The sequence below is a fragment of the Globicephala melas genome, chromosome 8, assembly GCF_963455315.2.
Source record: "Globicephala melas chromosome 8, mGloMel1.2, whole genome shotgun sequence".
Taxonomy (NCBI): domain Eukaryota; kingdom Metazoa; phylum Chordata; class Mammalia; order Artiodactyla; family Delphinidae; genus Globicephala; species Globicephala melas.
In genome coordinates, this window is record NC_083321.1 from 71,684,676 (window position 1) to 71,756,764 (window position 72,089).

A 72,089-nucleotide genomic window follows, 5' to 3' on the forward strand; every position below is an offset into this window, starting at 1 on the left:
TAATGTGTAACTGGATTCTGTTTGCTACTATTTTGTTGAAGATTTTTGCATCTATATTCATCAGTGATATTGGTCCGTAATTTTCTTTTTTTGTAGTATCTTTGTCTGGTTTTGGTATCAGCATGATGGTGGCCTCATAGAATGAGTTTGGGAGCGTTCCTTCCTCTGCAAATTTTTGGAAGAGTTTGAGAAGGATGGGTGTTATCTCTTCTCTAAATGTTTGATAGAATTCACCTGTGAAGCCATCTGGTCCTGGACGTCTGTTTGTTGAAAGATTTTTAATCACAGTTTCAATTTCATTACTTGTGATTTGTGTGTTCATATTTTCTATTTCTTCCTGTTTCAGTCTTGGAAGATTATACCTTTCTAAGAACTTGTCCATTTTTTTCAGGTTGTCCAATTTATTGGCATAGAGTTGCTTGTAGTAGTCTCTTAGGATACTTCGTATTTCTGTGGTGTGTGTTGTAACTTCTCCTTTTACACTTCTCATTTTATTTTTTTTAACATCCTTATTGGAGTATAATTGCTTTACAATGGTGTGTTAGTTTCTGTTTTACAACAAAATGAATCAGTTATATATATACATATGTTCCCATATCTCTTTCCTCTTACGTCTCCCTCCCTCCCACTCTCCTATCCCACCCCTCCAGGTGATCACAAAGCACCAAGCTGATCTCCCTGTGCTATGCAGCTGCTTCCCACTAGCTATCTACCTTACATTTCGTACTGTATATATGTCCATGCCTCTCTCTTGCTTTGTCACAGCTTACCCTTCACCCTCTCCATAACCTCAAGTCCATTCTCTAGTAGTTCTGTGTCTTTATTCCTATCTTACCCCTAGGTTCTTCAGGACATTTTTTTCCCCTTAAATTCCATATATATGTGTTAGCATACAGTATTTGTTTCTCTCCTTCTGACTTACTTCACTCTGTATGACAGACTCTACATCTATCCACCTCATTACAAATAGCTCAATTTCTTTTTTTATGGCTGAGTAATATTCCATTGTATATATGTGCCACATCTTCTTTATCCATTCATCTGAAGATGGACACTTAAGTTGTTTCCATCTCTGGGCTATTGTAAATAGAGCTGCAATGAACATTTTGGTACATGACTCTTTTTGAATTATGGTTTTCTCAGGGTATATGCCCAGTAGTGGGATTGCTGGGTCATATGGTAATTCTATTTGTAGTTTTTAAGGAACCTCCATACTGTTCTCCACAGTGGTTGTATCAATTTACATTCCCACCAACAGTGCAAGAGGGTTCCCTTTTCTCCACACCCTCTCCAGCATTTTTTTTTTTCTAGATTTTTTGATGATGGCCATTTTGACTGGTATGAGATGTCATCTCATTGTAGTTTTGATTTGCATTTCTCTAATGATTAGTGATGTTGAGCATTCTTTCATGTGTTTGTTGGCAGTCTGTATATCTTCTATGGAGAAATGTCTATTTAGGTCTTCTGCCCATTTTTGGATTGGGTTATTTGTTTTTTTGTAATTAAGCTGCATGAGCTGCTTATAAATTTTGGGTATTAATCCTTTGTCAGTTGCTTCATTTGCAAATCTTTCTCCCCTTCTGAGGGTTGTCTTTTGGTCTTGTTTATGGTTTCCTTTGCTGTGCAAAAGCTTTGAAGTTTCATTAGGTCTCATTTGTTTATTTTTATTTCCATTTCTCTGGGAGGTAGGTCAAAAAGGATCTTGCTGTGATTTATGTCATAGAGTGTCCTGCCAATGTTTCCCTCTAAGAGTTTGAGAGTTTCTTGCCTTATATTTAGGTATTTAATCCTGTTTGAGCTTATTTTTGTGTATGATATTAGGGAGTGATCTAATTTCATACTTTTACATGTACCTGTCCAGTTTTCACAGCACTGCTTCTTGAAGAGGCTGTCCTTTCTCCAATGTACATTCCTGCCTCCATTATCAAAGATAAGGTGACCATAGGTGCGTGGGTTTATCTCTGGGCTTTCCATCCTGTTCCATTGACTATCTTTCTGTTTTTGTGCCAGTACCACCATACTGTCTTGATTACTGTAGCTTTGTAGTATAGTCTGAAGTCAGGGAGCCTGATTCCTCCACCTCCGTTTTTCATTCTCATGATTGTTTTGGCTATTCAGGTATTTTGTGTTTCCATACAAATTGTGAAATTTTTTGTTCTAGTTCTGTGAAAAATGTCAGTGGTAGTTTGATAGGGAGTGCATTGAATCTGTCGATTGCTTTGGGTAGTAGAGTCATTTTCACAATGTTGATTCTTCCAATCCAAGAACATGGTATATCTCTCCACCTATTTGTATCATCTTTAAGTTCTTTCATCAGTGTGTTATAATTTTCTGCATACAGGTCTTTTGCCTCCTTAAGTAGGTTTATTCCTAGATACTTTATCCTTTTTGTCGCAATGGTAAATTGGAGAGTTTTCTTGATTTCACGTTCAGATTTTTAATCATTAGTGTATAGGAATGCTAGAGATTTCTGTGCATTAATTTTGTATCCTGCTAGTTTACCAAATTCATTGATTAGCTCTAGCAGTTTTCTGGTAGCATCTTTAGGATTCTCTATGTATAGGATCATGTCATCTGCAAACAGTGACAGCTTTACTTCTTCTTTTCCAATTTGGATTCCTTTTATTTCCTTTTCCTCTCTGATTGCTGTGGTTAAATCTTCCAAAACTATGTTGAATAAGAGTGGTGAGAGTGGGCAAACTTGTCTTGTTCCTGATCTTAGTGAAAATGGTTTCAGTTTTTCACCGTTGAGGACGATGTTGGCTGTGGATTTGTCATATATGGTCTTTATTATGTTGAGGAAAGTTCCCTCTATGCCTACTTTCTGCAGGGTTTTTATCATAAATGGGTGTTAAATTTTGTCAAAATTTTTCTCTGCATCTATTGAGATGACCATATGGTTTTTCTCCTTCAATTTGTTAATATGGTGTGTCATGTTTGATTTGCGTATATTGAAGAATCCTTGCATTCCTGGAATAAACACCACTTGTTCATGGTGTATGATCTGTTTAATGTGCTGTTGGATTCTGTTTGCTAGTATTTTGTTGAGGATTTTTGCATCTATGTTCATCAGTGATATTGGCTTGTAGTTTTATTTCCTTGTGACATCCTTGTCTGGTTTTGGTATCAGGGTGATGGTGGCCTCATAGAATGAGTTTGGGAGTGTTCTTTCCTCTGCTATATTTTGGAGAGTTTGAGAAGGTTATGTATTAGTTCTTCTCTAAATGTTTGATGGAATTCGCCTGTGAGGCCATCTGGTCCTGGGCTTTTGTTTGTTGGAAGATTTTTAATCAGTTTCAATTTAAGTGCTTGTGATTGGTCTGTTCATATTTTCTATTTCTTCCTGATTCAGTCTTGGCAGGTTGTTCATTTCTAAGAATTTGTGCATTTCTTCCAGGTTGTCCATTTTATTGGCATAATGTTGCTTATAGTAATCTCTCCTGATCTTTTGTATTTCTGCAGTGTCAGTTGTTACTTCTCCTTTTTCATTTCTAATTCTATTGATTTGAGTCTTCTCCCTTTATTTCTTGATGAGTCTGGCTAATGGTTTATCAATTTTGTTTATCTTCTCAAAGAACCAGCTTTTAGTTTTATTGATCTTTGCTATTGTTTCCTTCATTTCTTTTTCATTTATTTCTGATCTGATCTTTATGATTTCTTTCCTTCTGCTAACTTTGGGTTTTTTTTTTATTCTTCTTTCTCTAATTGCTTTAGGTGCAAGGTTTGGTTGTTTATTTGAGATGTTTCCTGTTTCTTAAGGTAGGATTGTATTGCTATAAACTTCCCTCTTATAATTGCTTTTGCTGCACCCCATAGATTTTGGGTCATTTTATCTCCATTGTCATTTGTTTCTAGGTATTTTTTTAACTTCCTCTTTGATTTCTTCAGTGATCACTTTGTTATTAAGTAGTGTTTTGTTTAGCCTCCATGTGTTTGTAATTTTTACAGTTCTTTTCCTGTAATTGATATCTAATCTCATAGTGTTGTGGTTGGAAAAGATATTTGATACAATTTCAATTTTCTTAAATTTACCAAGGCTTGATTTGTGACCCAAGATATGATCTATCCTGGAGAATTCTCCATGAGCACTAGAGAAAATGTGTATTCTGTTGTTTTGGATGGAATGTCCTATAAATATCAATTAAGTCCATCTTGTTTAATGTATCATTGAAAGCTTGCATTTCCTTATTTATTATCATTTTGGATGATCGGTCCATTGGTGAAAGTGGGGTGTAAAGTCCCCTACTATGAATGTGTTACTGTCGATTTCCCCTTTTATGACTGATAGTATTTGCCTTATGTATTGAGGTTCTCCTATGTTGGGTGCATAAATATTTACAATTGTTATATCTTCTTCTTGGATTGATCCCTTGATCATTATGTAGTCTCCTTCTTTTTCTCTTGTAATAGTCTTTATTTTAAAGTTTATTTTTTTCTGATATGAGAATTGCTATCCAGCTTTCTTTTGGTTTACATTTGCATGGAATATCTTTTTCCATCCCCTTACTTTTCAGTCTGTATGTGTCTCTAGGTCTGAAGTGGGCCTCTTGTAGACAACAAATATATGGGTCTTGTTTTTGTATCCATTTAGCCAATCTGTGTCTTTTGGTGAGATAATTTAGTCCATTTACAGGTAAGGTAATTATCGATATGTATGTTCCTATTCCCATTTTCTAAATTGCTTTGGGTTCTTAATTGTAGGTCTTTTCCTTCTCTTGTGTTTCTTGCCTAGAGAAGTTACTTTATCAGTTGTTGTAGAGCTGATGTGGTGGTGCTGAACTCTCTCAGCTTTTGCTTTTCTGTAAAAGTTTTAATTTGTCCATCAAATCTGAATCAGATCCTTGCTGGTTAGAGTAATCTTGGTTACAGGTTTTTCTCCTTCATCACTTTAAATATGTCCTGCCAGTCCCTTCTGGCTTACAGAGTTTCTGCTGAAAGATCAGCTGTTAACCTTATGGGGGTTCCCTTGTGTGTTATTTTTTGTATTTCCCTTGCTGCTTTTAGTATGTTTTCTTTGTATTTAATTTTTGACAGTTTGATTAATATGTGTCTTGGCATATTTCTCTTTGGATTTATCCTGTATGGGACTCTCTGTGCTTCTGGACTTGATTAACTATTTCCTTTCCCACATTAGGGAAGTTTTCAACTATAATCTCTTCAAATATTTTCTCAGTCCCTTTCTTTTTCTCTTCTTCTTCTAGAACCCCTATAATTCGAATGTTGGTGTGTATAATGTTGTCCCAGAGGTCTCTGAGACTGTTCTCAGTTCTTTTCAGTCTTTTTTCTTTATTCTGCTCTGTAGTAGTTATTTCCACTATTTTATCTTCCAGGTCACTTATCCGTTCTTCTGCCTCAGTTATTCTGCTTTTGATCCCATCTAGAGTATTTTTAATTTCATTTATTGTGTTTTTCATCATTGTTTGTTTCATCTTTAGTTTTTCTAAGTCCTTGTTAAATGTTTCTTGCATTTTATCTATTCTATTTCCAAGATTTTGGATCATCTTTTCTATCATTATTCTGAATTCTTTTTCAGGTAGACTGCCTATTTCCTCTTCATTTGTTAGGGCTGGTGTGTTTTTATCTTGCTCCTTCATCTGCTGTGGGTTTTTCTGTCTTCTCATTTTGCTTATCTTATTTGTTTGGGATTTCCTTTTTGCAGGCTGCAGGTTCGTAATTTCCATTGTTTTTGGTGTCTGTCCCCAGTGGCTAAGGTTGGCTCAGTGGGTTGTGTAGTCTTCCTGATGGAGGGGACTAGTGCCTGTGTTTTGGTGGATGAGCCTGGATCTTGTCTTTCTGGTGGGCAGGTCCACATATGGCACTGTGTTTTGGGGTGTCTGTGGACATATTATGGTTTTAGGCAACCTCTCTTCTAATGGATGGGGTTGTGTTCCTGTCTTGCTAGTTGTTTGGCATAGGATGTTCAGCACGGTAACTTGCTGTTCATTTAGTGAAGCTGGGTGCTGGTGTTGAGATGGAGATCTCGGGGGGATTTTCACTGTTTGATATTATGTGGAGCTGGGAGGTCTCTTGTGGACCATTGTCCTGATGTTGGCTCTCCCACCTCAGAGGCACAGCACTGATTCCTGGCTGCAGCACCAAGAGCCTTTCATCCACACAGCTCAGAATAAAAGGGAGAAAGTGTAGAAAGAAAGAATTAGTAGAAGTAGAAAGAAAGAAAGAAAGAAAGGATGGAGGGAAGGAAGTAGGGAGGGAGGGAGGGAGCAAGGAATGAATGAAGGAGGGAAGAAAGGAAAAAATGAAAGAAAAAAGATAAAGTAAAATAAAATAAAGTAAGATAAAATATAATAAAGTTATTAAAATAAAGAAAAATAATTATTAAGAAGAAGAAGAAGAAAAAAAAAACAGACAGATAGAGCCCTATGACACATGGTGGAAGCAAAGCTATACAGACAAAAACTCACATAGAAGCTTACAAATACACACTCACAAAAAGTGGAAAAGGGGAAAAAATCATAAATCTTGCTCTCAAAGTCCACCTCCTCAATTTGTGATGATTCGTTTTCTAAAGGAGGGAAAGAAAGAATGAAGATAAAGTAAAATAAAATAAAGTTATTAAAATAAAAAGTAATTTTTAAGAAAAAAATTTAAAAAACCAAAAACAGCAACAACAAAAAAACAGGCGGATAGAACCCTCGGACAAATGGTGGAAGCAAAGCTATACAGACATAATCTCACACAGAAGCATACACATACACACTCACAAAAAGCGGAAATGGGGAAAAAATCATAAATCTTGCTCTCAAAGTCTACCTCCTTAATTTGGGATGATTTGTTGTCTATTCATATATTCCACAGATGCAGCGTACATCAAATTGATTGTGGAGCGTTAATCCACTGCTTCTGAGCCTGCTGGGAGAGATTTCCCTTTCTCTTCTTTGTTCTCACAGCTCCCAGGGGCTCAGTTTTGGATTTGGCCCTGCCTCTGCATGTAGGTCACCAGATGGCACCTGTTTTTCGCTCAGACTGGATGGGGTTAAAGAAGCAGATGATTCGGGGTCTCTGGCTCACTGTGGCCTGGGGGGAGGGAGGGGCACGGAGTGTGGGGTGAGCCTGTGGTGGCAGAGGCCAGCGTGAGGTTGCACCAGCCTGAGGTGCATCGTGCATTCTCCCGGGGCAGTTGTCCCTGGATCCCGGGACCCTGGCAGTGGCGGGCTGCACAGGCTCTTTGGAAGAGGGGTGTGGATAGTGATCTGTGCTCGCACACAGGCTTCTTGGTGGTGGCAGCAGCAGCCTTAGTGTCTCATGCCTGTCTCTGGGGTCCGCACTTTTAGCCGTGGCTCACACCCGTCTCTGGAGCTCCTTTAAGCAGCGTTCTTAATCCCCTCTCCTGGCGCACCAGGAAACAAAGAGGGAAGAAAATGTCTCTTGCCTCTTTGGCAGGTCCAGACGTTTCCCGGGCTTCCTCTCGGCTAGCCGTGGTGCACTAACCCCCCTGCAGGCTGTGTTCGCGTTGCCATCCTCAGTCCTCTCCTTGCCTCTGACTGAAGCCGGAGCCTCAGCTCCCAGCCCCGCCCGCTCCACTGGGGGAGCAGACAAGTCTCTCGGGCTGGTGAGTGCCAGTTGGCCCCGATCCTCTGTGTGGGAATCTCTCCATTTTGCCCTCTGCACCCCTGTGGCTGTGCTCTCCTCCATGACTCCGAAGTGCCCCCCCCCCGCCCAAGCCCCGTCGCCGCCAGTGAAGGGGCTTCCTAGTGTGTGGAAACCTATCCTCCTTCACAGCTCCCTCCCACTTGTGCAAGTCCCATCCCTATCCTTTTGTTTCTGTTTATTCTTTTATCTTTTGCCCTACCCAGGTACGTGGGGCGTTTCTTGCCTTTTGGGAGGTCTGAAGTCTTCTGCCAGCGTTCAGTAGGTGTTCTGTAAGAGTCGTTCCACATGTAGATGTATTTCTGGTGTATCTGTGGGGAGGAAGGTGATCTCCACGTCTTACTCTTCTGCCATCTTCCCGGAAGCCCCTCTAATTTTATTGATTTGAGTCCTCTTCCTCTTTTTCTTGATGAATCTGGCTAATAGTTTATCAATTTTTTTTATGTTTTCAAAGAACCAGCTTTTAGTGTTTTTGATCTTTGCTATTGTTTTCTTTGTTTCTATTTCTGCTCTGATTTTATGATTTCTTTCCTCCTGCTAACTTTGGGTTTTGTTTGTTCTTCCTTCTCTACTTCCTTTAAGTGTAAGGTTAGATTGTTTATTTCTGATTTTTCTTGTTTCTTGAGGTAGACTTGTATAGCTATAAACTTCTCTCTTAGAACTGCTTTTGCTGCATCCCATAGGTTTTGGATTGTTGTGTTTTCATTGTCTTTTGCCTCTAGGTCTTTTTTGATTTCCTTTTGATTTCTTCAGTGCTCTCTTGGTTATTTACTAACGTACTGTTTAGCTTCCATGTGTTTGTGATTTTTTACATTTTTTTACGTGTAATTTATTTCTAATCTCATAGCGTTGTGGTCAGAAAAGATGCTTGATATGATTTCAATTTTCTTAAATTTACTGAGGCTTGATTTGTGACCTAAGATGTGATCTATCCTGGAGAATGTTCTGTGCATACTTGAGAAGAAAGTGTAATCTGCTGTTTTTGGATGGAATATCCTATAAATATCAATTAAATCTATCTGGTCTATTGTGTCATTTAAAGCTTCTCTTTACTTATTTATTTTCATTTTGGATGATCTGTCCATTGGTGTAAGTGAGGTGTTAAAGTCTCCCCACTATTGCTGTGTTGCTGTCGATTTCCTTTTTTAGAGCTGTTAGCAGTTGCCTTATGTATTGAGGTGCTCCTATGTTGGGTGCATATATATTTATAATTCTTATATCTTCTTCTTGGATTGATCCCTTGATCATTATGTAGTGTCCTTCCTTGTCTCTTGTAACATTCTTTATTTTAAAGTCTATTTTATCTGCTATGAGTATTGCTACTCCAGCTTTCTTTTGATTTCCATTTGCATGGAATATCTTTTTCCATCTCCTCACTTTCAGTCTGTATGTGTTCCTAGGTCTGAAGTGGGTCGCTTGTTGACAGCATATATATGGTTCTTGTTTTTGTATCCATTCAGCCCGTCTGTGTCTTTTGGTTGGAGCATTTAACCCATTCACGTTTAAAGTAATTATTGATATGTATGTTTCTATGACCATTTTCTTAATTATTTTGGGTTTGTTTTTGTAGGTCCTTTTCTTCTGTTTTGTTTCCCACTTAGAGAAGTTCCTTTGGCATTTGTTGTAGAGCTGGTTTGGTGGTGCTGAATTCTCTTAGCTTTTGCTTTACTGTAAAGCTTTTGACTTCTCCTTCCAATCTGAATGAGATCCTTGCTGGATAGAGTAATATTGGTTGCAGGTTCTTCCTTTTCATCACTTTAAGTATAACATGCCACTCCCTTCTGGCTTATAGAGTTTCTGCTGAGAAATCAGCTGTTAACCTTATGGGAGTTCCTTTGTATGTTATTTGCCATTTTTCCCTTGTTGCTTTCAATAATTTTTCTTTGTCTTTAATTTTTGCAAATTGGTTACTATGTGTCTCAGAGTGTTTGTCCTTGGGTTTATTCTGTATGGGACTCGCTGTGCTTCCTGGACTTGAGTGGCTATTTCCTTTCCCATGTTAGGGAATTTTTTGACTATAATTTCTTCAAATATTTTCTCAGGTCCTTTCTCTCTCTCTTCTCCTTCTGGGGTCCCTATAATGCAAATGTTGTTGCATTTAATGTTGTCCCAGTGGTCTCTTAGGCTGTCCTCATTTCTTTTCACTGTTTTTTCTATATTCTGTCCACAGCAGTGAATTCCACCATTTTTTTTTCCAGGTCACTTATCCGTTCTTCTGCATCAGTTAGTCTGCTATTGATTCCTTGTAGTGTATTTTTCATTTCAGTTATTGTATTGTTCATCTCTATTTGTTTGTTCTTTAATTTTTCTAGATCTTTGTTAAACATTTCTTGTATCTTCTCAATCTTTGCTTCCATTCTTTTTCCAGGGTCCTGGATCATCTTCACTATCATTATTCTGAATTCTTTTTCTGGTAAGTTGCCTGTCTCCACTTCATTTAGTTGTTTCTCTGGGGTTTTATCTTGTTCCTTCATCTGGTACATAGCCCTCTGCTTTTTCATCTTGTCTATCTTTCTGTAAATATAGTTTTTGTTCCACAGGCTGCAGAATTGTTTTTCTTCTTGCTTCTGCTGTCTGCCCTCTAGGTCTTATTATTATTATTTTTTTTAATGCCTTCAGCCACTCTCTTTTAGTTGGAGAATATACTTCAGTTACATGTAAAGTAATTATTAATACTTACCTGGTTGACAACACTTTATATCTATAGTCATTTTGCATTATTGTTGGGAAAATTACACATGTGACTCCATTGGGAGAGGACACTTGGAAATTTATGCTTAGTTCCTTCTGGTTTTTGCCCTATGCACCTTTTCTCTTTGTTGATTTTAATCTGTTTCCTTTTACTCTAATAAACCATAACAATGACTGTAATAGCTAAAAATAAATTAAATAATAAAGTAACTATTGATAGGTATAGACTTATATTACCCTAAAATTTTTTTCCTGTTGTTTTGTAATTCCCTTGTTTCTTTTTCTCCTTCTCTTTTTCTTTGAGATTTGAGGATTTCCTGTAGTAGTATGCTTTATCCCTTTCTCCTTCTCTTTTGTGTACCTACTATATGTAGGCTTTTGCTTTGTGTAATCATGAGTAATATAAGCATTATTTTAAGCTGATAATAACTTAACTTTGAATGCATACAAAAGTTCTACATTTTTAAACATCCCTTCCCATATTTTATGTTTTTGATGTCACCATTTACATCTCTTTACATTGAGTATCCAGTATTGTAGTTATTGTTATTTTTAATACTTTTGTCATTTAACCTTTATATTAGCGTTATAAGTGATTTACCCACCACCATCACAACATTAGAGTATTTTGAATTTAACTATATGTTTATCTTTACCAGTGAGTTGTATACTATCATATTTTCCTGTTACTAATTAGGATCCTTTGTTTCATATGAACTCCCTTTAACCTTTCTTGTAAGTTCAGTCTAGTGGTAAGGATCTCCTTAACTTTTGTTTTTCTGAGAAACTTTATTTCCCCTTCAGATCAGAAGAGTAACTTGATTGTCATTATTCTTTGTTGGTAGTTTTTTTCTTTCATCACCTTGAATATATTATGCCACTTCCTTCTGGCCTGCAGAGTTTCTGCTGAAAAATCTGTTGATGGTCAATGAGGATTCCCTTGAATATAATGAGTTGTTTTTTCTTGCTGCTTTTTTTTTTTTTTTTTTTGCGATACGCGGGCCTCTCACCATTGTGGACTCTCCTGCTGTGGAGCAGAGGCTGTGGACGTGCAGGCTCAGCGGCCATGGCTCACAGGCCCAGCCGCTCTGTGGTATGTGGGATCCTCCTGGACCAGGGCACGAACCTGTTTCCCCTGCATCGGCAGGCGGACTCAACCACTGTGCCACCAGGGAAGCCCTTTCTTGCTGCTTTTAAGATTCTCTCCTTGCCTCTATCTTTTGACCAATTTAATTATAATATTCCTTTAACTTTTGATAATTTAATTATAATGTTTCTGTTTGGCTTCCTCTTATTTGGGGCATTTTGAGTTTCCTGGATATGGTTGTCTGTTTTGTTGCTCAGGTTAGGGAAGTTTTCAGTCATTATTCCTCTGAATAAGCTTTCTGCCCCTTTCTCTCTCTCTCTGTTCTGCTTTGGAGTCTTTTATAATGTGAATATAGACCCACTTGATGTTGTCCCATTAGTCCCTTAGCTATCTTCATTCTTTCTTATTCTTTTATCTTTTTGCTCCTGTGACTGGATGGATTCCATTGCTCTGTATTTGACTTCTCTGATCCTTTATTTCACTTTATCTAGTCTGTTGTTGAAACCTCTATTGAATTTTTTGGTTCAGTTATTGTATTTTTAAGTTCTATGATTTCCATATAATACATTTTATATTTTCTCATTGTTGAAATTTTCACTTTGTTCATGCATTGCCCTCCTAACACAGTGAGTATCTTTATGACCATTATTTTGAATTCTCTATCAGGTAAAACACTTATCTCTGTTTCATTAAGATCTGTTTCTGGAGATTAATCTTGTTCTTTTGTTTGGAATATATTTCTCTGTTTCTTCATTTTCCTTGGCTCTCTGTGTTGGTTTCTGTGCATTAGATAAAATAGCCACCACTTCTAGTCTTGACAGAGTACTGTAGTCTGATGTAAGAGATGAACCTCATCAATCACCCTGTGCTTTTTTTGTTGTCTCTCCAAACTTTGTGATCGTCCAAGCTGCCTCCTTTTATTTTAGTTACTCCCTGTAGCTGAGGATATAGGAAAACCCATCATTGTCCCAAAGGGGAAGATCACAGTCAACACCTTGATGAAGGCTGATTAGAAGCTTGGCCCTCAGGCAGCAGCTTTTAAAGTATACAGATAAACTTCTTTCAGGGAAAAATTGGGGGATGGGTATCTTTGCTCTCGCTGTGTTGAGCCCTGGTGGGATAGCCAGCTAATAACTGCTGCTGCTTCTTTTTCTTTTCTTTTCTTTTTTGCTACATTCCTGTAGTACCCAAGAATGGAAGCCCTGTTGGCTATCAGTCATGCAATCTGGGACCCATCTCTCAGGCTGTAGCCATAAAAACTAGGACACAGACTTATATACAAGTTCCTCCAGGACGATACTGGTGACTTGGAACAGGCTGGAAGGAGGATGCTCAGTAAAGAATCTTGGCCAGACTCTTGTTACATGCTAAAGCAGAAACCTGGCCCTCAAGCATCAGCTTTTAAAGTATTCAGATAAACCTCTGACAACAAAAGATGTACCTCACCACCTGATCCTATAGGAATTAAGTCACTGCAGTGACCATTAACACATCCTAAAAGGAATTCAGGGTGGAGATCAGGCACAAGGCACTTTATGCTCTGGGAAAACTTGCAGAACAGGCCTTCAGATACACATTTTCATGAGAAAATTGTATGAAGCCAATTTCTTGTATCGTCTCATATGTAGAAAAACACTAAAATAATTAATGCAGACATCTCCTTATAACTAGCAGCAATCTTCTACCGAGATGTGTGCTTGATTGCATATACCCCCTTCACCAAAGTCATATATCTACTGACCTACTCTTCTATTTTTTCAGAACAGTTCCTCAGAGTTATCTGAGAGGCTCTCTCTTGGGCTATAATCCTCAGTAAACCACCAAATAAAACTGAACTCACATCTCTCACACTGTGCATTCTTTTTCAGGCAACACCTCTTTCAGTGGAAGATTGGGAGGTGGGTGCCTCTGTCTGCCCCCTCTATGCTAGGCACTGGCGCACAGCTATGGGGAGTCTCACATGCCCACCAGAAACTACTTCTTTGCTATAGTCTTGTGAGTCTCATGGACACAAACCCTATTGGTTTTCAGAGGTAGGTGTTTTGGGGTCTTGCCCCTTAGGTGGGAGTCTTAAAAGTTGGGATGATAGATGTGGAATCCAAAACCTTTTCTCCCCAAGGAGAAGCTGGGAGTTGGGGATTTCCTCCTGTGGGGTGGAGTGCTGGGGTGGAGTTTATGGCAAGGATGTGTTTCTTACTCATTTCGATGTGGTCATTTTCCTTATTGCTTGATGTGTAGGAGTTGATCAGCTAGCTTCTGGATCTCTTTCAGAGGAAATTGCTCATGTGTATTTGTACATTCGGTGCATCCAATTGGGGAAGGGAGCTGAGAAGCCTCCTATGTCATCATCTTGCTTGACCTTCTGATTCTGGTTGCCTTTTAAAGAATGGTAATAGCTTATTTTAACAGACAAAAATATTCTGTAATTATATTCATGAGACGGAATATACATAGATACTTGACAACTATAAGGTGGAATGTAGTTTGCAAATCTTGGTTCTGTAGCCTCAGCATTTCTATCTCCTCTCTTTGATATCTGATAACTCCATTCCATAAGTGTAACAGGATTGCCAATTAAGGTAGTATGTGCTTCCTCTTCACCAGTCATGGATCTTAGGATTGGACAATCATAATATCCTGTGACTTTGGCAGTAATGAATAGTCCAATATGTGGCACAGACCTAAGCTGACTAATCAGAGACTTTCCTTGGTATTGACATTGATATAAAGTTGTTGGACCAATAATAATTACAACAACAAAAATACCCTCTTTTGTATTTTTTTTTGTTGAAGTTGGGAGCTGAATAATTAAAATGAGAATTTGCCACTGACCACCCTCATTAGCTTCATAAATGAAGTCTGTCTGTAGTAAGAGCAAATAAATCCAACATACAGAGGGAAATAGAGGGGAAAAAGAGAGAGAGATGCCTTCCGACATCCTTTAATCTCTAGCTCCAAACTTGCCTGAGGCTAGTTCTACCCTTCGATGTCTCTAAATACTAAAGTACATTTCTTATTAAGATAATTTGAGTTGAGCATCCTTCACTTGTCAGTGAATGACTTTTGATTACTACAGAAGGTTATAAATGATAAACCCAAAATGCTGAGGGTGTAGGAATTGTCAGAGCCATTTTACTGTTGTTATTATTTGTTGTTTATAATAACTTTCTTGTGGGAAGATTTTTAGTGATGAGAAAAAACATTCACCTGAAAGTGGTTAAGACTCATAGACAACTGGAAAAATGATATAGAAAAAATTATTTGATACCTGATATAAATGATAGTGGAATTGAACCAGATTGCCAAGAAAAAATGGCACTGAGAAAATCTATGGATGAAACAGGGAGTAAAGAGACATAGGAATATTAAAGTTGTAGACGAATAGTTTTAAAAGGAATAATCTTATCTGAGAGAAACACCAGGAAGAGCACGTGACGGCTACTAGAAGATATGTTGATTTGAATGCAAATGAGGAAAGACTGGCTTGGAAGTTCAAGTAACAGTTATACCAATGGTAACAAGAGATTGGCTAATAAAGATTAAAGAAAAAGGCAAATGGTCAACAACTGAATTATCAAAATATTTTATTCCTGAAATCTTTTTATAACTTTTGAAAATTTTTTTTAATATGTGCACTTATTTTGACTTTTAATCTACTCATTCAATTTTTGGAGTAAATATGTTAAGTACTTGCTGTTGTAGTAAAATTATTAATGTTATACTACTGAAACCAGCTCTTTCTTATATTGGACATGAATTACTGAATTTATATACTTACAGGATGTGAAGACATGCAGATTTTTTTCATTTCCTTTATTTTTGAGGATCAAAGATCATCTTCTGAAAACATTTTTCTTTATTGCTTTACTATTCAGATATTCAGAAAACAAAATCCTGTCTTGTAGAATCCCTATTACATATTACTAGGGCATAATTTCTCAATATTCTTTGTATTATATTAAAGCTTTGTTCTCTTTCAATTTATTCCAGCATCTCTTACCAATGAATGGGCTGATAAATTCATATTATTGAGCCAGCCATTAGGGTGAGCTGTTCAATATAATATCAATTTGGCTTTTATTGTGCACTAAATGATACCTGTGTAAATCATCACAACAAATAATTTGATAAATGTAAGACAACTGTCATTCCATGAGCTTCATTTTCCATTTAACAGTCTGAAAAATCTCTGTAGTATCAGGTGTTAAATTAAGAAGGTACATTAACTCTCACCTCCTCTCACTGAAGTGTGGCACAGATTTAGTCAAAGCTTGATTTGATTACTTGCTCATGGTATATCCTGGTTATAACTCAAATCCAAGCAGAGCTTGTATCATATATGTCTGCAAAATGTGTAATAAGTCATTTTAATGTTGATGCTTTTTTTAAAAAAAATAAATTTATTTATTTATTTATTTTTGGCTGTGTTGGGTCTTCGTTTCTGTGCGAGGGCTTTCTCTATTTGTGGCAAGCGGGGGCCACTCTTCATCACGGTGTACAGGCCTCTCACTGTCGCGGCCTCTCTTGTTGCGGAGCACAGGCTCCAGATGCACAGGCTCAGTAGTTGTGGCTCACGGGCCCAGTTGCTCCATGGCATGTGGGATCTTCCCAGACCAGGGCTCGAACCCGTATCCCCTGCATTGGCAGGCAGATTCTCAACCACTGCACCACCAGGGAAGCCCAATGTTGATGCTTTGACATCAGACTATGCCTGAGATTAAAGTTTGACTTTCTCATTTACTCACTGTATGATCTTAGACAAGTTATTTTGAGACACAGCTCCTTCATAAAAGGAAATAAATAATACATATTTCATATGGTTATTTTGGAGTTTAATGAGTTAATACATGTCAGTAACTTAATACAGTATCTGGTACACTGAAAAATGTCAGTTGTAATGATGATGATGAAGATGACAATGACAAAGCTATTATTACATAGGATCCAGGAAAATACCCCTTGGAAAGCTATGTCCAGGAAAATAGCTTAATGTTAATGTTTCCCCTTGTCCATTTATCTATGGATAAAACAAAATTATACTCTTCTAGGTTTATCCTAAAAAAGCTGTCCTGAAATCTGCCCCAGCATTTTCCCTTAAAGTCAGTGAGTTGAAATAATATATTTTCTAGATATAAATTAAAATAAACATAGGTATTTTCATTGTTTTCAAGCTGGAATTGAAATACGGTCTCATACAGCAACAGTGTCCTGGAACTTCAGCCTTCTCAAAGACCTCTGTGTGGGAATTCTTTGTGGTAACAAATGCCACCTTCCATGTCCCTCCACAGACTCACACCTATCATATTGCAAAGGCATGCATCCTTGACTACTGATTTTGCCATGAGAACCGTTGTAGAATAGATGTTGATGTTTCCACTTGCTCTCATCCATATTTTACCACATGTTTATTTGACATTTCAGGCCCAAATCTGAGGTCACAATTCACTGCTCCCTTGTACTCTCAACTTCACAGAGAAGCTCCTGTGCTTTTCAACTTTCTTTCCTCAAGTGTTTTGTGAAGTGCTTGACACAAGCTAGGCTGCTCATTACATATGTATTGTATTAATGAAACTTTAATTTACTGTTTACTATAACCTTTACTCTAAATACCCTTGGACTTTTCTAGAGATAGATATGCCTATTTTGAGGAAAATTGCTCTTTAACATTTTCAAAGGTTCTTCTTTACCTGCAGTTTCTACTGTCCTCAGTTATTGAGATTGCAACATAGATATTTCCACTGGTGAATTCTTTCCTCACTGTGGCATTAAATTAAATTATTAAATTAAATTAAATTAAATTATTGATCAAGAAATATTCACTTCTTGAAATTTTCATTGGGCTTGGTCATGTGACTTGCTTTGGTTAAATTATGTTAAAGATGCAACTCGCATGGAGGCTTGAAAGGATTTGTGTGGTTGGGCTTGCCGTCTTGAGCTCCCGAACTTCACCTTGAAAATATGGCTTAGGTAACCACTGGTCAAAAGAAAATACCAGACATATGAAGCAGACCTGGATCCAACCCACAGCCTGGAGCCAAGCCTTCTAAGACCAGTTTCGAATGGCCAAACCTCAGCTGACCTGCAGACTCATGAGTGAAAAATAAATACTCAGTTGTTTCATGTCACTATGTTTTAAGATAATTCATTATGCAGCATTATTGTCACAATAATTGACTGTTCTATCCAACCTATAGAATTGGGAGGGATATTTGGAGTTATGGACTAATCTGGAGAATGGTTGAGAGAATAAAAAGGTTTAATAATTTTTTTCTTCTTATCAAACTTCTTAGATTCATATGCAAATAAATACATGGACCTACTATATCACCCCTTGACATATGATGTAACAGTGTCTGAATTTTCATGGAACTTATTTTAAATTCATGCTCTGGAATTTCTGTTATAATAATGAACTACATTTGCCACCTTAGCTCTAAAGTTTCAACCTTTAAGAGTAGAGTTATATTTGTTATTTAATAGCTACGTGAACTTACTATGAGCCATTCTTTATACACAATTGTTTATTTTCTTGTGTTTATTCTAGACTACCTTAACTTACATGTTAATATGAGTTTGTTATTACTGTTATCATTGTATATATAATCTTCCATTTTGCTAACATTCAGGATGGACACTCAGCTACAAATGAATTGTCCTTGTTCATCTGCCTTCAGCCTTAGAATTTTCTTTTTATCATGTGGTCTACACAGTGTTACCATTTTCATAGGTCTAGGAACACAACACTTTTCTTTTTTTTTTTGTGGTATGTGGGCCTCTCACTGTTGTGGCCTCTCCCGTTGTGGAGCACAGGCTCCGGATGCACAGGCTCAGTGGCCATGGCTCACAGGCCCAGCCGCTCCATGGCATGTGGGATCTTCCCGGACCGGGGCATGAACCTGTGTCCCTTGCATCAGCAGGCGGACTCTCAACTACTGTGCCACCATGCAAGTCCCAGAGCACAACACTTTTAAAAAGGGATAACTAGTACTTTCTGCCATATTAGTTCTTTTGAGTTGTACACACTAGAGATATTCTTCCAGTTATATTGAGAACTACCATTTCCAGTGCACTAGTTAACACTTGTTTCTTAGACCAACTTTGAGAATAATGTTTTCTCTCCACTGGGGTCATACGAAGATGGGGGAGGGAAAATTTTCCCTTTCCTATTTACTGTCCTCCCTCTTCAAGCATACTGGGACTATTATAATAGGCTGTTTAAAAACATTTGAAATTCTTTACTGAAGATTTGTGATAATTTCAAAAGGGAATTACAACATGAAATCAAAACAGTTAAAGATATAGAAAACATGATTTAAGGAGTTAGTATCTTCTCCTGAGTGGTCCCAACAATTTCTCTTACCTCTTTTTAGTTTTTAACGTGACTTCAAATCTCCAACCACTTCCTAAAGAAATGGTACTCTTACCCACAGGGAGCGGTTTAGTGTCTCCAAATACCTACACTTTTCCTACACTTTTCTTTTAAAATTTAAATATTCAATTTACAATGGCGATTTTGGATTTCCACTCAATGTCAGTGATGCCTAGTAATCCAAGACCTGAGAATTCCAAAGAGAGAAATAATCAAATAGAGATTAAATAAGGTGGTTGGGAGAGAATCTGCTATTCTTCAGCCCTGCAAGTTAGAGAAGGGGAAGTTGGAGAAGATGGAAATTGGACTGGAGTGGGGAGGAGTGATTTGGAATGTAAAATTTAGAAATGAAGTGGGAAGAATGTTCAGACACCAAACTTTTCAACAAAGTGAGAGAAACTCTAGCTACTCAAAGTCAGTAGGGTTGATCACACTTTGTTTTATTTGTCCCAATGTTTATTCAACAAATATTTATGGAAAACTAGCCATAGTTAGGCACTGTGTTACATAGTTAGATCATAGAAATCAGCATCACAGACATAGTCCTGGAGTTTACAGCTCATAGTTCCTGAAGCACACCTTTAATAGAAGGTTATCATTTTGTACCAGGAGGACCAGCTTGAAGACAAAATATAAACTTTCTCCTATTTTTGCTTCTGTCTTTTAGAGGCCAGACATTATTAACTCCACACATTTGGAAATTTTAAAACATTCTCTCTATTATGATAAAAGAGCATCATTTCCAAATCATGGTGGTGGCATGAAGTGGTCTAAGATAAAGGATAGAAGGTTGCATCTCAGATTATTAATTTGGTTCTGTTTTGCCTTGAAATCTTGGTAAGTCTTTTTCTGCATCTATTTTCTCATCTCTAAAATATTAAAAGTAATGTTGAGCTGCATTGCATTGGAAGTGGGAGGAAAGATTCCTAAATGATTATAAAGTATTTTTCAGATACAGAATTATGTGTGTACCAGAGGTGATAATATTGAGTGATAGAGAAAATGTTGCTACTTAGGGAGTTGATGTATGAGGGAAAAAAAGAGAAGGGAATAATAGAAGAGAAACAAGAGAACAGAACAGGCTTAGAAAAGTGAATTAACCTCTTTATCTGAAGGAAGACTGAATTTCCAAAGGCCAACTGGGTTGACTTTATGTCAGTTTAAATAAGCTGTGAAGGAAAATGCCTTAAGTGGACACATTTATGTCAACTTTACCTGTGTTTTTCAGTATGCATACTTATGTTTTATTAAAGCAATATTTAAACATTTAACCAAAAAATAGCCCTTCCATGTTAATTCATGTGAATTCATATAAGAATTTTTTAGGTAAACACTGTTCTCTTATATTTCATTATTTGGAAAGGAAACTTCTGTCTAATGCCTCATTGAAGATTCAGTGGAATTGTTCTTGCTTCAGTAATTTTCCTATTAAATTACAACAATTAGTGCTAGTTCCTCACCCTAAAGGAAACCAATAAAACCACCCAAACTAATGAAGTTGCTTCCAACAGCAAGCTCCTCATTATGGGGGTACTTCTAATTACTGTTAAAATGAACTGTAACAGAATGTCTCCAGAATGTAATGTCCCAGAACTATAAACCAAAACTGTAAACAGATGTGCAACTCCTAATCTTTTCATTTCACCTTTGCAGTCACAGCACATCAACTAATTTAAAAATATTGGTAGACAAGAAAAATAATGGATTTGAATGTAAAACAGGAAAAATTTACAAGAATTTTCTTATGTTATTATAATAAGAGCATATTGGTTATATTTTGTTTTGCAAGTAGGATTTATTTTCTGTCCTGGATATGAACTTTTTTGCTCACACATTTATGTCTCTCTGCACTAACTGCCATGTTTAGGTAGTACTTAAGACTACATTGAATAAGGATGGTGACACAGCTTATACAGCAGAAAACACTGTCAGTGCTGAAATAACTTGTACAGGGGAATGGCTTTAGATCAGTTTTAATTAAGATGTGCTTCCCTTTCCAATGTAATTTTATGCCTAAAGCAATACAAAGAAGAACTTCTATTCAAATAAGGTAGGTACTCTATAAACAAGAAAGCATGCTGCTTTTGTTGACACTAATTCAACCTTAACATGAAAACAGAAACAGGTGTCAATTTAATTGATAAATTCAAATGCTGCAGAAGTTAAACACACATAAGTCAAAAAGTTATGAAACCTGAGGAATAAATTATTATAGAGGAAGTTAAAAAACCATTTTAGATTTGGAAAGACTGTGTAGAGGCAATCTTAAAATTTAACTCTGCTTTTCCCCAAGCAAGGAGAAAAGAAAACTGGCAGTGTGAATAATAATAATAATAATAAAATAGTAAGTTTGTTTTTATATATATGGCTTATAAATTACAAAAAAATATATGAAATACACTTGAAAACACTGGACTATTAAAAAGGAGATATGGCTTCTAATTCTGACTCTTGACTGAGAAAAGCTGTGTGTCTGTATTCAACTCATCTAACCTCATTGGGTCTGTTTCCTTAACTATAAAACAGAGATAGTAAAATTGAACATGTGATCCACATGTCTTCCTCCATGTCTACCACTCCCTCTTGCTGTTCTATGACATGAGGGTACTCATACTTCACACAGGGACTATTTTTGGAATATATATAGCATTCAAGATCCATGAAATAATTTTTATTTCTTTTGTGAAATATTGGCAAGGATATATATTTTTTATAAGGACTATATATTTTTATTTAATAATACATATGAATAAATAGTACAGTAGATTTGTATTTTATAACCCTAACTCAGCTGGAACTTTATTTCCTATAACTCCCACCTCTGCACAGTTGCCAACTAGCATGGGCCACTAGAGACATTTTGAGAGAAGTTTGACAGGTAGAAGGGAATCACCATCTGTAAGCCACATTGGTGTTTATCTGATGGCTTATTTTGTTGGCATGGGCAGAAGCTGGACCACAGGTCCTCTGACTCCTAGGCCAGATGTATGGTTAGCAACATGAAGCAGAGTGCCATCTTCTCCTGAAGATCAACTCAACTTCCATATTGGAGCTTTCAAGCTATGGTCATTCCAGTTCACCTTTATGGATTTTAGGATATCCCCACAGGTTCAGTTGCTTCCCTTACCTCACATCTTTTCTTTCCTACTACATTTTCTGTGAACCTCAGGCTTCACAACTAGACACAATCGCAGTAGCATTGATTGATATTGACCCAGCTTTTTGGATTCTTTAATCAATAGAAAAGAGACCAGATGAGAAATTCAGGCAAGGCTTTACTGGGACTTGTGCTGCAGCCAGGGGGAGTGAAAACAAGTAACAAGTTCCCTTGTTTGCTCCCTGAGGGGGGATGAGCTGGTCTCTTTAAGGGGGTGAGGGTAGGGGCAGATCCATGGGAGGGCCTACACCCTGGTGGTGCTGTGTGCATGAATCATGTGCAGTACACTGCTTTTTCTCCCCATACCTCAGAAGTGGCAGCTGGGTTTTTGGTCTTTTTGTACCATGTTGTTCATAATTTGCCTCACTGCACATGCACGGAGCTTTTTTGTCCCTTATAGTTTCTTTGTATCTGTTGTTGGAGGAGATGTTTGACCAGGTGCAAGCACTGCATTAAAGCATCCTAGGTCCCAGGTCCCAGGTGCAAGCACTGCATTAAAGCATCCTAGGTCCCAGGTCCCATCCTGGGTCCCAGGTCCCAGTCACAGAAGCACAGAGAATGATTACATAATTGTATAAAGTCAAATCCTGCTAATAAATACGTGTGTGTATGTGTATGTGTGCGTGTATGTGTACGTGTGTGTGTTTTTCTGCTGCTTCTTTGACTAAACTCTGAAATATAAGATCCCCAGATTTATTATCTATACTTCTTTGAGAAATAATTTGATCTCCTCTTTTAAAAAAAATTTATTGGAGTATAGTTGATTTACAATGTTGTGTTAGTTTCAGGTTTACAGCAAAGTGAATCAGTTATACATATACATATATCCATTATTTTTCAGATTCTTTTCCCATATAGGTTATTACAGAATATTGAGTAGATTTCCCTGTGCTATAGAGTAGGTCCTTATTATCTATTTTTAAAAATTTTTATTTTATATTGGAGCATAGTTGATTAACAATGTTGTCTTGGTTTCAGGTGTACAGCAAAATGATTCAGTAATACATAAACATGTAACAATTCTTTTCCAAATTATTTTCCTATTTAGGTTATTACACAATATTGAGTGGCATTCCAAGTACTATACAGTAGGTCCTTGTTGGTTATCTGTTTTATTTTACTTTTTAACGTCTTTATTGGAGTATAATTGCTTTACAATGGTGTGTTAGTTTCTGTCATATAACAAAGTGAATCAGCTATGCATATACATGTATCCTCATATGGCCTCCATCTTGAGTCTCCCTCCCACCCTCCCTATCCCACCCCTCTAGGTGGACACAAAACACTGAGCTGATCTCCCTGTGCTATGTGGCTGCTTCCCACTAGCTATCTATTTTACATTTGGTAGTGTATATATGTCAATGCCACTCTCTCACTTCGTCCCAGCTTCCTCTTCCCCCTTTCCGTGTCTCAAGTCCACAGCTTACGTCTGTGTCTTTATTCCTGTGCTGCCCCTAGGTTCTTCAGAACGTTTTTTTTATTTTAGATTCCATATATATGTGTTAGCATACGGTATTTGCTTTTCTCTTTCTGACTAACTTCACTCTGTATGACAGACACTAGGTCCATCCACCTCACTACAAATAACTCAATTTTGTTTCCTTTTATGGCTGAGTAATATTCCATTGTATATATGTGCCATAACTTCTTTATCCATTCATCTGTCGATGGACATTTAAGGTACTTCCATGTCCTGGCTATTGTAAATAGAGTTGTAATGAATATTGTGGTACATGACTCTTATTGAATTATGGTTTTCTCAGGGTATATGCCCAGTAGTGGGATTGCTGGGTCATATGGTAGTTCTATCTTTAGTTTTTTAAGGAACATCCATACTGTTCTCCATAGTGGCTGTATCAATTTACATTCCCACCAACATTGCAAAAGGGTACTTATTTCTCCACACCCTCTCCAACATTTATTATTTGTAGATTTTTTGATGGTGGCCATTCTGACTGGAGTGAGGTGATACCTCATTGTAGCTTTGACTTCAATTTCTCTAATGATACTGATGTTGAACATCCTTTCATGTTGCCAATCTGTATATCTTCTTTGGAGAAATCTCTATTTAAGTCTTCTGCCCATTTTTGGATTGGGTTGTTTGTTTTCTTGATATAGAGCTGCATGAACTACTTGTATATTTTGGAGATTAATCTTTTGTCAGTTGCATCATTTGCATATTTTCTCCCATTCTGAGGGTTGTCTTTTCATCTTGCTTATGGTTCCTTTGCTGTGCAATAGCTTTTAAGTTTTGTTATGTCCCAGTAATTTATTTTTGTTTTTATTTCCATTCTTCTAGGAGGTGGGTCAAAAGCATCTTGTTGTGATTTATGTCATAGAGTGTTCTGCCTATGTTTTCCCCTAAGAGTTTTATAGTGTCTGGCCTTACAATTGGGTCTTTAATCCATTTTGAGTTTATTCTTGTGTATGGTGTTAGAGAGTGTTCTAATTTCATTCTTTTACATGTAGGTATCCAGTTTTCCCAGCACCACTTATTGAAGAGGTGTCTTTTCTCCACTGTATATTCTGCCTCCATTATCAAAGATAAGGTTACCATAGGTGCATGGGTTTATCTCTCGGCTTTCTATCCTGTTCAATTGATCTTTCTGTTTTTGTGCCAGTACCATACTGTCTTGATTACTGTAGCTTTGTAGTATAGTCTGAAGTCAGGGAGCCTGATTCCTCCAGCTCTGTTTATTTTTATCTCAAGATTACTTTAGCTAATCAGGGTCTTTTGTGTTTCCATACAAATTGTGAAATTTTTGTTCTAGTTCTATGAAAAATGTCATTAGTAGTTTGACAGGGATTGCATTGAATCTGTAAATTGCCTTGGGTAGTATAGTCATTTTCAGAATGTTGATTCTTCCAATGCAAGAACATTATCTATCTCTCTATCTGTTTGTATCATCTTTAATTTCTTTCTTCATTGTCTTATGGTTTTCTGTATACAGGTCTTTTGTCTCCTTAGGTAGGTTTATACCTAGGTATTTTGCTCTTTTTGTTGCAATAGTAAATGGGAGTGTTTCCTTATATTCTCTTTCAGATTTTTCATCATTAGTATACAGGAATGCAAGAGATTTCTGTGCATTACTTTTGTATCCTGCTACTTTACCAAATTCACTGATTAGCTCTAGAAGTTTTCTGGTAACATCTTTAGGATTCTCTATGTATAGTATCATGTCATCTGCAAACAGTGACAATTTTACCTCTTCTTTTCTGATTTGGATTCCTTTTATTTCTTATTCTTCTTTGATAGCTGTGGGTAAAACTTCCAAAACTATGTTGAATAAAAGTGGTGAGAGTGGGCAACCTTGTCTTGTTCCTGATCTTAGTGGAAATGCTTTCAGTTTTTCACCATTGAGAACAATGTTGGCTGTGGGTTTGTCATTAGGGCCTTTATTATATTGAAGTAAGTTCCCTCAGTGCCTACTCTCAGGAGGGTTGTTTTAAAGTCATAAATCAGTGTTGAATTTTGTCAAAAGCTTTTTCTGCATCTAATGAGATGATCATATAATTTTTCTCCTTCAATTTGATAATATGGTGTATCACATTGATTGATTTGCATATATTGAAGAATTCTTGCATTCCTGGGTTAAACCCCACTTGTTCATGGTGTATGATCCTTTTAATGTGCCATTGGATTCTCTCTACTAGTATTTTAGTGAGGATTTTTGCATCTATGTTCATCAGTGGTATTGGCCTGTAGTTTTCTTTTTTGGTGACATCTTTTTCTGGTTTTGATATCAGGGTGATGGTGACCTCGTAGAATGAGTTTGGGGGTGTTCCCCCCTCTGCTATATTTTGGCAGAGTTTGAGAAAGATAGCTGTTAGCTCTTCTCTAAATGTTTGATATAATTTTCCTGTGAAGCCATCTGGTCCTGGGCATTTTTTTGTTGGAATATATATATATATATATATATATATATATATATATATATATATATATATATATATATGTGGTATGGGGACGTCTCACTGTTGGTGGCCTCTCCCGTTGCGGAGCACAGGCTCCAGAAGCACAGGCTCAGCAACCATCCCTCATGGGCCCAGCGGCTCTGCGGCATGTGGGATCTTCCTGGACTGGGGCACGAACCCATGTCCCCTGCATTGGCAGACGGACTATCAACCACTGCGCCACCACGGAAGCCCTGTTGGAAGATTTTTAATCAGAGTTTCAATATCAGTGCTTGTGATTGGTCTGTTCATATTTTCTATTTCTTCCTGATTCAGTCTTGGAAGTTTGTGCTTTTCTAAGAATTTGTCCATTTCTTCCACGTTGTCCATTTTACTGGCATATAGTTGCTTGTAGTAATCTCTCATGATTCTTTGTATTTCTGCAGTGTCAGTTGTTACTACTCCTTTTTCATTTCTGGTTTTCTTAATTTGAGTCTTCTCTCTTTTTTTCTTGATGAGTCTCACTAATGGTTTATCAATTTTGTTTATCTTCTTACAGAACCAGCTGTTAGTTTTATTGATCTTTGCTGTCGTTTCCTTCATTTCTTTTTCATTTATTTCTTATCTGATCTTTCCTTCTGCTAACTTTGGGTTTTTTTTGTTCCTCTTTCTTCAATTGTTTTAGGTGTAAGTTTAGGTTGTTTATTTGAGATGTTTCTTGTTTGTTGAGGTAGGATTGTATTGCTATAAATTTCCCTCTTAGAACTGCTTTTGCTGCATCCCATAGGTTTTGGGTCATCATGTTTTCACTGTCATTTGTTTATAGGTATTTTTTATTTCCTCTTTAATTTCTTCAGTGATTCATGGTTATTTAGTAGTGTATCTATTAGCCTCCATGTGTTTGTATTTTTCGCATATTATTTTCCTATAATTGATATCTAATCTTATATCAGTGTGGTTGGAAAAGATACTTGATATAATTTCAATTTTCATAAATTTACCTAGGTTTGATTTGTGACCCAAGATATGATCTATCCTGGAGAATGTTCCATGAGCACTTGAGAAGAAATTGTATGTATTCTTTTGTTTTTGGATAGAATGCCTGATAATATCTATTAAGTTTGTCTTGTTTAATGTGTCATTTAAAGCTAGTGTTTCCTTATTTATTTATTTATTATTATTATTTTTTTGTGGTATGCAGGCCTCTCACTGTTGTGGCCTCTCCCGTTGTGGAGCACAGGCTCTGGATGCACAGGCTCAGCAGCCATGGCTATCGGGCCAACTGCCCTGTGGCATGTGGGATCTTCCCAGACTGGGATACAAACCTGTGTCCCCTGCATCGGCAGGCAGACTCTCAACCAGTGTGCCGCCAGGGAAGCCCTCCTTATTTATTTTTATATGGATGGTCTATCTGTTGGTGAGAGTGGGTGTGAAAATTCCCTACTATTATTGTTTTACTGTTGATTTTCCTTTTTATGGCTGTTAGCATTTTCCTTATGTATTGAGGTGCTCCTATGTTGGGTTCATTAATATTTACAATTATTGTATCTTTTTCTTGCATTGATCCCTTGACCATTATGTAATGTTCCTCTTTGTCTCTTATAATAATCTTTATTTTAAAGTCTACTTTGTCTGATATGAGAATTGCTACTCCAGCTTTCTTTTGATTTCCATTTGCATGGAATATCTTTTCAAATCTCCTCACTTTCAGTCTGTATGTGTCCCTAGGTCTGAAGTGGGTACTTTGTAGACAGCATACATGACAGCATACATACCCATGTCTTGTTTTTGTATCCATTCAGCCAGTCTATGTCTTTTGGTGGGAACATTTAATTCATTTACATTTAAGGTAATTATCGATATATATGTTTCTATTACCATTTTCATAATTGTTTTGGGTTTGTTATTGTAGGTCTTCTCCTTTTCTTGTGTTTCCTGCCTAGAGAAGTTCCTTTAGCATTTGTTGTAAAGCTGGTTTGGTGGTGCTGAATTCTGTTAGCAGTTGCTTGTCTGTTTTAATTTCTCCATCGATTCTGAAAGACAACCTTGTTGGTTACAGTAATCTTTGTAGGTTTCTCTCTTTCACCACTTTAAATATGTCCTGCCACTCCATTCTGGTGTGCAGAGTTTCTGCTGAAATATCAGCTGCTTACCTTATGGGGATTCCCTTGTGTGTTATTTGTTGCTTTTCCCTCGCTGCTTTTAATATTTTTTCTTTGTACTTATATTTTGTTAGTTAGATTAATATGTGTCTTGATGTGTTTCTCCTTGGATTTATCCTGTATGGGACTCTCTATGCTTCCTGGACTTGATTGAATATTTTCTTTCCCAGATTTGGTAAGTTTTCAACTATAATCTCTTCAAATATTTTCTCAGTCACTTTTTCTTTTTTTTTTTCTCTTCTTCTTCTGGGACCCCTATAATTCAAATGTTGGTGTGTTTAATGTCCCAGAGGTGTCTGAGACTGTCCTCATTTATTTTCATTCTTTTTTCTTTATTCTTCTCTGTGGTAGTTATTTCCACTATTTTACCTACCAGGTCACTTATCCATTCTTCTGCCTCAGTTATTCTGCTATTGATTCCTTCTAGAGAATTTTTAATTTCATTTATTTTGTTGTTCCTCATTGTTTGTTTCCTCTTTAGTTCTTCTAGGTCCTTGTTAAATGTTTCTTGTATTTTCTCCATTCTATTTCCAAGATTTTGGATCATCTCTACCATCATTACTCTGAATTTTTTTTTAGGTAGCCTGACTGTTTCCTCTTTATTTGTTTGGTCCAGTGGGTTTTTACCTTGTGCCTTCATCTGCTGTGTATTTCTCTGTCTTCTCATTTTGCTTAACTTACTGTTTTTGGGTTCTCCTTTTTGCAGTCTGCAGGTTCGTAGTTCCCATTGTTTTTAGTGTCAGCCCCCAGTGGGTATGGTTGGTTCAGTGGGTTGTGTAGGCTTCCTGTTGGTGGGGAACTGGTGCCTGTCTTCTGGTGGATGAGGCTGGATCTTGTGTGGGCAGGACCACATCTGGTGGTGTGTTTTGGGGTGTCTGTGAACTTATGATTTTAGGCAGATTCTCTGCTAATGGGTGGGGTTGTGTTCCTGTCTTGCTAGTTGTTTGTCATAGGGTGTCCAGTACTGTAGCTTGCTGGTTGTTGAGTGGAGCTGGGTCTTAACATTGAGGTCAATATCTTTGGGAGAGATTTGTCATTTGATATTACGTGTTGCAGGGAGGTCTCATGTTGGCCAGTGAGTTGATCAGCTCTTGCACATCAGAGGCTCAGGCCTGATACCAGGCTGGAGCACCAAGACCCTGTCAGTCACACATCTCAGAAGGAAAGGGAGAAAAAAATCAAGAAATAGATAAAATAATTAAAATAAAAAATGAAAAAAATATTATAAATAAAAAAGTAATAAAAAAGAAAGAACAAAGGCAGAGAACAATGAAACCAAAAAACAAATCCGCCACTGATAACCAGTGCTATAAACTATACTAAAAAAAACAAAAACAAAATGGACAGACAGAACCCTAGGACAAATGGTAAAAGCAAAGATTTTGGGAAGTCTGAGTTCCCAAAACTCAGTGTTCAGTAAGTATTCTGTAGGTGTTGTTCCACATTTAGATGTATTTTTGATGTATTTGTGGGGAGGAAAGTGATCTCCACGTGTTACTGCTCCGCCACCTTGAAGGTCCCCTTTCAATATTCTTTAATGTATTTTATTTTATTTATTTCTTTAATTGAAGAACCACTGGTTTACAATGTTGCATTAGTTTCTGGTGTATAGCAAAATAATGCTGTTATACATACATAGATATTCTTTTTACAACTTTGATGTTTTTTAAAAGCAAATTTGATAGGTTTATTTAGTTGCTGAAGCCTAATTTCTAGTGAGGTCATGTGGAAGAAAGAATGATCTTATTCCAAGGAGACTCATAGTATAGAAATAGTACATTTGTGACCACTTTGAAAAGCTTAATGTATATATATATACTTTAGTAACTCTTAAGGCTTTTTTAAAAGAAAGATTTACCTGAAGACATAGTGAGTTCCTTGCCCTGTAGGTGTTCAGTCAACAGCCTGTCAGAAACTTGAAAGGACTATTAATGAGGGGATGTTGCCAAATCTAATATATGTGAGTGTGTGTATGTGTGTGTTCACTCACACACACGTGTGTGTTTGGGTCTGTGTATGCTCATTCACATGTGGTTTGGAAAAGCTTCTTTGTTGAAGAATGTTACTCCTCTGCCTCACCTGTTCCATCAGTTAGAATCATTGCTCTACTATGGATTATGAAGTCCTGTATGTAATCCGTATAGTGTATTAAGACCCAATTTATAATTTTGTCAAGCATATTTTGGCATATGTGCATATTTATTTTATACTCAATTTATTTGATACTCAGTGAAACAACCTCTGTTTTACAACAACTATGCTCTCTGGAAAGACAAAACACTTTCAAAAAGGTTGGGAGAGTTTCTCATAGAATCTTGAAATATGTATTAGTGGGGTAAATAATACATAACAGAGGGTAATACTGGTTACTAAAAAATTCATGTATATTGATTGACTTTTGTACTTAGAATTTTCAGAGACCACATTGTAAAGATATGACTCAGGCAAATCTTAGAAATTTCTTTTTGTCCTCAGATCCACAATTTCCTGTCATTATTTTTAACAGCCCAAACACTTCTGTTTCTAAAAACTAAACTGTAAAAATTTCCCCTCTCTATATATTTCTTGTGATAGAGCCATGTTCATCCTCTTCTTCTCTCTTCCATATATTACCCCATCACTTGTGTATCATCTATGATGATTTTCCAATTGGTCTGTTTGGTTGCCCTTCAGTATCAATAATATTGATAACACTTCTTTGTGATTTGGACACATACTAACTTTTTGTCTTTCTTGCTAATAAAAGTTTATATGTAATTTAATAGTCCCAAGAAAAGACAACTGAATATCAATTTTTTTATTTTTCAGTGGAGGACAGGTATTGCTAGGTCAAAAAAAAATTCCAGTTAACCACAGTTAGAACAAAACATAGAAAGCTAAAGTGGACAACATGAAACTTATTGTCTAGAAATTGATTCAAAAGGTCAATATTATATAAACTGTTCTAAATTTATATCTGTACTTTGGGCACATAATAATCTCCTAGATCATGCTGGTTTTATTCATTGCTAGGATGAATTTTATGGCACAGCTTGTCTTTATTTATTTATTTTTTAACATCTTTATTGGGGTATAATTGCTTTACAATGGTGTGTTAGTTTCTGCTTTAGAACAAAGTGAATCAGCTATACATATACATATGTTCCCATATCGCTTCCCTCCTGCTTCTCCCTCCCTCCCACCCTCCTTATCCCACCCCTCCAGGTGGTCACAAAGCACCGAGCTGATCTACCTGTGTTATGCAGCTGCTTCCCACTAGCTATCTACCTTATGTTTGGTAGTGTATGTATGTCCACGCCTCTTTCTTGCTTTGTCACAGCTTACCCTTCCCCCTCCCTATATCCTCAAGTCCATTCTCTAGTAGGTCTGTGTCTTTATTCCTGTCTTACCCTTAGGTTCTTCATAACATTTTTTTTTCTTAAATTCCATATATTTGTGTTAGAATACGGTATTTGTCTTTCCCTTTCTGACTTACTTCACTCTGTATGACAGACTCTAGGTCTATTCACCTTATTACAAATAGGTCAATTTCATTTCTTTTTATGGCTGAGTAATATTCCATTGTATATATGTGCCACATCTTCTTTATCCATTCATCTGATGATGGACACTTAGGTTGTTTCCATCTCCTGGCTATAGTAAATAGAGCTGCAATGAACATTTTGGTACATGACTCTTTTTGAATAATGGTTTTCTCAGGGTATATGCCCAGTAGTGGGATTGCTGGGTCATATGGTAGTTCTATTTGTAGTTTTTTAAGGAACCTCCATACTGTTCTCCATAGTGGCTGTACCAATTCACATTCCCACCAGCAGTACAAGAGTGTTCCCTTTTCTCCACACCCTCTCCAGCATTTATTGTTCTTAGATTTTTTGATGATGGCCATTCTGACTGGTGTGAGATGATATCTCATTGTAGTTTTGATTTGCATTTCTCTAATGATTAATGATGTTGAGCATTCTTTCATGTGTTTGTTGGCAGTCTGTATATCTTCTTTGGAGAAATGTCTATTTAGATCTTCTGCCCATTTTTAGATTGGGTTGTTTGTTTTTTTCAAATTGAGCTGCATGAGCTGCTTATAAATTTTGGAGATAAATCCTTTGTCAGTTGCTTCATTTGCAAATATTTTCACCCATTCTGAGAGTTGTCTTTTGGTCTTGTTTATGGTTTCCTTTGCTGTGCAAAAAATTGAAGTTTCATTAGGTCCCATTTGTTTATTTTTGTTTTTATTTCCATTTCTCTAGGAGGTGGGTCAAAAAGGATCTTGCTGTGATTTATGTCACGGAGTGTTCTGCCTATGTTTTCCTCTAAGAGTTTGATAGTTTCTGGCCTTAAATTTAGGTCTTTAATCCATTTTGAGCTTATTTTTGTGTATGGTGTTAGAGAGTGATCTAATCTCATACTTTTACATGTGCCTGTCCTGTTTTCTCAGCACCACTTATTGAAGAGGCTGTCTTTTCTCCACTGTACATTTCTGCCTCCTTTGTCAAAGATAAGGTGACCATTGTGTGTGGGTTTACCTCTGGGCTTTCTATCCTGTTCCATTGATCTATCTTTCTGTTTTTGTGCCAGTACCATACTGTCCTGATTACTGTAGCTTTGTAGTATAGTCTGAAGTCAGGGAGCCTGATTCCTCCAGCTCCATTTTTCATTCCCAAAATTGCTTTAGCTATTCAGGATCTTTTGTGTTTCCATACAAATTGTGAAATTTTTTGTTCTAGTTCTGGGAAAAATGCCAGTGGCAGTTTGATAGGGATTGCATTGAATCTATAGATTGCTTTGGGTAGTAGAGCCATTTTCACAATGTTGATTCTTCCAATCTAAGAACATGGTATATCTCTCCATCTGTTTGTAGCATCTTTAATTTCTTTCATCAGTGTCTTATAATTTTCTGCATACAGGTCTTTTTTCTTCCTTAGGTCGGTTTATTCCTAGATATTTTATTCTTTTTGTTGCAATGATAAATGAGAGTGTTTTCTTGATTTCACTTTCAGATTTTTCATCATTAGTGTATAGGAATGCCAGAGATTTCTGTGCATTAATTTTGTATCCTGCTACTTTATCAAATTCATTGATTAGCTCTAGTAGTTTTCTGGTAGCATCTTTAGGGTTCTCTATGTGTAGTATCATGTCATCTGCAAACAGTGACAGCTTTACTTCTTCTTTTCCACTTTGGATTCCTTTTATTTCCTTTTCCTCACTGATTGCTTTGGCTAAGACTTCCAAAACTATGTTGAATAAGAGTGGTGAGAGTGGGCAACCTTTTCTTGATCCTGATCTTAGTGGAAATGCTTTCAGTTTTTCACCATTGAGGACGATCTTGGCTGTGGGTTTGTCATATATGGCCTTTATTATGTTGAGGAAAGTTCCCTCTATGCCTACTTTCTGCAGGGTTTTTATCATAAATGGGTGTTGAAAGATTTCTCTGCATCTATTGAGATGACCATATGGTTTTTCTCCTTTCTTTGTTAATATGGTATATCATGTTGATTGATTTACATATACTGAAGAATCCTTGCATTCCTGGAATAAACCCCACTTGATCATGATGTATGATTTGTTTAATGTGCTGTTGGATTCTGTTTGCTAGTATTTTGTTGAGGATTTTTGCATCTATGTTCATCAGTGATATTGGCCTGTAGTTTTCTTTCTTTGTGACATCATTGTCTGGTTTTGGTATCAAGGTGATGGTGGCCTCGTAGAATGAGTATGGGAGTGTTCCTCCATCTGTGATATTTTGGAAGAGTTTGAGAAGGGTACGTGTTAGCTCTTCTCTAAATGTTTGATAGAGTTCTCCTGTGGAGCCATCTGGTGCTGGCTTCTGTTTGTTGGAAGATTTTTAATTACAGTTTCAATTTCAGTGCTTGTGATTGGTCTGTTCATATTTTCTATTTCTTCCTGATTCAGTCTTGGCAGATTGTGCATTTCTAAGAATTTGTCAATTTCTTCCAGGTTGTCCATTTTATTGGCATAGAGTTGCTTGTAGTAATCTCTCATGATCTTTTGTATTTCTGCAGTGTCAGTTTTACTTCTCCTTTTTCATTTCTAATTCTATTGATTTGAGTCTTCTCCCTTTTTTCCTTGATGAGTCCGACTAATGGTTTATCAATTTTGTTTATCTTCTCAAAGAACCAGCTTTTAGTTTTATTGATCTTTGCTATCATTTCTTTTATTTATTTTACATTTATTTCTGATCTAATTTTTATGATTTCTTTCCTTCTGCTAACTTTGTTTTTGTTGTTGTTGTTCTTCTTCTTTCTCTAATTTCTTTAGGTGCAAAGTTAGTTTGTTTATTCGAGTTGTTTCCTGTTTCTTCAGGGAGGATTGTATTGTAGTAAACTTCCCTCTTATAACTGCTTTTGCTGCAACTCATAGGTTTTGAGTTGTCGTGTCTCCATTGTCATTTGTTTGTAGGTATTTTTTGATTTCCTCTTTGATTTTTTTCAGTGATCACGTTGTTATTAAGTATTGTATTGCTTAGCCTCCATGTATTTGTATTTTTTACAGATCTTTTCCTGTAATTGATATCTACTCTCATAGCGTTTTGGTCAGAAAAGATACTTGATACAATTTCAATTTTCTTAAATTTACCAAGGCTTGATTTGTGACCCAAGATATGATCTATCCTGGAGAATGTTCCATGAGCATTTGAGAAAAATATTTATTCTGTTGTTTTTGGATGAAGTGTCCTATAAATATCAATTAAGTCCATCTTGTTTAATGTAACATTTAAAGCTTGTGTTTCCTTATTTATTTTCTTTTTGGATGATCTGTCCATTGGTGAAAGTGGGGTTTAAAGTCCCCTACTATGAATGTGTTACTGTTGATTTCCCCTTTTATGGCTGTTAATATTTGCCTTATGTATTGAGGTGCTCCTATGTTGGGTACATAAATATTTACAATGTTATATCTTCTTCTTGGATCGATCCCTTGATCATTATGTACTGTCCTTTTTTGTGTCTTGTAATAGTCTATATTTTAAAATCTATTTTGTTTGATATGAGAATTGCTACTCCAGCTTTCTTTTGGTTTCCATTTGCATGGAATATATTTTTCCATCCCCTACTTTCAGTCTGTATGTGTCTCTAGGTCTGAATTGTGTTTCTTGTAGACAGCATATATATGGGTCTTGTTTTTGTATCCATTCAACCAATCTGTGTTTTTTGGTGGGAGCATTTAGTCCATTTACATTTAAGGTAATTATCAATATGTATGTTCCTATTCCCATTTTCTTAATTGTTTTGGGTTTGTTACTGTAGGTCTTTTCCTTCTCTTGTGTTTCTTGCCTAGAGAAGTTCCTTTAGCATTTGTTTTAAAGCTGGTTTGGTGGTGCTGAACTCTCTCAGCGCTGCTTGTTTGTAAATGTTTTAATTTCTCCATCAAATCTGAATGAGATCCTTGCTGGTTATAGTAATCTTGGTTGCAGGTTTTTCTCCTTCATCACTTTAAATATATCCTGCCAGTCCCTTCTGTCTTACAGATTTTCTGCTGAAAGCTCTGCTGTTAACCTTACAGGGGTTCCCTTGTCTGTTATTTGTTGTTTTTCCCTTGCTGCTTTTAATATGTTTTCTTTGTATTTAATTTTTGACAGTTTTATTAATATGTGTCTTGGCATATTTCTCTTTGGATTTATCCTGTATGGGACTCTCTGTGCTTCCTGGACTTGATTAACTATTTCCTTTCCCATAATAGGGAAGTTTTCAACTATAATCTCTTCAAATATTTTCTCAGTCCCTTTCTTTTTATCTTCTTCTTCTGGAACCCCTGTAATTCGAATGTTGTTGCATTTAATGTTGTCTCAGAGGTCTCAGAGACTGTCCTCAGTTCTTTTGTGTTTATTCAGCTCTGCAGTAGTTATTTCCACTATTTTATCTTCCAGGTCACTTATCTGTTCTTCTGCCTCAGTTATTCTGCTATTGATCCCATCTAGAGTATTTTTAATTTCATTTATTGTGTTGTTCATCATTGTTTCTTTCATCTTTAGTTCTTCTATGTCCTTGTTAAATGTTTCTTGCATTTTCTCTATTCTGTTTCCAAGATTTTACATCATTTTTACTACTATCATTATTCTGAATTCTTTTTCAGGTAGACTGCCTATTTCCTCTTCATTTGTTAGGTCTGGTGGGTTTTTATCTTGCTCCTTCATCTGCTGTGTGTTTTTCTGTCTTCTCATTTTGCTTATCTTACTGTGTTTGGTGTCTCCCTTTTGTGGGCTGCAGGTTCGTGGTACCCATTGTTTTTGGTGTCTGTCCCCAGTGGCTAAGGTTGGCTCAGTGGGTTGTGTAGGTGTCCTGATGGAGGGGACTAGTGCCTGTGTTTTGGTGGATGAGGCTGGATCTTGTCTTTCTGGTGGGCAGGTCCACATCTGGTGGTGTGTTTTGGGGTGTTTGTGGCCTTTTTATGGTTTTAGGCAGCCTCTCTGCTAATGGGTGGGGTTGTGTTCCTGTCTTGCTAGTTGTTTGTCATAGGGTGTCCAGCACTGTAGCTTGCTGGTCGTTGAGTGAAGCTGGGTGCTGGTGTTGAGATGGAGATCTCTCGGAGATTTTTGCCATTTGATATTATGTGGAGCTGGGAGCTCTCTTGTAGACCAGTGTCCTGAAGTTGGCTCTCTCACATCAGGGGCACAGCACTGACTCCTGGCTCAGCACCAAAAGCTTTTCATCCACATGGCTCAGGTAAAAGGAAGAAAAAGTAGAAAGAAAGAATTAGTAGAAGTAGAAAGAAAGAAAGAAAGAAAGAAAGAAAGAAAGAAAGAAAGAAAAAAGAAGTAAAGAAAGAAAGGAGGGCAGGAGGGAGGAAGGAAGGGAGGAAGGAGGGAAGGAGGGAAGGAAGGAAAAAAGGAAGGAAAGAAAGAAGATAAAGTAAAATAAAATAAAGTAAGATAAAATATAATAAAGTTATTAAAATAAAGAATAATTATTAAGAAAAATTAAAACAAAACAACAACAAACGGACGGATAGAATGCTAGGACAAATGATGGAAGCAGAGCTATACAGACAAAATCTCACACAGAAGCATACACATACACACTCACAAAAAGAGGAAAAGGGGAAAAAATCATAAATATTGCTCTCAAAGTCCACCTCCTCAATTTGGGATGATTCGTTGTCTATTCATGTATTTCACAGATGCAGGTACATCAAGTAGATTGTGGAGCTTTAATTCGCTGCTTCTGGGAGAGATTTCCCTTTCTCTTCTTTGTTCTCACAGCTCCCAGGGGCTCAGCTTTGGATTTGGCCCCACCTCTGCGTGTAGGTCGCTGGAGGGCGTCTGTTCTTCGCTCAGACCAGACGGGGTTAAAGGAGCAGCTGCTTCCGGGCTCTGGCTCACCCAGGCCGGTGGCAGAGAGGGGCAAGGAGTGAGGGGCGAGCCTGCGGCGGCAGAGGCCGGCGTGACGTTGCACTAGCCTGAGGCTCGACATGCGTTCTCCCGGGAATATTGTCCCTGGATCCCAGTTCCCTGGCAGTGGCGGGCTGCACAGGTTCCCCGGAAGGGGGGTGTGGAGAGTGACCTGTGCTTGCACACAGGCTTCTTGGTGGTGGCAGCAGCAGCCTTAACATCTCATGCCCGTCTCTGGGGTCTGCGATTTCAGCCGTGGCTCGCGTCCGTCTCTGGAGCTCCTTTAAGCAGTGCTCTTAATCCCCTCTCCTCGTGCACCAGGAAACAAAGAGGGAAGAAAATGTCTCTTGCCTCTTTGGCAGGTCCAGACTTTTCCCAGACTCCCTCCCGGCTAGCCTTGGTAAACTAAACCCCCTGCAGGCTGTGTTCACACCGCCATCCGCAGTCCTCTGTGCTCCCACCAAAGCCCGAGCCTCAGATCCCAACCCCACCCGCCCCGGCGGCTGAGCAGACAAGCCTCTCGGGCTGGTGAGTGCCGGTTGGCACCGATCCTCTGTGCGGGAATCTCTCCGCTTTGCCCTCCACACTTCTGTTGCTGTGCTCTCCTCCATGGCTCTGAAGCTTTCCCCCTCCGCCACCTGCAGCCTTGCCCTCGAAGAGGCTTCCTAGTGTGTGGCAACCTTTCCTCCTTCACAGCTCCCTCCCACTGGTGCAGGTCCCGTCCCTATCCTTTTGTCTCTGTTTGTTTGTTTGTTTTATTTTCCCCTACCCAGGTACGTGGGGAGTTTCTTGCCTTTTGGGAGGTCTGAGGTCTTCTGCCAGCATTCAGTAGGTGTTCTGTAGGAGTTGTTCCACGTGTAGATGTATTTCTGGTGTATCTGTGGGGAGGAAGGTGATCTCCATATCTTACTCTTCCGCCATCTTCCCGTCGTCTCCCAGGTTGTCCTTTAACTGCATGATTGAATCTTTTATTATTTTGAAAATAATTTACAAGCTTTTTGAGAAATTATGGCATGGTTAAAATTCTTTATCCATAACACAAGAGTCTGTAAGTTCAAAGTCATCTCTGTGTCTTTGATAGTTAGATGCTATGCTCTGAGGAAAAGCACGTGTAGCTGTGAGTATACTCTCTGGGGTACAAGTGCAGCAGCACAGAACATGTACATTCAAACATTCTGGACCAAAACAATAATAGGATTCCTGATGAGATATTTTTTGTCAATATCTAGACATTGTGAGTAAAATCTATGCACAGCTACATACAAGACATTTGTTCACACCTTCATATTTTCCACGTCTCCTGAGTGTGAATCTTGCTGCCCAATTTGTGTGAATATTCATGAGCAAGTGGAACCAGTGAACTGTTAGGAATGTCACAGTTGCTTATTATAGCCTATTGGTTGAGATGGTAGTAGAGTGAATATGTGTGTGTGTGTGCACACATGCACGTGCAGGCATGTGTGTGTTGAACTGGGTCATGTTGGAAATATGTTGAAGATTTGAGAGGAACTGGGCTACTTAAGCAATTCTAAACGTTTACTTATTTAAGTAGAGAAATTGAGATTGTGATATCACTTTGCTCATTTTTTTGCGAAACAACTGGGTATCACAAAATCAATAAAACCTTAAAACTTCCAAAGATTCTGTAATCCAGGTGGTCTTTATTTCATATTTTTTATTATTATTGAACCATCATTATATTGAGTTTAATTTCCATTTTTAGAGACAACTAGAGCTGTACAATTTCTATCACTAGGTAACTTCATATTAAAGAGTTTGAGGAATTATTAGACATTTATATATATGTTTACATATATACTTTCCCCCGAGAAAGGGAATAATTATATAGTCATATCTACATTTATATATTTATGAACTATATGTGAGGGGTGCACACACATGCATACACTGTATATAATTATTCTGGTTAAAGTGAGAGACAGAGAGAGGGAAAGAGAGAGAGAAGAGTGAAGAGAATGAATTCCAATACATTAATAAATGAAGGAAAAACTTTGATCTTATCGAGGGACTGTTCTATGCCAGCTGTAGGTCTGAAGAGTATCTACAAGATTTATTTTGAAAAAGGCCCCAGTCTATAATTTCAGGGTAAATGGCAGGTTTGAATATGTAGCTGAGGTAACTATGCATTTATTTGATTTCCAAAGAATTCATTGTTACCTACAGTATTAAAGCATACAAAACAGAAACTGAGGTGAAACCTGTGACTTTCTTGTACAAGTTTGCATTGTGTATATTCATTTGTGTTTGAGCAAAAATCATGCCATGTTATTATGATCTTTGTGTTCTGCTGGAGTTTTGTTATTTGACACAAATAGGGATGGATTATTTTTGAATTATAGTTTGCTATTCTTTCTGTATAGCAGATTCACTGATGGTATAGAAAAAATGTAATGTATCAAAACTATATAATTTATCTCCCAGATCAGAATATGTTAAAATGATAAATCTACTAAGAAATGTAATAGGAATTATGTTTTTTTTAAAAAAAGTTATTATTTTTTAATTGAAATAGAGTTAATTTACCATGTTATATATTAGTTTCAGGTGTGCAACATAGTGATTCAATATTTTTATAGATTATACTCCATTTAAAGTTATTATAAAATATTGGTTGTATTACCTTGTGTTTTTCTCCTCCCTTCCTACCAGACTCTGTGTGGATCTTTCTCTACAGACTTAGTTGTGGAAGAGCTGTCCTGTTAGTCCCCAGGGTGACTTCAGTGAGAGTTGTTCCATGTATTGTTGAGGTTTTGATGTGTTCCTGAGGGGAGGTGAGCTCAGTGTCTGCCTACTCCACCACCTTGGCCTTTCTCCCAGGAATGAGAGCTTTTAATAGAAGTTTTGTATAGTAGCCAAGGTCATTCTACAATTTGTTCTTACTGTGATATGGAGAAGGAACAATTTAACTCAGTAATCACTGGGCACATGGTATTGTGGTAGGTACTGGGGACAAAGAGGAGATAAGATTATCTTGTCCTTTACTGAATTTCTAAATACTGGAATGTTCCAGTGCTCAATCCTGGGATCTTGTCTTGGAAATTGTATCCATCCTATATGGATTTACATTTCTTTACATCTATTATTCCCATATTTTATCACCATCTAAATGTCTCCATAGAATCCCAAACCTGTGTATACAACTGCCTACTTAAAATATGTATTTGGTAATCTAATAGATACTTTACAATTAATATGTTTGAAACAAACTTATGGTTACCAAAGGGGAAAGGGGGGAGGGATAAATTAGGAATTTGGGATTAACGTATACATACTACTATATACAAAATAGCTAACCAACGAGGACCTACTGTATAGCACAGTGAACTATACTTAATATTTTGTAATTACCTATAAGGGAAAATAATCTGAAAAAAAATAGGTACCTTTATGTATATGTATAAAGGAAGCACTTTGCTGTACACCTGAAACTAAGCCAACATTGTAAATCAAATTATGCTTCAAAAAAATTTTTGTTTCCCTACTTATCAAAAAACTTCTTTTTCCTGAGTAAATGATGTCATAATTCGTCCATGAGATAAGCAAAAATCTCGATTTTGTTCTTCATCTTTTCCTTTTTCTCATGCTCCACTCCCATTCTCTCACTATTCCACTCCTATTCTCTCACTATTCCAACTGACTACCTCCAAAACATCCTACATCTGTATCTATATCTTTTCATCTACACTTCACTATGTCTATCTAAGCCACCATGATTCTTTGCTACTTAGTTACAATTCCTTTTTTTTGCTTTATACATCCCTTCCCCAAGTAGTAGCCAGAGTAATTTCTAAAATTTACAAGCCATATCATATTACTCCTCAACTTCACATTGTGTAGGAATAAAAACCAAATTCCTTTCTCTGTTCTGAAAGATTTTACATGACATGGTGACTGCCTACTTCTCCCATCATGTTATAACCCTCTCCTCATTGCTTCTTGTGCTCCAGCCACATGGGCCCTCTCTCTTTTATTTAAGCATGCTAAGTCCATTACTGCCACAGGAAATTTGAACTCACTGTTGTTTTCTCTGGAGTTACCATCTCTCATTGAGTTACCATCTCACATTGTGCATGGCTGATTCCTTATTATCATTCAAACTTGACTTTAAATGTCACCACCTCAGGGAAGCAATCTTTTGTCACACAATCTAAAAGAACCACGTCAACTGCACCCTGTAATTCTCTTAAAATCACCCAGTTTTATTTTCACCTTAGTATTCATTGCCATGGATATTTTCTTATCTGTTTACTTGTTTTACTCTGTTTCCATCTATTAAGGTATACAATTCTTGAGAATGAGGATAAGTTAATTTCATTAAAGCCATCTCTTTCAGTCCTGTCTCATAATTTTATTCTTTAAGTGAACCAAAATTATTGAAGGGTTTTAAGCAAAAGAATGATATGCTATGATTTGTGTTTCAGAAGGATTATTTTTGTAGAAGTTATTTGAGGGAAGTAGGAATGAAGGGGGAAATAAATAGTTGGGAGGCTTTTGCATTTTTTCATTGTAAAAGGATCTGAAACAGACCAGAGGCAATGGGATAGACATAAGAGAAAAATTTGAGGCATACATATTTAGCAATAAAATCAGCAGAACTTAATAACACATTATATGTGAGAAAAAGCTCAAGATAACTGCTAAGTGTACTGTCTTTTATTTTTTTATTATTACTTTTTAATTTTTATTTTATTTATTTATTTATTTTAGGCTGCTTTGGCTCTTTGTTTCTGCTCATGGGCTCTCTCTAGTTGCAGCAAGCAGGGGCTACTCTTTGTTGCTGTGTGCAGGCTTCTCATTGCAGAGGCTTCTCTTGTCACAAGCTCTAGGCACATGGGCTTCAGTAGTCGTGGCATGCGGGCTCAGTAGTTGTGGCTCATGGGTTCTAGAGCTCAGGCTCAGTAGTTGCAGCACATGGGCTTATTTGCTCCACGGCATGTGGGATCTACCCAGACCAGGGCTCGAACCCATGTTCCCTGCATTGGCAGGCGGGTTCTTAACCACTGCGCCACCAGGGAAGCCCCTGTACTGTCTTTTATAACTTGTTGTTGGTGCCAGGGAAAAAAGAAGAAAACATTTGCACAGGAGTATGTTAAGATTCATCTTGATCATGTTGATTTAGGTTGCTGTTATAATATCTGGAGCAAATGAAGATACCTGGCAAATTATACAAAACAGGAAAACAGAATTCCTTATGTTTTAGAAGACATAATATATTTTAATCATAGAATATTTATTTATGAGGATTTGGGTGGTGGGCTGTTTTATGCAGAACCAATGTGTTGATATTATAAGTTATGACAATCAGTATCAAGAATTGACTAGCTAGTTCAATTTTTGAAATAGTTAGAAAAGCATTACACAAAATTAAAAAGAGCAGCATTTTAAATTGTCCTGGTGAGGATTTAATGCTGCATTTTTGTTCCATGAAATAAGGTTCTAACTGTTAGAGCAGCTATAATGAGGTCTTACTGTTATTTTTGTTCTATTTTATTATTGCCTTCAGGCAGGCTATGAGCTTTATGAATTTTTAGCTCACCAGAGCAGATGTTTAGGGAAGGAAGACTTTTTCTTTTCTTATGCGTATTCAGTGCATTTTCCATACTTTAAAATTGATTTAAACTAACAAAACTACACAAACTCCTTAGCATGGTCTAAAAAATTACTCTATACTCAAGTTCAATATTATCTTTCATATCTCACTCTTTTATAGCCCTTTCTCTTGCAGGGCTATTTGAAAATTCCCCCATACAGCATATTTTTATAACTCTACATATTTGCTTAGGCTGTTTCCTCTAATTGTAAGATCAAATACTATGTCTGCTGTGAGATCTTCCCTAATCCCAACTACTCCCTTTATCCCTAAAGGGTTATGTCCTGTGTGGTTTTTAACAAGAAACATGGCCCTAGTTTCAAGATCAGCAGTATCATGGGTAATTTGCAAACAAAACCAAACAAACAAGAATCTCTCATTAAATTCTCTAATATCCTAAGAGACTTTAGCTTCTTTCTAAATGTGAAGCATTTTCACTGGAACAAAACAACATAGAATATGGACTGTTTACAGTTAATAACAGGTCTTATCTGTTTTGTCTGAAATACATCTAACTTTCATTTTCTTGTTTCCATCATTACACCAAAACATTCGTTCAAGTTACCATCATCTATTGCATAGATTTCTGTAATAGTCTTTTAGATGGATTCCCTGATTTATCACTTGCTACCTTCAATCTGTTCTCTGGAACAGGGCTTGGCAAACTGAAGCCTAGTGGCCAATGTCAGCATGTTACCTGTTTTGTATGTTCTGAGAGTAAGATTAACTCCTGCATTTTTTATGGTTGGAGAAAAATTTCAAAGAAAAAATAATACTTTGTGACCCATGAAAATTGTATGAAAATTAAATATTGGTGTCCACATTTAAATCTACCTATTGTTTGCATCCTACATCTTATCTTTAACCAATAGGAATAACATTATTATCATAACAAGTATCCTTTTGGTGAAATTAAAAAAAAAAAAACAAAACTCTTGTTTAGGTGATGATGGACAGGTGGTTGAGATCACACAGTTTGCTTTCTGTGAATTTTTAAGAGAAGCCACAGAGCAGGTGGTGGGGCTGAAGATGAATCTGGCCTCTGTACCCTGACACTGAATTAATTCTCTGAGACAGAGTTTTGGGTGAAGTAGAAAAGAATAGACTTATTGCTTTGCGAGGCAAAGGGGGCCTCAATGGGCTACTGCCCTCAAAACTGTGTGTCCCAACCTGGAGGGGGTAGTTGAGGGGTTTTATAGTTTATATGGTTCAAAGAACATGTGATTAGCTTGTGGACATTCTTCTGATTTGTTGGCGGTGAGGTAAGTGGGGTCAACATCATCAATCTTCTGGTTCCAACAGGTCTGGGGTCCATGTGCTTGTGGGCAGCATACCGCTAACTTCTCCTGCCTGGTGGGGGTTTCAGTGTCTGCTAAACAGCTCAAAGATATTGCTATGTGTATCCCTTGAGGGGGAACCTGGACCCTGCCCCAAGTCTATACTATTGTTTCTTTTGACTGTTCCTGCCTTGTCTCCACATCTTCTCCTTTCCTTAATTTGCAACTGTTTGAACCTGCACCTTGGAACCCAGGGTAGGTCATGGAGGCTGAATGAAGCCTATTTCCTGTAATTAAGAAATAGGGGACACAGAAAGGCTTTTGTGCCCAGGAGCCCCACAGGGTCCTGCTCAGTATCAGGGCTAGGTGTGGAGGTAAAGGTGGTGGCATTGTCAGATATCAGGTAAACTAGGACGCAACCCCTTGGTAGTGGAGCAAGAGTTAAGAGAATATGACAGCTGACATTGTCCCTGTCAGCAGCAATGTATTAGTTATTCTGCTCTAGGCTTTAATGTGAGATAAATTGCCAGAAACATAGTAGGCAGTCACAAGTAGTGTATTCTTTTGTTATGACTGTAAATATAAAAGTACCTGAAACTGGCATTGACTTTTCCCCCCTGAAATTGGGAGTGGACTGGGAGAGATGGATTCAACTATAAACAAATAAAAATTGTTTCTTTCTTCATTTAAGTAAACTGATTTCATTCTCTTTCCAAGAAGTCAGGCTTTTTGGAAAGGCTGTATGATTTAATGCATTTGATTTTGAACTAAGTTTCAAAAAATTAATTTTTATTTCCAACTCCACCTCTCATCAGCTGCTTTGGCCCCTGCTGGCAAGCATTTGTTAAATAAGCCATTTTTCTTCAGAAAATAAACATGACTTGGTTTCAACCTATTAGTGAAAAATGTTTGTTTCCATTGCAATCTTGGGGGGTTTTATCTGAAATTGCATTCTTACTACAAATATGTTCAATCATGCTAGCTTATTCTGATAGAGACTTTTTCAAAGGAACTGTGTTTAGGAATAACTCAAATAAACATTTTCTCTTAGACAAGATCTCACCTGGCTATTTTGACCATACATCTGAAAAATATTCTTGTACAAGTCACACACACACACACACAATCAACCAAACACACATTTATGTGTGTATCTTTAATTCAATGCCTTTTCTCTGACATGTAGCATCATCATCATAATTAGTCAGCATTTATTGATTACCTGTGCTTCTCAGGGCATGAATTTGAAATATGGAGAATAAGTGCATAGTTTCAGAAAATGACTTTTTCCCCATAGTACCACTTAGGTTGTTTTGAGTAAGATATTGCTCTTACTTTTTCTCCCTTAAAAATTGCAATAAAATGTTAGTTTCTTCATGCTTATGTGAAATTATAATGAACATTAATAAAAATCCATATTAAATGGGAAATAGACAAAGAGTCCTAGAAAGAGTAGTTATTTTTTTCATGGACTATTATAGGCCTAATCTCCATGATATAGCTTTAAATAAAATTTGTAAAAAAAAGAACATATTAAGACATTATTATTGTCATTTAGGGCCACTATGAATTACTCTGGTGACTGAAATGCACAAAGGTACATTGATCACCTTGTTCCTTCCATTTACATATGATAATGAGAAAGATAAAATCTGATAGAACATTATCTGTGGTAGGGCATAAAGGTTGGAGAAATGATCCTATTGTTATACCATTTTCTGAGGAGGATATAGCTATAAGAGGGCATATTACATATTAGTCATATTATTTTCTTAATGAAGTATGGAATATTTCACATATAGATGATTTTATTGTCAGTATATGATATTTAGCTGTTTTACAAATGTTATTAAGCTTACTTGGTGATATACACCTTTATAGAAAATCTGTCACATTTAACAGGAAAAAAGTGATTATCTACAAAAAAATAGACTTACAAATCAAGGCAATGAGATATCATCTCATACCTGTCAGAACGGCTATCATCAAAAAGTCTATAAATAACAAATATTGGCAAGGATGTGGAGAAAAGAAATCCCTTGTACACTGTTGGTGTGAATGTAAATTGGTACAGCCAATATAGAAAACAAAATGGAGGTTCCTCAAAAAACTGAAAAGAGAACTACCATACAATCCAGCAGTTCCACTCATGTGTATATATCTGGAAAAAACGAAAACACTAAATCAAAAAGACACATGTACCCCAGTGTATATACAGTGCTATTTACAATAGCCAAGGTATGGAAGCAACCCAAGTGCTCATCAACAGATGAATGGATAAAGAACATGTGATATATATATATATATATATATATATATATATATATATATACACACACACACACACACACACACACACACACATATATACACATACATACACACACAACTGAATACTACTCAGTCATAAAAAAAGAACAAATTGCCATTTGCAGCAATGTGGATGTACCTAGAGGGTATTATACTTTGTGAAGTAAGTCAGAGAGAGAAAGATAAATACTGTGTGATATCACATTTCTGTTGACTCTAAAATTAAAAATATATATATATATATATAGCAAAACAGAAACAGACTCACAGATATAGAGAACAAACTAGTGGTTACCAGTGGGGAGGGTGCCAGGTGCTGTGACATGGACTAAGCTGAGGCCTGAGCATTTGCTGGAATAAGACTGGGATGCATGCTGAGGTGGTCTGTGGGAAATCAGTCAACCAGTGGAGCAGACCTCTCTCCACACTGCCTGCAGCCAAGCCCTTGTGTGGAAAGGCTTCCCACTGCCCTCCTGGTAGTCCCAGTGGTCCTCCAACCAGCCAATGGGACAATGATGTGAAGCAGCTGAAACTCACATTCTTGAATGAGAGTGTAAATTGCTACCATCCCTTTGGAAAATTGTTTAGCATTATCTACCAAAATTAAAGAAGTGCATATCCTGTGACCATATAATTTAACAACTGAGTTAAAATGGATACAGACCAGAAGGCAGACAGCAGAAGCAAGAACTACAATCCTGCAGCCTGTGGAATGAAAACCACATTCACAGAAAGATAGACAAGATGAAAAGGCAGAGGGCTATGTACCAGATGAAGGAACAAAATAAAACCCAAGAAAAATAACTAAATGAAATGGAGATAGGCAACCTTCCAGAAAAAGAATTCAGAATAATGATAGTGAAGATGATACAGGACCTCAGAAAAAGAATGGAGGCAAAGATTGAGAAGATGCAAGAAATGTTTAACAAAGATCTAGAAGAATTAAAGAACAAACAAAAAGAGATGAACAATACAATAACTGAAATGAAAAATACACTAGAAGGAATCAATAGCAGAATAACTGAGGCAGAAGAATGGATAAGTCACCTGGAAGACAGAATGGTGGAATTCACTGCTGTGGAACAGAATAAAGAAAAAAGAATGAAAAGAAATGAAGACAGCCTAAGAGCCCTCTGGGTCAACATTAACGCAACAACACTCACATTATAGGGGTCCCAGAAGGAGGAGAGAGAGAGAAAGGCCCCGAGAAAATATTTGATGAGAGTATAGTCGTAAACTTTGCTATCATGGGAAAGGAAATAACCACCCAAGTACAGGAAGTGCAGGGAGTCCCATTAGGATAAACCCAAGGAGAAACACTCCGAGACACATAGTAATCAAATTGGCAAAAATTGAAGACAAATAAAAATTTTTGAAAGCAGCAAGGGAAAAATGACAAATAACATACAAGGGAACTCCCATAAGGTCAACAGCTGATTTCTCAACCGAAACTCTATAAACCAGAAGGGAGTGACATGATATACTTAAAGTGATGAAAGGGAAGAACCTACAACCAAAATTACTCTACCCGGCACGGATCTCATTCAGATTCAATGGAGAAATCAAAAGCTTTAGAGACAAGCAAAAGCAAAGAGAATTCAGCACCACCAAAACAGCTCTACAACAAATGCTAAAGGAACTTCTCAAAGTGGCAAACACAAGAGAAGAAAAGGACCTACAAAAACAAACCCAAAACGATTAAGAAAATAGTAATAGGACATACATATCGATAATTACCTTAAACGTAATGGATTAAATGCTCCAACCAAAAGACACAGGCTTACCGAATGGATACAAAAACAAGACCCATATATATGCTATATACAAGAGACCCATTTCAGACATAAGGAGACATACAGACTACAGGGAGGGGATAGAAAAAGATATTCCAGGCAAATGGAAGTCTAAAGAAAGTGGGAGTAGCAATACTCATAGCAGATAAAATAGACATTAAAATAAAGAATGTTACAAAAGACAAGGAAGGACACTACATAATGATCAAGGGATCAATCCAAGAAGAAGATATAACAATTATAAATATATATGCATCCAACATAGTAGCACCTCAATAGATAAGGCAACTGCTAATAGCTCTAAAAGAGGAAATTGATGGCAACAGAGTAATAGTGGGGAATTTTAACACCTCACTTACACAAATGGACAGATCACCCAAAATGAAAATAAATAAGGAAAGTGAAGCTTTAAATGACATAATAGACCACATAGATTTAATTGATATTTATAGGACATTCCATCCAAAAACAGCAGATTACACTTTCTTCTCAAGTGTGCACGGAAGATTCTCCAGGATAGATCACATCTTGGGTCACAAATCAAGCCTCAGTAAATTTAAGAAAATTGAAATCATATCAAGTATCTTTTCTGACCACAACACTATGAGATTAGAAATGAATTACACGCAAAAAAACATAAAAAACACAAACACATCGTGGCTAAACAATACGTTACTAAATAACCAAAAGAACACTGAATAAATCAAAGAGGAAATCAAAAAATACCTAGAGACAAAAGACAATGAAAACATGATGATCCAAAACCTTTGGGATGCAGCAAAAACAGTTCTAAGAGGGAAGTTTATAGCTATAGAAGCCTAACTCAAGAAACGAGAAAAATCTGAAATAAACAATCTAACCTTACACCTAAAGGAAGTAGAGAAGGAAGAACAAACAAAACCCAAAGTTAGCAGAAGGAAAGAAATCATAAAAATCAGAGCAGAAATAAATGAAATAGAAACAAAGAAAACAATAGCAAAGATCAATAAAACTAAAAGCTGGTTCTTTGAGAAGATAAACAAAATTGATAAACCATTAGCCAGACTCATCAAGAAAGAGAGGGAGAGGATTCAAATCAATAAAATCAGAAATGAAAAAGGAGAAGTTACCATAGACACCGCAGTAATACAAAGCATCCTAAGAGACTACTACAAGCAACTCTATGCCAATAAAATGGACAAACTAGAAGAAATGGACAAATTCTTAGAAAGGTATAACCTTCCAAGACTGAAGCAGGAATAAGTAGAAAATATGAACACACCAATCACAAGTAATGAAATTGAAACTGTGATTAAAAACCTTCCAACAAACAAAAGTCCAGGACCAGATGGTTTCACAGGTGAATTCTATCAAACATTTAGAGAAGAGCTAACACCCATCCTTCTCAAACTCTTCCAAAAATTTGCAGAGGAAGGAACACTCCCAGACTCTTTCCATGAGGCCACCATCACCCTGATACCAAAACCAGACAAAGATACTACAAAAAAAGAAAATTACAGACCAATATCACTGATGAATGTAGATGCAAAAATCCTCAAAAAAATACTAGCAAACAGAATGCAACAACACATTAAAAGGATCATACCCCATGATCAAGTGGGGTTTATCCCAGGGATGCCAGGATTATTCAATATATGGAAATCAATCAATGTGATACACCATATTAACAAAATGAACAAGAAAAAACATATGATCATCTCAATAGATGCAGAAAAAGATTTTGACAAATTTCAACATCTATTTATGATAAAAAGTCTCCAGAAAGTGGGCGTAGAGGGAACCTACCTCAACATAATAAAGGTCATATATGACAAACCCACAGCAAACATCATCTTCAATGGAGAAAAATTGAAAGCATTTCCTCTAACATCAGGGACAAGACAAGGATGTCCACTCTAACCACTATTATTCAAAATAGTTTTGGAAATTCTAGCCATGAAAATAGAGAAGAAAAATAAATAAGAGGAATACAAATTGGAAAAGAAGAAGTAAAACTGTCACTGTTTGCAGATGACATGATACTATACACAGAGAATCCTGAAGATGCCACCAGAAAACTACTAGGGCCAATCAACGAATTTTGTAAAGTTGCAGGACACAGAATTAATGCTCAGAAATCTAGTGTATTCCTATACACTAATGATGAAAAATCTGAAAGAGAAATTAAGGAGACATACACATTTACCACTGCAACAAAAATAATAAATTACCTAGGAATAAACCTACATAGGGAGACAAAAGACCTGTATGCAGAAAACTGTAAGACACTGATGAAAGAAATTAAAGATGATATGAACAGATGGAGAGATATACCATGTTCTTGGATTGGAAAAAACAATATTGTGAAAATGACTATACTACCCAAAGGAACCTACAGATTCAATGCAATACCTATCAAATTACCAATGGCATTTTTTACAGAACTAGAACCAAAAGTCTTAAAATTTGTATGGAGACACAAGAGATCCCGAAGAGCCAAAGCAGTCTTGATGGAATCAAATGGGACGGGAGGAATCAGATTCCCTGACTTCAGACTATACTACAAAGCTACAGTAATGAAGACAATATGGTACTGGCATAAAAACAGAAATATAGATCAATGGAACAAGATAGAAAGCCCAGAGATAAACCCACGTACCTATGTCAAATAATCTATGACAAAGGAGGCAAGAATATACAATGGAGAAAAGACAGTCTCTTCAATAAGTGGTTCTGGGAAAACTGGATAGATACATGTAAAAGAATGAATTTAGAACACTCCTTAACACCATGCACAAAAATAAACTCCAAATGGGTTAGAGACCTAAATGCAAGACAGGGCACTATTAAACTCTTAGTGGAAAACATAGGAAGAATACTCTTTGACATAATTCACAGCAAGATATTTTTTGATCCACCTCCTAGAGTAATGGAAATAAAAACAAAAATAAACAAATGGAACCTAATGAAACTTCAAAGCTTTTGCACAGCAAAGGAAACCATAAACAAGATGAAAAGACAACCCTCAGGATGGGAGAAAATATTTTCAAATGAAGCAACTGACAAAGGATTACTCTCCAAAATTTACAAGCAGCTCATGCAGCTCAATAACAGAAAAAACAAACAACCCAATCCAAAAATGGGCAGAAAACCTAAATAGACATTTCTCCAAAGTAGACATACAGATGGTCAAGAAGCACATGAAAAGCTGCTCAATATCACTTATTATTAGAGAAACGCAATTAAAAGTACAATGAGGTATCACGTCACACCAGTTAGAATGGACATCATCAGAAAATCTACAAACCACAAATGCTGCAGAGAGTGTAGAGTAAAGGGAACCCTCTTGCACTTTTGGTGGTAATGTAAATGCATACAGCCAGTATGGAGAACAGTATGGAAGTTCTTTAAAAAACTAAAAATAGAATTACCATATGGCCCAGCAATCCCACTACTGAGCATATACCCAGAGAAAACCATAATTCAAAAAGACACATGCACTCCAATGTTCATTGCAGCACTACTTAAAATAGCCAGGTCATGGAAGCAACCTAAATGTCCATGGAAAGATGAATGGATAAAGAAGATGTGGCATATATATATATCATATATATATACACAAATATATATATTTGTGTATATATATTGTGTACACATATATATATACAATGGAATATTACTCAGGCATAAAAAGGAATGAAATTGAGTCATTTGTTGAGATGTTGATGGATCTAGAGACGGTCATACAGAGTGAAGTAAGTCAGAAAGAGAAGAATAAATATCGTATGTTATTGCATGTATGTGGAACCTAGAAAAATGGAACAGATGAACCGGATTGCACGGCAGAAGTTGAGACACAGATGTAGGGAACAAACCTATGGACACCAAGGGGGGAAAGTGGTGGGGGGTGGTGGTGGTGGTGTGATGAATTGGTGACTGGGATTGACATGTATACACTGATGTGTATAAAATTGATGACTACTAAGAACCTGCTGTATAAAAAAATAAAATAAAATTCAAATTAAAAAACAATATTTCCTCTAAGCACTTTCCTAGGTATATGTTAGGAATTATGATATGTGCATGTTCCTGATCTACAGATATATATTTCCAATTTTCTTTATTTGTTCTGCAACCAGTTAAATATTTAGTATTGTACTTTTTAATATCTAAATATTTGAAGTTTTCTGGATATCTTTGTTTTAAAATAAACTTATTTATTTATTTATTTTTGTCTGTGTTGGGTCTTCATTGCTGCATGTGGCCTTTTGATAGTTGCGGCAGGCTGGGGCTACCCTTCGTTGCAGTGTGCAGGCTTCTCATTGTGGTGCCTTCTGTTATTGTGGAGCATGGGCTCTAGGCATGCATACTTCAGTAGGTGCAGCACGTGCGTTCAGTAGTTGTCGCTTGTGAGCTCTAGAGCCCAGGTTCAGTAGTTGTGGTGCATGAGCTTAGTTGCTCCACGGCATGTGGGATCTTCCTGGACCAGGGCTCAAACCCGTTTTCCCTGCATTAGCAGGTGGATTCTTAACCACTGCACCACCAGGGAAGCCCATGGATATCTTATTATTATTTCTAATTGAATTCTTTAAGGTCAGAACATAATTTCTATATATTTTTAATAGTTTAAAATTTATTGGTACTTGTTTTATGAGTCAGAATATAGTCTTTGGGAATGTGCCATGTTTGCTCAAGAAAAATGCATATTCTGGAGTTGTTTTAGTGTTCTATAAATGCCAATTGCATCAGTTTCGTTGGTAATGTATGAATCTTCTACATAATCTTGATTGTTCTTTCTACTTGCTATGAATTACTGATCAAGAAGAGCTACAATCAGAAACCCTGTGGGTCTGGAAATTTATCTCATTAACTCATATTTGTTTCATGTATTTTGAAGCTGTTGTTTTTGTAGATGGAGTTAAGATTATGTTTTCATGATGAATTGACTCTTTTATCATTGTGTGTTCCCTTTATGTTTTAATCACTGAAAATCTCCTTGCCTGAAGTTTATCTTTTTTTGATGTTAATATATGCTCATGAGCTTTTTAAAGGTGGTGTAGCATATCAGTTTTTCTTCGTTTTACTTTCTACATCTCTATATTTAAAGTTCAGTATTTTAGATAGCACATACTTTGGTCTTTTTCTGTAATTTTTATTGGAGTAGAGTTGATTTAAAATGTTGTATTAGTTTCTGCCGTATGGCAAAGTGAATTAGTTATACATATACATATATGAAATCTTTTTTAGCTTCTTTTACCATATAGGTCATTACAGAGTATTGAGTAGAGATACTTTTGCTATACAGTAGGTCCTTATTGGTTACCTGTTTTATCTATAGTAGTGTGTATATGTCAATTGCAATCTCCCAATTTAAACCTTCACCCCCCTAACACCCCCAGTACCCATAAGTTTGTTTTTTACATCTGTGACTCTACTTCTGTTTTGTAAATAGGTTCATATGTACCATTTTTTAGATTCCACATATAAGTGATATCATATGATATTTGTCTTTCTCTGTCTCACTTACTTCACTCAGTATGACAACTTCTAGGTGCATCCATGTTGCTGCAAATGGCATTATTTTGTTCTTTTTTATGGCTAAGTAATATTCCATTGTACACATGTAACACATCTTCTTTATCCATTCCTCTGTCAATAGACATTTAGGTTGCTTACATGTCCTGGCTATTGTAAATAGTGCTGCAACTAATATTGGGCTGCAAGTATCTTTATGAATTATGGTTTACTCTGGATATATGCCCAGGAGTGGGGTTGCTGGATTATATGGTAGCTCTATTTTTAGTTTTTAAAGGAAACTCCATACTGCTCTTCTCCATAGTGGCTGTGCCAATTTACATCCCCACCAACAGTGTAGGAGGGTTCCCTTTTCTCCACACCCTCTCCAGCATTTATTGTTTGTAGATTTTTTGATGATGGCCATTGTGACTGGTGTGAGGTGATAATTTGTTGTAGTTTTTTTTTTTTTTTTTTTTTAAAACCACATCCTTTGGCCACAAGATTTTTTTTTTACCATCTTTATTGGAGTATAATTGCTCTACAATGGTGTTTTAGTTTATGTTTTAAAACAAAGTGAATAAGCCATACATATACATAACCCCATATCTTCTCCCTCTTGCCTCTCCCTCCCACCCTCCCTATCCCACCCCTCTAGGTAGACACAAAGCACCGAGCTGATCTCCCTGTGCTATGTGGCTACTTCCCACTAGCTATCTATTTCACATTTGGTAGTATATATAAATCCATGTCACTTTCTCACTTCGTCTCAGCTTACCCTTCCCCCTCCCCATGTCCTCAAGTACATTTTCTACATCTGTGTCTTTATTTCTGTCCTCCCCTAAGCTCTTCATAACCATTTTTTTTTTAGATTCCATATATATATGTTAGCATACGGTATTTGTTTTTCTCTTTATGACTTACTTCACTCTGTATGACAGATTCTAGTTCCATCCACCTCACTACAGATAACTCAGTTTCATTCCTTTTTATGGCAGAGCAATATTCCATTGTATATATGTGCCACATCTTTATCTATTCATCTGTCTATGGACATTTCGGTTGCTTCCATGTCCTGGTTATTGTAAATAGAGCTGCAATGGTTGCTGGTTTTGATATCATATTTGTGTATAGATGGTTTCCTGCTTTTGCTGTATGTTTGCCTTTACCAGTGAACTTTCCTATTTGTGATTTTCTTATTTTTAGTTTGACCTCTTTGTTTTACCCTGGCTAGAGAAGTTCCATTAGCATTTGTGGTAAAGCTCATCTAGTGGTGCTGAATTCTCTTAGCTTTTGCTTGTCTGTTAAGCTTTAGATTTCTCCATTGAATCTGAATGACAGCCTTGCTGGGTGGAATATTCTTGGTTGTACATTTTCCCCTTTCATCACTTTAAATATATCATGCCACTCCCTTGTGGCCTGCAGAGTTTCTGCTGCAAAATCAGCTGATAATCTTATAATCTTGTATGTTATTGGTTGCTTTTCCCTTGTTGCTTTTATTATTTTCTTTTTATTTAATTTTCATCAATTTGCTTAATATGTGTCTTGGTTTGTTTCTCCTTGGGTTTATCTTGTATGGGGCTCTCTGTGCTTCCTGGACTTGTTTGACTGTTTCTTTTCCCATGTTAGGGAAGTTTTCTGCTATAATCTCTTCCAATATTTTCTTAGACCCTTTCTCTTTTTCTATTTCTTCTTGGACCCTTATAATGTGAATGTTGGTGTGTTTAATGTTGTCCCAGAGGTCTCTGAGACTGTCCTCACTTCTTTTCATTCTTTTTTCTTTATTCTGTTCTATGGCAGTGATTTCCACCACTCTGTCTTCCAGCTCACTTATTTGTTCTTCTACTTCAGTTATTCTGCTCTTGATTCCTTCTAGTGTATTTTTCATTTCAGTTATTGTTTTGTTCATCTATGTTTGCTAAATCTTCTAGCTCCTTGTTAATCATTTCTTGTGTCTTCTTGATCTGTGCCTCATTCTATTTCTGAGATTTTGGACCATCTTTACTATCATTACTCTGAATTTTTTTACAGGTAGATTGCCTACCTCCTTGTCATTTAGCTGTTCCCATAGGTTTTTATCTTGTTCTTAGTCAGCAACATATTTCTCTGTTGTCTCATTTTGTCTAACTTTCTGTGTTTGTTGTCTCCTTTCTGCAGGCTGCAGGATTATAGTTGCTCTTACTTCTGGTGTCTGCTCCCTGGTAGGTGATGTTGGTTCTGGGCCTTGTATAAGTTTCCTATTGGGAGGGACTAGTGCCTGCCCTCTGGTGGACAGGGCTGTGTCAGAGGATGTGTTTTGAGGTGGCTGTGAGCTCAGTACAACTTTAGGCAGCCTGTCTTCTGATGGGTGGAGTTGTGTTTCTGTCCTGTTTGTTGTTTGGGCAGAGTATTTCCAGCACTGGAGCCTGCAAGTTGTTGGGTGGTGCTGTGTCTTAGTGCCGAAATGGGGACCTCTGGGAGAGCTCATTTTAATCAATATTCCATGGGGCCTCTGCTATCAGTGTCCTTGCCCTGACAGTGAGCTACAGTTGACCTTCACCTACCCAGGAGAACTTCCAAGATCCCTAGGTAGGTGTACCCAGGTTTTTATGCAGGTACTGCTTTGTGCTGGGCCCCAGTGAACATGAGACCTTGTGTGTACCCTCCAAGCACGGAGTCTGTTTCCCCCAGCCCTGTGGAGCTGCTGCACTCAAGCCCCACTGGTCTTCAAGGCTAAATGCTCTGGGGGATTCTTCCTTCTGATTCCAGACCCTCAGACTGTCTCAGAGGGCTATTTTTACACGGGAACATCCCTGTGTAGCCTGTGTGGGGTTAACATTTTTCGTTGCAAGGGCAGTTTTTAGTGTAAATGTCTGCCACCTCTTTCCTCAGTGTATGCTGGCCATTATCTCCTTGATAGGGAGTGTGACTGGTGTTGTGGTGACCAGAGCCTGCACTATATATTGAGCAGGGCCTCCCCTTTGCTCTATGGGTGTCACTGCTCTATCAGGGGTGGGATCTGCTCTCTACCTGTCAGAGTAGAGACCCCCAGATCTGTTTCTTAGCTATGTTTCTGATCTACAGTGCAATGTAGGTGGGATTGGAGCACTCCCACTGGGAGGGAAAGCACTGAGTATTCCTCCTCTGCAGCTGTTGACCCGTGGATGTCCTCTGTTGTGTCATCTTTCACCTATTGTGTGAGCTCTCTGATTTCACTGTTGTTGCCACTGCTCTTGGTCCCAACTTAGCCATGGGTATGCCAGCAATTGGCCCTGCTGTCTCTCAGGCATATTTTCACCTGGCCACCAGCATAGATCCACTGAAGTCAGGTCCTGGGATTGTAGTAATAATGGATCTGGACCCACTGTTATGAGGGCAGCTCGGACTCTGGCCTACCCCTGCATGTAGGTGCCTACAGAGTCTATAGCTGTTAAAGCTACACCCGTCTTGGCTGCAGGAGCAGTCATTGTCCTTTCAGATGTTCAGCAGGCACTGAGTTTACAAAGACAGTCATGGGTGTGTCAGTCGCAGTTTGCACAGCTGCGAGGAGAGATTTCAGCTTTTCTTCCTTCGTTGCATGGCCCCTGGGGCTCAGCTGTGGTTTCAGCCCCACCTCTGGTCATGGGTCACCCACAGGGCTCTGCTCCTGAGGCTGCCCTGGAGCACACATGTCTGCCCCTGCGAGGAGGGGGCATGGAGGAGGCTGTGCTAGGGGCACGAGAGAGCTAGCCCCAGTGGGGACAGAGCACAGAGAAAGAGGCAGCTGCCACCAGGGTTATGAGAGCATTTGCCATGGCGGGGATGGATCATGGAGGAAGTGACAGCAACTGCTGGGGTCATGAGAGCCTCCAATGAGGGGGAATGGGATGCAGAATAAGAGGTGGCTGCTGTTAGTGTCACAAGAGTGTCCACCTCAGCTGTGATGGGATGTAGAGGACAAAGCAGCAGTGCCAGTGTTGCAAGAGTGTCCACCCCGATGGGAACACTTCCTAGTGCGCTGGGAGGCAGCAGCTAGTATGTGGGGAAAGATGCAATGATGGCCCTGCCCTTTGTGCATCACTCAGCAATGGTGCTTCACTTCTGTGGTGGTCCGGGTTTCCTCCACAAGCATTCCCAATTGTGGGTTTTCTCACTCCCATCCCTTCAGGCTATCTCTTCACAGCTGGCAGCAGTACTCTCTCCTGGTCTGCTCTCCAAACCCCACATTCCAGCACCCAACCCCTGTCTGCATTAGCAGACACACCTCTCAGGATCAGGTAAGCAGGGCTGTGGTAAGGACCATCTGTGTAGGTCTCACTCTGTTCTGCCTGTCCCAGACCAGTTGCTGTGCTCTCCTCTGATAGCCCCTGAAGCTCCCCTTCTGTCCTAACTGATCTCCCCACCAGTGAGGGGGCTTCCCTGGATGTGGGAACCTCCCCTCTTCTTCAGTTCCCCTCCAGGGTCACAGGTCCTGTCCCGCTTCCTTTCTTCCTTTTTCCTCTTCTTTCTCTCATTCTAGCTGGTTATGTGGGGATCTTTCTTTTCTTTTTATGTGTCCAAGGACCTCTGCTAGTGTTCAGCAGGTGCTCTGTGGGAATTGTTCCATTTGTAGATGTATTCTTTTTTAATTAATTAATTAATTAATTTTTGACTACATTGGGTCTTCATTGTTGTGCATGGGCTTTCTCTAGTCGTGGTGAGCAGGGGCTACTCTTCCTTGTGGTGTGTGGGCTTCTCATTGTGGTGGCTTCTCTTTTTGTGGAGCGCAGGCTCTAGGTGTGAGGGCTTCAGTAGTTGTGGTATGTGAGCTCCAGAGTGCAGAGTCAGTAGTTGTGGTGCACAGGCTTAGTTGCTCCACAGCATGTGGGATCTTCCGGGACCAGGGATTGAATCCATGTCCCCTGCATTGGCAGGCAGATTCTTAACCACTGCACCACCAGGGAAGTCCCTGTAGATGCATTCTTGATGCATTTTTGGGGAGAGATGAACTCCACATCTTCCTACTCCTCCACCATCTTGATTCTTCATTTTGGTCTTGATTATTTTATTCAGTTTTAGAAACTAGAACTGAGAAATTTTGCAGTACTTATTTACAGATCTATTAAACATATGGTAATAAATGGATTAAATTTTAACATAAAGAATATATTTTTATGAAAATAACTATTTATTGAAAATGTCATTGAGAAGAGTGGTATTTCTCGAAACTTCTTTAATATATGGCTTAGTAGGAACAACTGGATTATCATGTCTGTTTTTGCATTCAATTTGTTGTTTTGGTTATAGTGTGTAAAGAAAATCTAGCCTCACACAGATATGTAGTTTGAAAAGTGATGAGAATTATAATAGCATTTTCAGATAATTGTGGATATTTCTCTTTGACAAATGTTTGCTTCTTAGAAGTTAGTTGTAATGTGGAATCTGAAACCATATCCATGACCTTTTGTGGTTTTTGATACATTAAAATCCACTGATGTGTCTTGCAGTATGAATGACTATTTTCTCCATTGTAATATCATGCATTGATAATTGGGAAAATATTGGTTCATGAGTTATGAAGATCTTCTAAATGTTGATACATTTTATTATAAAATATCAAAAGCTCACTGTCACCAATTAGAAAAGTCATTAAGTCATTACATATTTGGAAATTGTCATGGTCATGAAGGCAGACACAAGTTTTCCAAAATTATAATTTTTACTTGAAAGCTGAAATTTTCTCATTAGCCATCTATATTTTTTGTTGTTTTCTTGAAGAGACAGGCTAATCTTAGTAAGTTTTGAGAAAATGTCTGCAAAGTATCCAAATCTAAATGACCATGTTTTTGGTTAATTATTCTTTCAAATAAAACTGATGTTCCATGAAAAAAAATTAGGTCAATTTGCAATGCAAACTATTTGGATGAATGCTTTTTCCTAGAACAACTCTTGTTTTTCTGGTATGCAACAAAAGCACTTTATGTACATACAAAGACTATTAATAAAATGCAGCATCAAAATTTAACAAAATTTATAATGCTTCATCAATGACATACTTACATAGAACTAAAAAATACATATACAATACTAGCAGTAATAATAATAGTAATAATAACAATAATAATTTTATACTATGACTGTGTGGCAGTGAAGAATAAAATGAATGCTATAAGTAGACTTTGGTGTTGTGGTTGATGTTAAGTTGTGAGAAGTTTTACCCATCTTTTATTCTCCCCCATCAGTGCAAATGTCAACACAGAGAAAAAGGCAATAATGTCTTAGTATTTTCATGAAAATAATTTTGACTTTGCAGACTCCCTGTGAGAGTCTTGTGATCCATAATAGTCTGTGAACCACACTTTGAAAACAATGATCTTTAGTCCTAAGGTAAGGCCTTTCTCCAGGCAACTCAAGGCCTGGGGTACTCAGAGAGCTCTTTTCACTTTGGTTAGAATTCTAACACATCCACATGCTGTGGGGCTTCTGGAATTTCTATTCAGCTACCACTTTTACAGTAGTCTCTCTCTACTAGGCCTTACAGAGTCTTGTTACATTTATGTACAGTTCAGTTTTGCTCTGGATCAAGTGGTGAAGCCTCACACGAAATTCTGCCACTCCTCCAAGCTCGGTCCTCTTTAGAGCCCTGTGACACAAATTACAATAATTTCAACAGTCAAACACTTATCTTGCTTGGCTTCTTCATCTTAGTGAAGCTGCAGTGCTTTGCAGAGCAGTCCTACAAGTGGAAGTAAGCAAAAGGATCCCAGTGATGGTGTTCATGGCTGTGGTAGGGACACACACGTACATTTTCCTTCTTTCAAATATCAGTCTTGAGCTGCCTACTGTCCAATGTCTGAAAACTGTTGCCTTATATATTTTGTCCTGTTTTAGAGCTGTTTGGAGCATGAGGTAAGTGCAGTACCCATTACTCTCTTATGGTGGAATTGGAAGTTTAGAAGATAGTTTTGAACAACTCATTAACGTGTTAAGGAAATTATGTAACATATTTGCTGAACATATGTACAGGAAAAGACACACAAAGAAAAGTGTGAAGGAAATTGCAGATATGTTTGCTGAACAGACACATTTCAAAGGTGTGTTTCCCACCTCAATTTCCACTCTTTGGCAACATATATCATAATAATTGGTACTAATTCAAGAACAATAAAAAACATAATTTTCTTTGAATCTTGGTGTATTAATCCAGTAAGAGAAAGTACATCTACCTTGCTAATATATAAAAGAGCAAAGCCAAAGATAAGTTCCATGCATTTTGAAAGGTAGGTAGTTAACAGTAGATTCTATTATTAAATCTAGTATTAGACAATAGACTGGTAATAAAAATACTAAATCTAAGTGTAAGATTATATGTATGCAGGATATGAGTAAGGAATATTTTAATGGTGTTTAGGGTATTGTTCTATCAGGCTTCAAGTGTTGAGCTGAAGACTACTTAATGTGCATATGAAAACCTAATATACCCTTTAGATAACCACAAATCTGGAGAATAAATATAATAAGAATATTGTCTTTTGGAATTGAAGATTCAGGGCAAGTTTAAAAAGAGGAGAGAAAGATTGTACATGGGGAGTTTATTCATTAACAAAATTAATTGAGTATCCACCATGTTCTTAGGGGCTGTGGAGGCAGAGACACTTCAGAGAGGATTATATTCCTTCTCCAGGAGTCTGCTAAATAAGGTGCATAAGCAAATGGATAATCACAAGAGAGAATTAGATATGCTTTTTCAGAGGTTTGTATAAGGTATTTTGAGAGAAGAGACAAGATTATATCTTTCTCTAGGGAATTTAGAAAAACCTCCAGAGAAGCAATGACAGTGGAAGGGCACATTGAAAACTGAGTAGATCTAGAAAGTTAGAGGGTAAAAAAAGATATCTCAGTACTAAGGATGACAGGAGAAAATGTATAAAACCAAGAGGAAATATTGTTCAGAGAACTGTAAACAGAGCACTGTGGTTACAAAACTGGAGCAAATGACAGGAGATGATACTGAAAAGTTTGAATCAAATTGAAAGGGTTTTGCAGGTCATGCTACTACCAAACTTGGGTCTGCTTGCCCATACACAATAAAGCCAATCTACTGACACCAGATTGTGGTGAAGGAAAGTGCAGCATTTATTGCAGGGCACCAAGCAAGGAGTCCAGGCAGCTAGTGCTCAAAAGGCCCAAACTTCCTGAAGGCTCTCAGGGAAAGGTTTTTAAAGACAGAGTAAGTGAAGAGGGTTGTGGGGGTGTGTGATCAGCTCATGGGCATTCTTCTGATTCATTGGTGGTGAGCTAATCAGGAGTCAACATCATCAACTTTCTGGTTCTAACCACTCTAGGGTCTACATGTTTGTGGGCAGCATACAGTTAACTTCTTCCACCTGGTGGGGTGAAAAATCTATTAGAGTGACCTCATAACTCAGATTTGGTGGCATTTACTCTCTTCGACATGAAGAGATTAATAGAGAACTTATTCTATTTCATCAATGTAGATGCTTATCTGAAAAACCATCCTGTTTTATAATTTTGTGTCAATTGATACTAAATAAGATCTATATCCCCCTTGTGAATTAAAATTACTATCTTTTGTCCCATCTAATTTAAATTTTTATTTTTTTGCATGAATTCTATTTTTGTAGGATTCTGAAATGCACTCCTTAAAAGGACATTTTTCAAAGAGTCCAAATGGTACCAATAATTATTTATCATCTTTAGCTTTAACCATTATCTGTCATCCAATCTGTGATGTTATAAATCTTTTTCAGTGCACAGAGTTGTTACAGTTATTCAATGAAAAAATGCTTGTATAGTAAGAAGTCCAGAGGAATCCAGAACATTATAGAGGTAGAACTACTTTCCAAGCTTTAATTAAAAGTCTGATGACTGTTCTGACTTCATATTAGAGTTTTATGAGTAGATGCATAAGATTCTAATCCTTTTTGTTCATCTCTAATTCACTGAATAATGCCCAATTACATTTCCATAGAACTTGTCATAGCATGAATTGAAGTTTTCCTTTTCACCACTGTGAAACTGGGAGACGTCATCAACAGAGATGCTTTTGCCAAGTTAATAACTGACTAAGATCCTTCAGCAAATTTTCACTTGGAGGAAATTAGGGAGTTCTTTTAGCTGGTGAGGGGTGTCTCACTAGAATGTGATCATCAAAGTCAAGAAATTCCTGTTTTATTATTTTTTACTCCAGCACCAAACACATAGTAAATAATACATACAAAGTTATTTCTGGTCCCTGGAATCCTCTTTAAACTCTTGTGTGCCTGTTAAAATCTACTTACTCACCAAGCTTTTCCTTTCAAACAGAATTAATCATTTTGTTGGAGTGTTCCCTTACCACTTTGTGCTTATCTGTGATATAATATTTATTGCATTGTCTTATGATTTGTTTTCATTTCTTTCTATTTTTAGTGATAACTGAGGACAAAGCCATATATTTTCCCACGTATCTTTGTCTTCAGTGTCTAACAGAGTAGATCACATATATTATGTACTCAAAAATATCTTTTGAATTAATTAATAATTAATATTTATGAGTGTAGTTGTGTGTATATACGTTTGTGTACACCAGGCATAAGTGTGCCTTATTGTTAACACATAATATTTCAGTGGTCAACTAAAACTGTGAGTTTTCTTCCTTCTTTTTCTCTCTTTTTCCTTTTCTATTATAGATTGCTATTAAATTTCTTCTCTTAATATGCAAAAGGCAATTAAATTTTAAAAGACAAAAACAGGACTGTACATTGGGTCTTGTTACTCAGTGTTTCAGCCCATCAAAATATTAAAAAAAAAACAAAATACCTCATCTAAAATTACTTCTGAAAATTTGATTTAAAAATCTTCTGTATATTTATCCAAATTGTTCGGAAGTTTCTGAATGATATAAAACAAAAATCTGAGCCACTGGGGAACTCTTTCCAGTCTTAAGCCAATTTATTGATCAACTCATTGGTAATATAGTTGCCTAACTGTGAATCTGCTTTATTGTACTATTATCCACCTCATATTTCTGTATACTCTCCAGAAGGATTTGATGAAAAGTTTTTCTAAAAGTTTCTTAAGATTAGAATGCTATGCTACAGAGTCCCATCATCTAGTATCTCTATAGAAAACAAGTGACATCAATGGGAATGATGGTGTAAAAACTTGAAAATTCTCTTTTTCATAAAAGCAATGAGAACCCTGGAAAAATGGACAAAATCAACATTTCTAGAACTCTGTGAATTAACCAAAGGCTTTCAACCTTCTTGTGAACATTTGTTCAAGAAAAGTTGTTCAATCTTGTTAAGAGCAATGAGCTTTGTGTGTTTTAACTTACCATATCCCCATCCTTTTTGTCTCTGTGGTAGCCTTGAAAACAAAGAGCCATAGAGTCTCATGGAAAACCAGCAGTCTAGCAGCCACTGGAGAGTGTGTATGGGGTTGGAGCTTCTTCAAACCCCCATTCCCAGCTGTCATTATTTGACCTGTATGGCAGTTCCCTAGAAAATACCACTTACAAGACTTGTCGTTATTTGATCTGACTCAGAGCTCATCCAGTATAAACAGCATTTTCTCCAGGGGAGCATTTGTTGAAAGCAATCAGAGGCAATTGCCTGAGATAGTGATAACAATTGGGACAAATGACAGGCTGATCAAAAACTTAAAAGGAAAGGCTTCTGGAAATATCCAGAGGAGCTTTGAAAATTTCTGACATATTCGTGCGAATCCAGAAGTTCCCTCATATGCATAGATCTGTGTTCATAGATAAGGCTATGTGCATGCTTGGCAAAGACCTGAGATGGCCCTACACTCTTACCTCTAGCTGACCTTGAGGTCTGCACAAGAAGGAAGTGAAGGCTAAGGCAGAGTTGTAAACTGCCAAGCTGTTGTTAAAGGTATACCCCAACAGACACGGAGTCCTTTGGGAAAAGCTGAAAACTTAGTGGTTACAGGTACTTAAAGAAATTTATGTCCAATTATTAGTTGACTACTAAACTAACTGAACTGAGGCTTTAGTGGCTCCACTCTACCAAGAACACGGACTTTACAAACTTAGTCCAGGAAAGTCACTAAACAAACAACAAGCAGAAGCAAAAACAATATAAACAAACAACACCAGCAAAACACTGGGGCTTTTTGCAAACTGATTTTCAAAGTGGCCACATTATATTACTTACAATGCCCATTTTAACAAAAAGTTAAGTAAAAAAATCAAGAAAGTACGTTCCCAAGAGGGCAAAAAAGAAGTCAGTTTTCATGTAATCCTTGTGGAAATATCACCAAGGAAGACCAAATGTGAATTTAATAGACAAAACTTTAATTTAGCTGTTTAAATATGTTCAAAGAACTGAAGAAAATATATCAAAAGAAAAAATATATGAGTGATTTCTCACCAAATAGAAAAGATCAATGAAGAGATAGAAATTATATTTTTAAAAGACTAAATAGAAATTCTGAAATTGAAAAGTACAATATTTGAAATTAAAAATTTACTAGAAAGGGGCTTCCCTGGTGGCGCAGTGGTTGAGAGTCCGCCTGCCAATGCGGGGGACACACGTTCGTGCCCTGGTCCAGGAAGATTCCACATACCATGGAGCGGCTGAGCCCGTGAGCCGTGGCTGCTGAGCCTGCGCGTCTGGAGCTTGTGCTCCGCAACGGGAGAGGCCGCAGCAGTGAGAAGCCCACGTACCTCAAAAAAAAAAAAAAATTACTAGAAGGGTTCAACTGAAGATTTGAGCTGGTAAACAGTATATTTGACTTGAATATAGGTCAATTGAGGCTTTCTAGTTGGAGAAACAGAGAGACAAACATGAAAGGAAATGAACAGATCTCCAGAACCAGTAGGGTATCATCAAGAGTACCAACATATGCATAATGGTAGTCCCAAAGTAGTGGAGAGGGAGAAAGGAGAAGAAAGAGCATTTGAAGTAATAATATCAATCTTCCAAAATTTGATGAAAAAGGAATTCAGAGATCCACACCTAGATATATCTTAATAAACTTTCAAAGGCAAAAGCAAAGAAAGGATTTTGGAAATAACAAGAGACAAATGATTAGGGATTCTCAATAAGATAACAGCTACTTTCTCATCATAAACAATGGAGGACACAGAAATAAACCCATGCATTTAAGCTCAATTAATCTATGACAAAGGAGGCAAGAGTATGCAATGGAGAAAAGAAAGTCCCTTCAATAAATGTTGCTGGGAAAACTGGACCACTACATGTAAAATAATAAAGTTAGAACGTTCTCTAACACCATATACAAAAATATACACAAAAAGGATTGAAGACCTAAATGTAAGACCAGATACTATAAATCTCCTAGAGGAAAACAAGCAGAATACTCTTTGACATAAATTGCAGCAATATTTTTTTAGATCTGAAGTATCCTAAAGTAAAGGAAATAAAAGCAAAAATAAACAAATGGGACCTAATTAAACTTAAAAGCTTTTGCACAGCAAAGGACTCCATCAACAAAATGAAAAGACAACCTATTGATGGAAGAAAATATTTGCAAATGATGTAACCTGTAAGAGGTTAATATCCAACAAATACAAACAGCTTGTACAACCCAATATCATAAAAACAAACAAACCAATTAAAAAATAGGAAGAACTGAATAGACATTTTTCCAAAGAAGAAATGCAGATGGCCAACAGGCACATGAAAAGATGCTCAACATCATAAACATCAGGGAAAGGCAAATCAAAATCACAATGTGATATCATCTCACAAGTATGTTGGCTAACATCAAAACCCACAAATAACAAATGTTGGTGAGAATGTGGAGAAAAGGGAACACTTGTACACCATTGGTGGGTATGCAAATTGGTGCAGCCACTGTGAAAAATAGTATGAAGGTTTCTTAAAAAACTAAAAGTAGACATACCATATGATGCAACAATTCTACTCCTGGGTATATGTCTGAAGAAAACAAAAACACTAATTGGAAAAGATACATGCACCCCAAAGTTCATAGCGGCATTATTTGCAATTGCCAAGATATGGAAGCAACCTAAGTGTCCATCAACATATGAATGGATGAAGATGTGGTATATATATACAATGGAATACTACTTAGCCATAAAAAAGAACGAAATTTTGCCATTTGCAGCAACATGGATGGACTTGGAGGGCATTATGCTGAGTGAAATAAGTCAGACAGTGGAAGACAAATACTGTATGATATCACTAACATGTGGAATCTAAAAAATACAAAAAACTAGTGAATATAAAAAGGAAGAAACAGACTCACAGACATAGAGAACCAGCTAGTGGTTACCAGTGGGATGGTGGGAGGGAAGGGCAATATATGGATGGGAGAGTGGGAGACACAAACTAGTGGGTGTAAAATAGGCTTAAGAATGTATTGTACGACATGAGGAATATAGCCAATATTTTGTAATAACTGTAAATGGAAAGTAACATTTAAAAATTGTATAAAAATTTTTTTGCTTTATGATCCAATCTGGAAATCTGTCTTTTCATATGTAATTTTACCCAATTCCTAGGCAGTCATTACTAATAGATTCAATCTTCTTATTTAATACTTTCTATTTTTTATCTTTATTTTTTTCATTTTTTGTTTCCAATATTGTTATATGGAATATATTCTCTTTGAAGGAATAAATACATATTTTTTTTCTGATTTCCAGTAAAAAGAAACAAACAAAAAACCAAACAAACATTGGAGGCCAGAAGTTAGAAAAGCTGCATATTCTAAGTGCTGGGAAAAAAACCTGTCAAGAAAGAATTCAATATTCAGCAAAACTATCCTTCAAAAATCCAAAAGAAATTAAGACATTCCTTCATAAACTATATCTAGCTATAAACTAAATTTATCACTAGCAAACCTGTCATTAAATAGATACTAAAGATAATCCCTTAGGATGAAATGAAAGGACAGCACACCATAACTTGAATCCACATAAAGAAATAAAGGGCACCAGTAAAGGTAACTACATAGGTAAATACAAAGGGAGTATTAATGTAATTTCTTATTTGTACTCTTATTTATATAATATGATTTAAGAGACAATTTTATAAAACAATAATTATAAATCAGTGTTGATGGGCTTACAGTGTATAAAGATGTAATTTGTGCAGCAACAAAATGGAGAAGAGAAACAACGTTTTTATATAGGAATAAAGTTTTGTAAACTATTGAAGTTAAGTTGGTATTAAACTACACTAGATTGTTATAAATTAAGGGTTAATTTTCAACCCCAGGGCAACCAATAAGAAAATAACTTTAAAAATAGAGTAAAAGAATAAACAAGGAAATTAGAATAATACAGAAGAAAATACCAATTTAACATAAAAGATGGTAGTAATGGAGGAATAGGGTAAGAGAAAGGCATGAGATAAATAGAAAACAAGCAGCAAAATGGGAGATGAATTTGACGTTATCAGTAATTACATCAAATATATTAAATTACATTAAATATAAGTGGATCCAGTCAAAAGGGAAAGATTGGAGAATAAATCAACCACCATTCTCCAACTATACACTGTCTACAGAGACACATTTTATTTTTTTGGTTTTGTTTTATGAAATGCTAATTTATCATGCCTTTCAAAATTTGTATTTCTCTTTACATTTTGTAGTAAGTAGGAAATAAAAAATAAATGAATGAATGTTTTATTATTTCATTCATTAATTACTCTAGGTTTGAATAAATATTTATGCACAAAAATTGTTATAATTGGAGGATATAGGAATAAATGTCCAGGTAAAAAATATAATCACAAGGGTCCAAAAAAGTAGGAGAAAGAGGCTGAGGAGTCAGAGAAAGAGATGTGATGACAAAAGCACAGTCAAGAATGACATTATATAAGAAAGATTCAACCCACTGTTGCAGGCTTATAGATAAAGGAAGCATGCCATGAGCCAAAAAATATGGGCAGCCACTATAAGATGGAAAATTCAAGTAAACAAATTCTCCTCTAGAGCCTCCAGAAAGAAAGAAATGCAGTCCTGCTGATACATTGATTTCAGCCCAGTGAGACTCATGTTGAACTTCTAACCTACAGAATTATAAGATAATATATTTGTGATGTTTTAAGCCAGTAAATGTGTGGTAATTTGTTCCAGCACTCAAAGTAAATGTGACCAATTAGGATTTATCCTGGGATGCAAAGTTTGTGCAATATACAAAAATCAATTAATGCAATACAACATATTAATAAAGGATGAAAACCACATAATTATTGCAGTAGATATGGAAAAATCATTTGACAAAAGCCAACACCATTTTATGGTTAAGAAACTCAACAAATGAAGAATAGAATTCCCTCAGTGTTAGAAAGGACATCTACAACAAAACAAAACAAAACATAGCAAATATTATATTGAATGGTAAAAGACTGAAAACTTTTCCCTAGGATTAGGAACAAGACAAGAATGTCCACTCTCAGGAATTTTATTCAACACTGTAGTGAAAGGTTTAGCCAGGGGAATTAGGCAAGAAAATGAAGTAAAAGGCACTCTGAATGGAAATGAAGAAGTAAAGTAATTTCTATTTGCAAATTATGTGATTGTGTATACTGAAAATCCTAAGGAATCCACAAAGAAAATATAGAGCTAATAAATGAATTCAGCAAGATTTCAAGATACAAGATCAGTATTCAAGAATCAATTTAATTTCTATATGGTAGTAATAAATAATCCAAAAATGAATTTAAGGAGACAATTCCATTTACAACTGCATCAAAGTGAGTAATATACCTAGGAATAAGGTTAATAAAAAAGTACAAGGCTGTACACTGAAAACTACAAAGCATCATTGCAAGCAATTAAATAAAGTCTAAATAAATGGAAAGACATCTTGAATTCATGAATTGGAAGATTTAATGCTGATAAGATAATAGAACTCCCTAAATTGATCTAACCAGAATTGATCAAAATTCCAACTGCCATTTTTTGCAGAAATAGATAAGCTTATTCTAATAGTCACACAAAAATGTAAGGGACCTCAAATAGTCAAAATAATGTTGAAAAAGAAGATCAAAGTTGGAGGACTCATATTTGTAGCTTTTAGAACCCACTACAAATCTACAGTAATCAAGACAATGTGGTACTGGCATAAGGATACACATATAGGTCAATGGAATAGAATTGAGGGTCTATGGATATCTACATGAAAGAGAATCAAGTCAGACTCCTAACTCACACCATGTACAAAAATTAAAGTATATTGAAGATCTAAATGTAACAACTAAAACTATAAAATTTAAAAGAAAACCTATGCATAGGTTTTCATGACCTTAGATTAAGCAATAGTCTTTTAGATATGACACCATAATCACAGGCTACAAAAGAAAAAATAAACTGGACTTCATCAAAACTAATAATCTTTATGTTTCAATAGACACTATCCAGAAGTGAAGACAATTCACTGAATGTGAGAAAATATTTGCAAGTCATGTTTCTGATAACAGACTAATTATCTAGGGTATCTAGATTATTAGTCTGTTAGCAGAAATGGAAAGCCCCTACATTAAAACAGTGAAAATGCATATAACTCAATTGAAAAAGATTTGAATAGATATTTCTCCAAAGAAAATATACAGACATAAGACACGTAAAAATGTTCAATATCAGTAGTCAATAGGGAAATGCAAATAAAAACCACAGTGATACCACTTCACACCCACTGGGATGACTAATATTAAAAGATGGACAGTTACAAGTGCTAGAGAGGATATAGACAAGTAGGAATTGTATATAATTGTACATCTGCTTTTGAAAGCAATCTGGTAGTTACTACATGACCAAGCAATTCTACACCTAGATATATATCCAAGAGAAATGAAAACATATGTTCACACAAAAACTTGTACACAAATGTTCAAGACAGCATTATTTATAATAACTGAGAAATGGAAACAAGTTGTAACTATTACCAGATATATGCTAGAAAAATTGTGGTCTGACTTTACACATCATTCTTATATAGACTCTTATCTCTAATTCAGTCAAAATGAGCAGAGCCAAGAAGACCTGAAATCACAAAACGTTCACCAAATATTGAGTAAAATAGAAACTGGAGTGAGAAATCTGAAGGAGGATGTAGCTGGAGATACGTTTGTAGTCAAGACTGTGAGGAAACTGAATACAGGGTAGGTTTAATATTGATGAACTCTTTTAGTTTTTGCTCGTCTGAGAAGTTCTTTATCTCCTATTCTAAATGATAACTTTGTTGGGTAGAGTATCCTAGGATGTAGGCTTTTCCTTTTCAGCACTTTGAATATTTAATGGCACTTCTTTCTGGCTTGTAAATTTTCTGAAGCTTATAGCTTGATGGGGATTCCCTTGTATATGACTCTTTGTTTTTCTCTTGCTGCCTTTAGAATACTCTCTAATTTTTCCATATTGACTATGATATGTCTTTATGTGGGTCTGTTTGGGTTCATCTTGTTTGTGACATTCTGTGCTTCCTGTACCTGGATATCAGTTTCTTTCATCAGATTTGGGAAGTTTTCAGCCATAATTTCCTCAAATACAGTTTCAATGCTTCCTTTTCTCCTCCTTCTGGGACACCTACATTGCAAATATTGGTATGATTAATTATATCCCAGAGATCTCTTAAACAGTTTTCATTAAAAAATTTTTTTTTTCTTTTTGCAGTTCTGATTGGGTGATTTCCATCAATCTATCTTCCAGATCACTTATGCATCCTTCTGTGTTACTTAGTCTGCTACTCGTTCCTTCTAGTGTGTTTTATATTTCAGCTACTGAATTCTTCATTTCTGATTGGGTCTTTTTTATGTTTTCTAGTTCCTTGTTAAAATTATCACTGTGCACATCTATCCTTTCTCATAATTCAGTTACTATTTTTATCACCAATGGTTTCAATACTTTATCTGGTAAATTGTTTATTTCTGTTTCACTAATTTTTCAGTGGTTTTCTTTTGCTCTTTCACTTGAGAGTAGTTTCTCTGCCTGTTCATTTTGCTTAACTTTCTCTGCCTCTATGAATTTAGGTGAAACGGCTACCTATGGTGATCTTGAAGGTATGTTCTTATGTGGGAGTGTTCCTATACAGACCGCATAGGACTAATTCCTTTTGTTGGGGATCTGGATTTGACGTGGATGAAAGTCGTGTCTTGCCTCAGCATCTGCTGGCAGCTATCACCTTGGTAGTGGGTGGGGCTGGAGATGGAGTAGTTAGAGCTGGAACTGGGTGTTAGTTGAGACTTCCGCCCTGCTCAGCGATTAGCACCACCCTCTCAGGGGCAGGGTCTGATACTAAGTTCCTGGAGCAGAATCCCTGAGGATCAGGCCCAAGTTGGCTCTGCTCCTTTTAAGTGTGTTTTCCCTTCTCCCTTCATCAGGACACTTGCCCCAGATTGA